At 40.5% G+C, this 72,089-nt stretch overlaps 6 protein-coding genes across 6 annotated transcripts; 1 reads left to right on the forward strand and 5 right to left on the reverse strand.

The window, feature by feature from the left end:
- Positions 1–17,259: 17,259 nt before the first annotated feature.
- LOC143121379 (odorant receptor 131-2-like) lies at positions 17,260–18,219 on the reverse strand. The gene has a single exon (XM_076281737.1). It carries the CDS (start codon positions 18,217–18,219, stop codon positions 17,260–17,262), a length of 960 nt encoding a protein of 319 aa, XP_076137852.1.
- A 4,965-nt stretch (positions 18,220–23,184) lies between these two features.
- Positions 23,185–24,138, reverse strand: LOC143121380 (odorant receptor 131-2-like). The gene has a single exon (XM_076281738.1). It carries the CDS (start codon positions 24,136–24,138, stop codon positions 23,185–23,187), a length of 954 nt encoding a protein of 317 aa, XP_076137853.1.
- A 3,709-nt stretch (positions 24,139–27,847) lies between these two features.
- On the reverse strand, positions 27,848–28,813 carry LOC143121381 (odorant receptor 131-2-like). Its single transcript, XM_076281739.1, has one exon. It carries the CDS (start codon positions 28,811–28,813, stop codon positions 27,848–27,850), a length of 966 nt encoding a protein of 321 aa, XP_076137854.1.
- Positions 28,814–31,073: 2,260 nt separating this feature from the next.
- Positions 31,074–32,009, reverse strand: LOC143121382 (odorant receptor 131-2-like). The gene has a single exon (XM_076281741.1). It carries the CDS (start codon positions 32,007–32,009, stop codon positions 31,074–31,076), a length of 936 nt encoding a protein of 311 aa, XP_076137856.1.
- A 3,068-nt stretch (positions 32,010–35,077) lies between these two features.
- Positions 35,078–36,016, reverse strand: LOC143121383 (odorant receptor 131-2-like). The gene has a single exon (XM_076281742.1). It carries the CDS (start codon positions 36,014–36,016, stop codon positions 35,078–35,080), a length of 939 nt encoding a protein of 312 aa, XP_076137857.1.
- Positions 36,017–42,825: 6,809 nt separating this feature from the next.
- LOC143121384 (odorant receptor 131-2-like) lies at positions 42,826–43,812 on the forward strand. The gene has a single exon (XM_076281743.1). The coding sequence runs from the start codon at positions 42,826–42,828 to the stop codon at positions 43,810–43,812; it is 987 nt and encodes a 328-aa protein (XP_076137858.1).
- The last annotated feature ends 28,277 nt before the right edge of the window (positions 43,813–72,089 follow it).

Below are 72,089 nucleotides of genomic sequence, written 5' to 3' on the forward strand. Positions count from 1 at the left end.
CATCGCTGCTGTTCACCGTAAAGAAAGGCTGCTACTGCGTGCAACGTGCATCATGGAGAGGGACGGGGGCAGACCTGACGCCGCTGCGTGCACGCCTTTAGCCTGGATAAGAAGATGGGAGTTGGTGAAAAGTAAACTTGCCGCAGGTGAATTCACCATCGCTACTACAGGAGTGGGAAAATCAGAGGTCTGGAAAGTGTTTGGAGTGGTGCTGGATTCTGATGGAAATTCTACAGGTTATGTGCAATGCTCAAAATGTAAGGTGCTGATGAAATATGTGACCCTGCAAGGCGAAACCAGTGCTTTGGTAAAATTTACAAAATTAAGTTATTGTGCTCACATTAACGGCCATAAACTAAGCTTCCCAACGACATGTAGCCTATTTAAGTAAATTGTCACGCTATTGAATCTTCACCTAAGTCAGGGTTTAACATTCAAAACGTATAGGCCAGGGGTCGGCAAATAGTGGCCCGCGGGCCAATTTTGGCCCGCCATTGATTCTATCTGGCCCGCGAGATGACGTTAATTTGCTGTTGAATGAATTTTTTTTTTAACCCCATGTTTTTAAAAAGAAAAAAAGGCCTACAGCAATCCCATCAATTTCAAAACATTTATTGAGGTATAGATGATAGTCCTACTAAAGTGACAAAACAGGTGGAACATCCTTGCAGTTATCCATGACGCACAGGTCGGAACGGTATTGGCACGCGAGTGCGCGTAATCTTGTGCAAAAAAAAAACAACAGTGTCCTGTCTCCCTCTTCCAGTGGGCAAGGTCAAAAATAGCCTATGTTTCGTTAAATTAATAGGCTTGGCATTAAGAAATGCAGGCAGGCTCAACACATACCTCTGCTTCCATTCTTCTTTGTAGGTCCTGCATTCTGAATCAATTTTTCTTTTCAAGGCTTTTGACAACGACATTTTGCATCGATAACTAGCATATAGCAATGTTCAGCTAATCATTTACACGTCATCCAAAAGAATAATATTTGTAGCCTACACATTAGTTACGGCAAGTTGCTAGGCAAGTCGCCTGTTTCATGAGAGACGACAGGAGATGCAGCAAGCGGCATAAAAACAGCGCACATAAGCAAATAAACGTTTTTAATGGAATTAAATTAAATGCATTTTAAAAGTTAGATGATGTTTATTTTAATATAATATAATAATTAATAATTTAAATAGTAGGCCTATAACCCCCCCCCCCCCCCCCCATTACAAAAGCTATGGCCCGCGATGCCATTGTCTGAAAAAAAATTGGCCCGGGTCCAAACGTAATTGCCGACCCCTGGTATAGGCTATGCAGGCCCGGGGTGGGGAATCGGGAGAATTCCCGGTGGACCGCTTCACTTTTGGACCGGTCGAGGAAAAAAAATATTTACATTTGTCACGTTAGTCTATCTTCTCTTAAAGGAGAATTCCGGTGTGATTTTGACCTAAAGTGTTTTGAAACATGATACCGAGTGTGAACGTATGTCTCATAGCCCATCTCGGCTTGTCCCCTGCACTCCGAAATCTGGTGCTAGTTAGCCGATGCTACCAACAAGGCGGTCAATGGTGGTGCCTCGGCATCGGCATAGCCATGCAAATAAATCACTGTTTTACACCATTTACGAGGCTCAATGTATCTCCACACTTCATTGGTAGACTTCCAAGGGCCCTGACATTTAAAACGAGACATTGAGAACTTTGAAAAAGCACTGGTAGTTTACTTACAAGACGATTTATACAGACAGTATCTTCTCGAAGTTTAGCGTTTGCAGCCATCTTGAATTTAGTCACGATAAGTCGAGTGACTAGTAAGAATGAACAGGTATGATAAGGGATCAGATTCCAAAAATAATTCCGTGGAAATGCATGGATTCCAGTTGCTGCTACTGGAAGAAACTGTAATCCATGCATTTCCACAGAATTATTTTTGGAATCTGATCCCTTATCATACCTGTTAATTCTTACTCGTAGCTCGACTTATCGTGACTAAATTCAAGATGGCTGCAAACGCTAAACTTCGAGAAGATACTGTCTGTATAAATCGTCTTGTAAGTAAACTACCAGTGCTTTTTCAAAGTTCTCAATGTCTCGTTTTAAATGTCAGGGCCCTTGGAAGTCTACCAATGAAGTGTGGAGATACATTGAGCATCGTAAATGGTGTACAACAGTGATTTATTTGCATGGCTATGCCGATGCCGAGGCACCACCATTGACCGCCTTGTTGGTAGCATCGGCTAACTAGCACCAGATTTCGGAGTGCAGGGGACAAGCCGAGATGGGCTATGAGACATACGTTCACACTCGGTATCATGTTTCAAAACACTTTAGGTCAAAATCACACCGGAATTCTCCTTTAAAGTAGGCTATACACGTTCCGCATTCTGTGCATGAAACCGTTGCCTCTGTATGGGTTGTAGCCTACCATGTGAGGGAGTTGTCCCCTCCCAAAAAGAGTTGGTTGGTTGGGTCCATATCGCCCGTCTTTTCCAAAAAGTTTTCTCTCATAGCCTACGGATAGCCGGGCCGGCCCTACAGTAGCCATAAGCGTCAGGAAGGATGGATGTAGAAAGAGGCCAGGAGGGATGAAACGGCCAGGTAGAATGCTGCTAAATGTGCCAAGCTTCCAGATTACAGACAAAAGTGGCATCTGTAAAGAGAGATAGCCTATAGGCAATGATTAGCCTATTGACAATGTAATTATTGGGCTAATATTGGACGTTTGTCAAGCTATTCGCAAGCAACATATTAAATTACTTTAAAATTAGCCTTTTGTATCCGATTCATAGACTTTGCAGTATGCAAATATTGATAACAAAACTGAAGCATGATCTGTGTAGGCCTATGCAATAAAAATTGTAGCCTCTGAGCAGCAGATCAACCAGTCGACCACTGAAAATGATGAGCCCGAAATTAGTGATGAGGAGGCCATGACTACAGGGACAAGTATAGAGGATAATTTATAGTTATTTAATGTAAGAAAGAGCAATTATGCTACATGATAAACATATATGCCTTGTTTGCTCAGAAGAGGGTGTAGTAAAGGAGTAGGCTAAATCACCTAACAACATTATAGCCTACCCATGCAAAAACATAGCCTAAACATTAATTCAATATGCCTCTTTGTGGGAAGCGTGGGATAGGCTACATTTCAAAGGCTTTCTTTCTTTCTTTCTTTTTTCTTTCTTTCTGTATTTGTTAACTTGTGGAATAGTGGAATATTTTTTGTTAACTTCTCAGTTGAAGTGAATTATAACCTTTACACATTTGCTGAACCATGGTACTAATAAAAACTACAGGATAGTAAAAGCTGAAATGTTGCTTAATTTATCCAATTTCCACCACTATGGAAAACATGGGCCGGTCTTGGGCCTGAAACTCCCGGGCTGAAAAGTGGCCCCACTCCGGCCCTGAGGCTATGTTATACGTCGGGCCGCGGGCCGGGTTCGGGCAGATTATTCATGTTGATGTGTCGGGTTACATCGGTTCCGGGCTTTAAAAGCCACGGGCCGGGTCGGGTCAGGTTGTAATTTTCAGGCCCGTTGAGAACTCTACTTCAGACTAAGACAAGGCTTGGTAAATTGGCTTTTTTTTTTTCTTCCTTTTTTGCTAACAGCAACTTGCAGTAGGCCTACCCACAGTTAGAAAGCCAGTGGAAACAATACAAGATGGAATCAAAGCAATCATGAAGTTATACAATACAAGATGCCAACAAACAGAGAGATAATGCAGGACAGTATCCACTAAAAAATATTTTTTTGCAGGCTATGAGAGATTTATTGGTCCACCAGGTGGATGAATTGCTCTCAATAATGGTTCTGTTGTCTCTGAGAGTTTCTAATGTTAACGCAGTTAACCGCAATCTGGATAACACCTGTCGCACTTTCCTCCCATGTGTTTGTGCAAAATTCCCACTTCCCCCCAACCTTCCAAAAAAAAATGCATATCCATGAGTAAGATTAGTAATCCATCCATGAGTAAGATGTTTCTCAAGGTCACTGAGTATTTTGAGTTCCCCCATTTTCTTCATACTGATAGTAGCCTACTGAAGTACTTTACAAGTGACCTTGAAAAACAGAAATCTATGTGACAAATTGCCAGGGTTTTCCTTTTAAAAAGCCCTATGCAGGTCTGGTTATTCCTTCGCTGTTTCTGGGTTTTTTGCCGGATTTGGGCTTGCATTTTTCACGACATAGCTCCCCCTGCAGCTTCGGTAGCAAGTGACTGCTACGCTAAACCCCCACTAGCTAGCAAGCTAGCCATCAAAAAACCAAGCTAAACACATACAGGGCTCACAATAAAGTGGTCGAGCAAACACATTGTTCAAGAGACTATCAAACCACATTACAAAAACGAAGTTCACCCAAGGGTAGGCTACTTACAATTTCAACAGCAACAAAGCCAAGTCGGCTTCAACAGCAACAAAACCAATTCTGCAATAACATTACATGTACTTATTACACGGCTCTTCACAAGGCAAGTAGAATGCTCCATTGACTTGAATGGGATTTCCCAAAGTTCTAGCGGTCATTATTTTCGAGGAAAGGACCTCTGAAAATAATAATGACCGTTGTCAATGGCAACGAAGTTTGTGCTTCTAATTCAGGTCTTTCAAATCACTACGCAAGGACTGGAACTTCATTCAAGAGTGAAAGCAGACGGTTGACCAGCTGTGTTCTAAAGAATGTTTGATTCAAGTTTAGCGTGTGTTGCGAACTATTTGTTTCTCATCAAATGCCACGATGAACGGTAGGTATCAAATGGGCTATGCAGGCTAAAGTCATATCGTGAAAGGTTAATTATTTTGTTTTGGCAAGTAGCCGTGTAATAAGCGGGATTATGTATAGAACGCCGGTCAGTATTGGGAAAATAAGTCCCTTCAGGGCGGAACAAGACCGGTTCGCCCTGTCGGTACTTATTTTCCCAATAATGACCGACGTTCTATACAATATCCCTTACATAGACACTTATATTAATGTTGCAGCTGGTTGTCTACATGAACACATGATGAACGCAAGTATATCTCTAAACTAACTTTCTGAGGTTGGACGCTGAAACAGAGCACCATAAAGGAGTCCTATGTGTTAAATGTGTGTCATTGCTGTGAATGGGTGCATAGGTAAATTAAGGTGGCTGTTACCTTTCCTGCTTGTGTCTCTAGGTTGTGGTTGGTGCAGTGCAGGGGAGATTTTCTTCTGCTAACTCCAGGACCAGAGCAGACACTGAGGTGCTCGGTGGACGTTGTCAAAATAAACCAGGCAAGCCTACCAGGGATGGATTACTGCACGGGCCCAAGGGGTCAGGGGGCCCTGAAGCCCAAGCCTTTTTCATGGAATCATTGCCTCAATATCAACAAATCACGAAGTAGGCTATGAATCTGATTGAATTTAGTATTGACCATCCCCAAAATGCACCAGAATACAGGAAATCACATCAAAGAAATTAAACATTTTCTGGGGGAGGACCCCCAAACCCCCCCCTCCCACATATACGACAATAAGTGGGGGGCCCTTAATACATCTGGGCCCAGGGGCCTGAAAGTTCATAACCCGCCCATGAAGCCTACCACTGCAAGCCGACCAGGACATGATCCATTTGTCTTTTAAAAGTTGCCAGAGCATTACAGAGACCAAATGGCTTGATGTTCCACTCATATCTCTGGCTAGAGAGATACAAAGAAAGAGTCTTTTTGACTATTTATTTGTGACTGACATTCATCACTAGTGTGCGGCTACTCTTTCTTTAATTATGATGTTCCACTCAAAAAGACCTTTCCGACTGCAGGTAACGACTGCTTTCCTAGCTTCAAGGGTGCTTCACTTTCTAGTAGCCTGACGACAAAATCCAGTGTGCAGAACCATCTGGCTTTTGACAGTGTTGCTAGGGTGGATCTTGGATCCAGGGAAGTGGATAGGCAACCTTAACTGTACATTTATTCAGGGTCTTGTAGTGAACAAACAAAATTTCTGGTCCTTCTTTTGCACCATACATATAGGCGAAACCAAGCTACTTTGTCTTGGAGAGGCTAATCCACCTTCAAGACACTACTCCTTGTCAGCATCTTTTTGTTTTTTGAATGCCATCCTTTGGTAGGACTCATTCATGGGAGTATTTGCAACGGTAGCCAACTGATACATAGCTGGGCAGAGTTTACATTGTGTAATCCTCCATTCAGACACTTTAAGAGATGAGCTAGCAAGAGATGCTATGTGGGTTTTAGCTTACTTGCTAGCATGCTCGACTCCCGAGGTGCTGCAAGTTGTGAGTTACAGGTCGGGCAAGTGCAGGGTTGAGCCTCAAGGTCAACACAACACACATTACCATACACATTATGTTCACATTCCGACTCCAGGACAGTTGTTTGGGCTATTCTGACTATTGCTGGAGTTGAAATAGGCCTACTACACCTCGTCCCATGAACAACACATTTTTTTTCTGGCTATCAGAGTCCATACACGATTGTGACTGTTCCAAGAATGGATGGCCCAGAATGGCTTCTGTGTTTTCAGCCACATCAACAACGATGACATTCACGCTTATTGTGCAAGTACCAATCTGGGGTGCATTTCTACAAAAGTTAGCTTTGTCGTTGCTAAACCATCCTTGGTACGATGCAACTTTCGCTCAGACAACGACCTTGTAACACCTGTGTCTAAAAGCATTGTTGTTTGGTCATAAATACCAAGTTCCGTCGTTCAAAACACTGTCCAGTGTTAATGACGTCAGGCTATAAGTTGATAAAAAATAGTACTGCACATGTACTAGAGCTACATCATAGCATAGAAATGATTGACAATGCACAACCAACTTATAAAGAATGGAGGAAAATGTTTCTGACATGTCCCAATATTTGTTTAATTACAGCTTCTGCTCATGCGCAGGCGGGAATGAGTGGATGCTTTGGATGCAGTTGTGTTTAACCACCACTGCAATCTCCGTTGTTCCACCCCTGCATTCAAGATGAAAGTAAGTGATAAGATAAGTGAAATATTCAGTTGAGTGGTGTTCAGGTATGAATATAGAGAGTCAAACTAAGGCATCTTGTCAAACTAATGCAATTTAACAACCGCAAGTTGACAACTGCAAAATATCCACGGCGCTTCAATGACACTTCTTCCAACCACCAAACTTTTCGCCCATGTTTGTGATTGATTGTTGGAAGGGAACTACCCTTTCACCAAATCCAAGACTGATGGTTCTAACTACAAAGATTGCAGAGTTGCTGAATGATTTCACTGGTCTAGACCTTTCTTTGATGCACCAACACTGGTTCCTGGTAGGCCTTACTGCTGCCAAGAAGCACAGAGATGGAAAGCACCTCATCTGTCCTATCAACACTGGGTAAATACAGTAATAGATCTGGCTAAGCTAGAGAAATCTGTGGCCATCATGCATGATGCTCAGGCTAAAAACATTCATTAAGGGTCATCTTTTATTGACAGTAAGTCGAGATAGTAGCCATGGCCTTATGTCCCCTTACTGCTTATTCTTTTTCTGTATACTCTTTCTTTTCTTTTCATCTTCCATCCTCACTTGGTATATAGTTTTATCAACTTTGTTGAGCTGTTTCAGTTAACCGATTTTCTTTCTTTTTCGGCTGGGGCAGGGGGGAGCAAGACCTGGGGTGGGGGGTGGGGGGGGTGAATGTGGTTGTATGTTGTCTTATTTGTTGTCTTAGATGTATTTCTGTTTGTTGCTTGTATGAATTATAAAATACAATAAAAACTTTGATAACAAAAAAAGAGATTGCAACGGAGGTTAGCCAACGACCCTTAGAAATACACCCCTGAATGGGCAGACCGTGTGGGCAGACTATCCAAGTAAAGTGTGAGTGTGGGCATATCTGGCAGGTAGGGCTTTCACGCTCAGATCGGAAATTGCCTAAATTGGCTAGTCATGCATGGAAAAGTTGTGACATGAGGGCGTGCTGAAAATCGCCCTGGCAAGGTTCTCAAAGGCCAGGAGACAAGGCTTACTTCATTATAGGCAACAAGTTCTCTGAGAAGACTGTATTATATAGAGAGCAAAGTTCTTCAATACTGCCACTGTAGACAAGCCTCAACCTAACAGGGCAGTCAGGATGTCTGGATCTTGAGCAAGTATTTTTTAACGGAGTGTCTATTCGTACCCCTGGTACTAATAGCCTTGGCCACACAACTGGGCTATTCACACCCTGTTACATATCAACAAAAACATGTTGCTCGCGTGCCCAAAAAACATGGCCGACATTTGTTTTTTCGTGAAGAATTCTGAACGGTTTCAGTACTAATATCTGTTCAAATTAAAATCGAGATGGAAAAGTTGTGTTTTATTTTCATAATCTTTGTTCAGTGAACACATACAACCGTCAGTTTGTTAGCTAACAGAAATTTCGTGAATATGACGTTCCGGCCTATAAACTATAAGTTTACCTGCAAACATCATCATTGTGTGGAAGCAGATAGTGCAGTGGTAACAGGCAAGGGCTGGCACGTGGGAGATCGGGGTTCGATTCCTGTGTGATGCTTTTTGGCAGAGTGAGTGTGCATGTGTACCAACGTCTATGGAGAGAAGGCGCGCAATTTGAACAAGAAATCAGTTCTCACACGGAAGTTTTGTTTGCAACAATTAGCTAGTTCATGCACCAGGGTAAGAATAGCATCCACTTCTAACTGTACATTGATGCAAACAGCATACCTTATTCAGAGTGTCTATTACACAGCTGAGATATTCACACTCTGTTATGTAACAACAAAAAAAATATATATATTACATTGTGTGATCAATATGCCAGATTAAATGCACAGGGGTGCAAATAGCATACACTGATATTTGTACCAGACGAGGCACTAATAGAACACATTGCTGTGTGCACCGGGGTACAAATAGCATACATTGATATTTGTACCAGACGGGGTACTAATAGAACACATTGCTGTGTGCACCGGGGTACGAATAGCATATATTGATATTTGTACCAGACGGGGTACTAATAGGACACATTACTGTGTGCACCGGGGTACGAATAGAATTCACTTCTTATTGCACCAGGGTACGAATAGCATACACTGCTAATTGTACCAGGGGTGCAATTAGCCTTACCCATTTTTTAATACTGTATTTTCGCAACTTTCATTATGTCCTTAGATGACACAGGTTCAATGATCATGTATCAATGATCAATGTCAATCATACTGTATCACCACATATCAATGCCATACTGATCATGGGACCATGTCCAAAATTGCATCCCCCCCCCCCCCCCCCCCCCGCCCCCGAGCACCAGTGTCTTTTTTTCATATATTCCCAATGTGGGAAAGGGGGGGGGGATGATTATAGTAACAGTGAAAACACATCGGAAGTGTAAAGAAATTGTCTCACAAATGGTATAGGAAGGCATCCTGGCTAAGAAATATGGATTTCTGTAGCTTATTTTGATTGTTTAAGGGTAACTTCTATAGTTAAAATTCCTTAGTTCCTTTCCTATTATACTGGTGAATGATGAATGACAGCTGTAGTAAATATAACGATCATTCTAAACAAACATATCAGTGGGCCTAGGATAGGTGCAGTGCTGTTGTAGGCTACAGTTCAATCTAAATGTATAACTAGATGTACCGCAGAGCGGTACAAAATATGACCGCCGCCCAGTCCAGCACATTTTTTCCACAAAAATAAATCACGCTGAAAGGCCTATATGATTCTAACTGTCTCACTAAATTGCATTATCCACACTCAATTCTCACTGGTATCTGCTAGACAACAAGTACCAAAACATGATTAGTTCATAGATTTCACATGTAAAATTCATTTTATACAACCCCACCTCCATCTTGCCTGTTCATAATTCTGAGAAATTCTTGAATTGTGTGCATGTACATGTTTATGTTATGCGTGTGTGTGTGTGTGTGTGTGCGTGCTTGTGTGTATGCCTGCGTATGTGCCTGTGCATGCAAGCGTACATATGTCTACTGTGTGAGTATGTGTCATACGTATAATTACTGTGAATGTATGTGTGTGTGTGTGTGTGTGTATCTGTTTGTGCACATGTGTGCACATGAAATGGGTTAACATGACCCCTGGAGGCAAACATACGGAAAAAAATGGTCATCCTAGGCCCTACAGTTCTCAAGATATTCACAGAGAACTGTGTCTGCCCTACCCTCCTTTCGGGGGGTCCAGTCCGGCGGGGGGGCTACAGATCAAAACGAAAAATGACGGTTCCATGCTATCCATGTGGGGGTACATGCCCACCAAGTTTTGTGTACCCCGGTCTTTCAGTGTCCCGGGAATCCTTGTTGGTGTACGTCACTAAATGTACACATAAATTATTTTATTGTAAGGCCCCCCATGAACGAAAGTACACAAAACTTGGCATGCATTCGGAGGGTGTCATAATGATCTTACACTTTTAATTTCGTGCAGTTTTGACCTTGTCAGCCAGATATATTGTGATGAAAACACCTAATTTTTTGCTTTTGAATTTTTAACTAGGTGGCGCTATACATGAAATAAGTGGTAATGGGATGGGTTGACATGCCCCCTTAAGACCAACATACATAAAAAAGGTGGACCTCCTAGGCCCTACGGTTATCGAGATATTCACAGAAAACTGTCTCCGGCCACCTACAGGCCAGTTGGTGTATAGTAACATAAATGAATTTATTGCGTGGCCCCCCATGAACGGAATTCCACGAAACTTGGCGTGCATACAGAGGGTGTCATAATGATCCTACACTTCCAATTTTGTACAGTTTTGACTTTGTTAGGTCACAGATACCTTCAATTACAACACCTCATTTTGACTTTTTTGTGTTTAACTAGGTGGCGCTATACATGAAATGAGTCGTTATGGAATGGGTTGACATGGCCCCTTGAGATCAACATAAAAAAAAAAAAATGGTCCTCCTAAACCCTACGGTTTTCGAGATATTCACAGAAAACTGTGTCTGCCCTACCCTCCTTTCGGGGGTCCAGTCCAGCGGGGGGGCTACAGATCAAAACGAAAAACGATGGTTCCATGCTATCCATGTGGGGTTACATGCCCACCAAGTTTCGTGTACCCCGGTCTTTCAGTGTCCCGGGAATCATTGACAGAAATTTGGGCATGCGAAAAAGAAGAAAAAAAAAAAAAAATCTGACTAAACCTATATGACCGCCGCTTCGCTGCGCGGCGGTCATAATTAAGCAATGTATGGCAAGAGTGAAAGTGGCGTTGGTAGAAGATATTGCCACAGCTGTGGTTCGGATAATTCTATGCAAAATGTGGAGTAATTACTAGAGTCTGAGTGGGGATGTATGTGGGGAGAAATCGCCACTCATGGAGTGCCTCTCGTTCAATCAGAAGTTAATAAATAGTTGATTATCATATACTGTATGCATATATTTTGGTTCAATTGCACTTCACGTACAACTATCAACAGACCATTTTTTAATGCTTACTCCATGGATTTAGATGGGGGTACCACTGCTGTTTCACTTCTGGGATGCAGAATTATTAATGTCCTGCATCAATAGTAAATGACATGCTGTAACTGGTGAATATATACCTGGAGGATAAAATGTATTATCTATACTTCCAGTATGTTTATAATGTTTTTCCCAAGTAGCGTGATCTGACAGGGATAATGAGTAAGTAGAATTCAATGTGTCACATTATTATTTTTTCATAAATTATTATTTTTTTTTATTTTATTTGTTTCTGTATTGTGTTACATCAGTTCAGCCCAGTACAGATACTATTTAATGGGAAGCATAGACAAGTCAAGTCAAGTCAGTTTTATTTAGTATAGCGCATTTAACATGCACAAAGTGCAACCCAAAGCGCTCCACATACAAGACATTGACAAAAAACAAAAGACAATAAGACAAAAAATGCCAGACGGAGTGGCGTAGTCGCCAGCGTTGACACCACATGAAACCACATTTAAAAAATAACAAACACAAAAGATGCCGGACGGAGCGGCGTAGTCGCCAGCGTTCCCGTGACACTAAGACAATACAAGACAGACAACACAGCAAATTGAAAATAAATAAATAAAATAATAATAATCATGTTAAAATTAGTCCAATTTCCAACCGGCTGAAAAAGTCCAAGGGCAATGATGACCCGCGTGAAACTGCTAATGCAAGACCAACAAAGTTCTTTCACTGACCAACTCAGAGAATTTACTGGCAGTCTGGAGAGCAGAGCACCGGAAGAACAACAGTCTGAAGTCATGATGGGCGATCTTCCTGCTGATCAGCAGCTCAGTGGCTTTAGCAAGGACCGTTTGTTGCTCCCGACGTCGCCATGAAGCAACAAAGCACAAAATAGTCTTCATATCATGTCTGCTATATAATTTACTGATAAAGCCTAGCTGATTAGTTGTGGCTTGTGACAGCATGATAACATATGTCTCTACTCCTATCTAGTCCCAATTGTTATGACCGCCGCTAGCGAAGCGGTCATGTAGGGATTGTCAAAGTTTTTTTAAATCTTTTTTTCCCCCCGTCATCTACTTCCTGAAAATTTGGTCAACTATACCTGGGACACTGAAACACCGAGGCAAATTAAATTTGGTGGGTATGTAGCCCCACTAGACTTTTCGTTTGGTCTCCGGGGGCCACTCCCCCCTCGCGCTGGGCCCCCCGAAACCCAAAAAATGCAGTTTCGTAGAATTTCGTCCATGGTGGGGTCTAAAAAAAACTAGAAAAGCATTTCATGCTAGAAATATAGTTCATGAAAATGCTAAAATAGGATGTAAAATATCATACAGAGTAAAAACAAACTATATTGGTTGCTAGCTAGATGAGGTTTAATATAGTTGGAATGACTGAACAGTTAAATAGGTGGATAGTTTATATGGTTAAATTATTTGCTAGGTAGATAAGGGTTTTATATAGTTGGAATGACTGAACAGTTAAATAGGTGGATAGTTTAAATGGTTAACTTAGTTAATTTAGCTAATGTTTTCTAGCAGTTTTTTAAAAAATGTTTAATAATGTTAATGCTGTTAACTATGCTAACAATGTTAACTATGTGACTTAGCTAACTTAGCTAATAATTTATAGCAGTTATGCTAAAATATTAAGAATGCTAACATGCTAACCATGTGAATTAGCTGACTTAGCTATTTATTTTTTAGTAGTTATGCTAACTATGCTAACCATGTTACTTAGCTAACTTAGCTAATGTTTTCTAACAGTTTAGTTATGCTAGCTATGCTAACTATGCTAACTAGCATGTTAACAATGTTAACTATGCTAACCATGTTACTTAGCTAACTTTGCTAATCATTTTTATTAGTTTGCATGCTAACTAGCTACAGTGGGTAGGAGTTATAGTTGATGACAAGTAACAGTTACAATGGCTGAACAGTTAAAAAGTTCAGTAGTTTAAAGGGTTAAATTGTTTAACAGTGAAATATTGTAGTGAGGACTTTTAATTTGAAACAGTTTTTGAACAGGGTGTGTAGTCTTAATAGAGCCAGTTTGTATGCTTAAAGCCTGAGACTGGCAGTTGATCCAGGTGGCCTGACCACCTGGCATAGGATTCTAATTGCTTAAAGGAATTATCCGGAGTAAAATGCACTTTAGATCGATTTACGGATGATTGGGAGTACATACGTTGAGTTGACATCCAAATCATGTCATTCGGATGTGTTTTGAGAAAGTTCGATGTTACCGTTTTTAGTCAAAACTCGTTAGCGTGGAAGTGAGAAGTGGGAAATGTTGGCATCTTTGCTGCCATCTTTAGGGGAAAGTCCGTAGGAGTCTATTGCCAAGTGTGCTCTGGAAATTCACAATTTCGTCGCCGTTTAAAAAAAACAAAAAACATAGTCCAGTATTTCTTTTGAAATTGAAATGAAGTTGTATGGACTGGACTATGTTTTTTTTTTTTTAAACAGCGACGAAATTGTGAATTTATACACAATATTTGTGTATAAAAATAGCGTTTTGTAGCGGCGAAATAATATGCCCTTCTCACTTCCACGCTAACGAGCTTTGACTAAAAACGGTAACATCGAACTTTCTCAAAACACATCCGAATGACATGATTTGGATGTCAACTCAACGTATGTACTCCCAATCATCCATAAATCGATCTAAAGTGCATTTTACTCCGGATAATTCCTTTAACGGCTCTATTGTGATGTCATCAGCCCATGTTAAGTCTATGGGGAAATTTTGAACAGTTTTTAATTAATAGTTTAAAAAGTATAAAAGTTACAAAGCTGAAAAATACATAGCACTCTTGTCCTAAGTAAGATACGTAACATAGTTTGAATGAAGTTTCTACGTTAAACGGTTGAAGCTGCATTAAACGCCTTGGAAGAACAGTACAGTGCATTTTCATGCACTGTAATTAAGTTATGTGTAAATTTAGTGACTGTACACTCATTGGCCTGTAGATGGTGGTGCACACATATACACACGCACACACAGGCACGCACATACTATCGGTATCTGCAATTAGAACGGCCGATACATAATTACAAATTTAGTAGGATTAAAGGAAAACCAAATATTCATCATCATTTTGCTGCATTTCCAGTATTGGCGTTACGTAGTCGTTTGTTCACCAGATGGCGCATCGTTGCAGTGAGACGTAATTTTGTTGGAAGTTAATCTAAAGTGGATTGGAAAGACAATAGACGCTTCCTACAAGGACTGTAGTTTACCGCAGAGAACGTCTAATAAGGGTAGGATGATTTCCACATGAAATGTATATCCCATTTCTTCTTGAAGCCGAAATAAATCTGAGAATGTTTATCGGATATGCTTGGTTTTTACTGCAGGTAGGCTACGTTAATCTTATACAAGTTATATCAAGGACGTAGGTAAAATAATGTTACCGTTAGCATTGGTTGAGTGATGGAGGCCAATTTGATTATTGATGTATTTGTAGAAAACCATAAATGCGGTTATAGGCTACCAAGCAAATTGATAACAGCACTAATTGTATCTTTCGACTGTCATCTCATTCTCTTATGACCATAACCTAGGCTACTAACAGGAGCTAAGTGAGTTAGCCACAACACGTTCGCTAACGTGATGGTTTTCTAATGGAAAATATATAGCTACCTGAAAGATAACCTGTCTATGATGCATCCTAAACACCGGGCTGGGACATTTCTGCTCAAAGTCTCAAAAAGCATCTGAGTTAACGTTCATTCCCAAACACCCACTACTTCAATCCTATATTTTCAAAAGTGATTCAAGTAAGGAAGAGCATGACTCAAAGTAAAGTAACTAGGATTGAAACTACATAAATTCGCCAAAGTGAATAATTTGTGTCAACTTGCCGCAATGTAGATTTATTTACGCACCCGTGATACATCTCCATTTAAACCAAATGTTTTAGAGCGCTCGTTGAGAGATGTATCCAGGGCAGGGCTGTACCTACACATATTTGTTGCACATGCTACAAAAATCATTGTTTGCGATGGATGATTTAGTACCAACGTTACACCGTCCGATACAGTTTTGCTAATGGCTATACCGTGAGACTGAGACGCTTTTTGTTTGTTCGAAGTGCGTGTTTAGGGTGTAGTGGTAGTTGTAGTCTATGCGATTAAAAAGCATGTGTGTGAAGTATCCAAACAATGATAACACTTTCATTATGGCTGCTTTAGCCACAGACCTTCAGCTACTGTACAGTGGGTCCCATTTAGAAGTGTCCACTTCATTCGCGATTTCCGTGAATCACACAGCTGCGTGAAATGTATTGGGTGAACCCAGCCTGATCTGCCGGCGATTTCTTTTTCGATTTCTTAAAAGATTGAGCTTGGTCTGGCGAAAGCCAGACTAACCATGGACCTCACAGTTGCAAAATGCAAGGGAACATGAATCAGCCTATATTTGCACGAACAATAACGGACAGCAGCTCAGCAACTTGGTCCGTTAAAATGTGTATGAACAGTCTAGCGACACATTTCATGAAGGCCCTTTTGGACATGTCAGTTATTTGCACCACTGGGTAAAACTGCATTTTGTTTTAGACTACTGGTATTTAATTTGTGCATTGACAATAAAGTTGAATATCATATGAACTAGATGACTAAACTCTTGCATATGTAGAAGAAAAAACATTTACAAAAATCCATGACATGACCTCTCTTCTTGTTAGCTGTTGAAAACTCCATGGAACTGACAGGGATTGCTTTGTTTAATAATAAATAAATAAATAAATACATTATGCTGCTACCTTTTGCTTTTCCCAAATACAATGTAGCCTACAGGTGTACCTTTCATCAGTCCAGTTGCAATGGATGGACTGTGATGAACTGCCCTACTTGTGATTGTTTAGATATTTTAAAGGTTTTTATAACAATGCTACAATTTTTTTGCCAAGTGCTACAAATCTATTCACCTTTGCAGCGCCAGTAGGCTACTTTCTGTGCGGCCCGCAAACACACATGCCAAACAAGCATTCACAAAAGTTTCAAGAGTGGGGGATGGAGTAGAAGATCGAGACAAATTGATTAATGTGATTTATTTTCGCGAAATGGATGTACACGACTGAGCGGCGGTCATATTTTGTACCGCTATGCGGTACACCTAGTTCCCCTAGTCATTTAAACATACACTGCAATCCATCTGTAAACAAATACTGTGTGAGGAAGTGTTTTCTTAGAATTAATGGCATGCTCCGTATACCATATGTTTAAACCCACAATCGTTTGAAGTCGGGCATATATTATATATAATTTGTATAGATAGATAGATAGATACTTTATTGATCCCCAGGGGAAATTCAAGGACCAATGTCTGTAAACCTGAAACAAAAGATTAAAACAAAAACAAGAAATTACACTTTTCTGACAATGTAAAGATGCTTTCTGGAGATTATTGGGCAGTCAGGGCTGCTGACTATGGTTATATCTAAATATTTGTGTGGCTTTGTGCAGAAATTAGGTAACACAGCAGTATTAAAGAGATTTATTGTATATATGCATTTTATATACTTATAGTGCCAAAACATTCAACAGTGTGAAAGTTACTGTACATTTGAATATTATTATCAGTATCTTGAAATTCATTAACGTTAACATTCATTCTGAGAGCCATGCATAGTATTAAGGGGAAATGTGCTGGGAAAAAAAATGGGCCCAGCACTTTTCTGCTAGCACTGATTGGTAGGCTAGTAATGAGGTATAACGGTAATATAAACTTAATATACATTTGTTTTGATAGTCCATTGGCCCTCAGGTTGGATGACCGATTTGCCATATTTGTCCCTGTGTGCCAGATGGCCTGTAAACCTTTGCTTAGAAGACACTAGTGCACCAAGCAAAACGGCAAGTGAACATTATTTGTTAGGGACATGATGCACTTTGCTCTTTAATGTTACATAAAACTTCATTGCCGCCAGGAACTTTTCATCCCTGAGGCCATAGATTAGTGTGCTCGTTATCTTGGCAAGGATAGAAAATGCCAGAAAGTTGAAAAAACGCACAATGAGGTAGACTTCGAGACTAATTTCCAGGACCTGGGACTCCACATAAGGGCACATGACCTCCAGTGTGCTCAGAAGGAGCTGGAACAGGTGCAGCAGTATGGTGCGCTGGCCCTTAGAGGCCGACTGCTTGTCATCACCAGAGGCCCTGTGGGCCACGACAATGATGGAGACGTAGCAGAACAGCAGGATGCTCAAAATCATTAAGCAATCACCGATGTAAAATATTCCCCTCATCTCCATGTGCCAATCCTCGTAAAACATGATTTCATAGTAACAGAAGGTAAGCTCTTCAAAGTAGTCTTTTGTGGCAAAGGCGAGCATGATAATCAGGTCAACAAATGGTATGAAAAAACACAGAAGCCAGATCAGGGCTATGTAAAGAACAGTCCTATTGGGGGCAAAAATGTCAACATGCCTTAGGGGCATGCAGATAGCAACATACCGCTCTAAACACATGGCTACTATAATGGTGGGTGAGACATTGGATAAAACGTCCATCAATATGACAAGTGGTATGCAAATGCTGATGGGCAATTCAAGCTGAACGTGCATAGTGATCACCACAAAGTCAGTCAGCACCAGGATGCACGAGTCCGCAAACAGGGTCTGGGCAAACATCACGTAGCGTGCCTCTGTCCTGAAGGCCTCTTTCTTTAAAAACACAAAGATCATAAAGACTTCTATACAGAGGAAAGGCCACACCATGACCTGGACCAGAGATGTGAAGAGGTTCAGGCGCACAGAGTCGTTCATTCTCAGCAGGGTGTGCCCCTCACTGCTGTTCCCACTCTGGCTATTGCTCTCGTTCATGATCCTCTCTCCTGGATCGCAGCAGAGACACAGAATGTTACACATTAACGTTAACACTGACAAGAGCACAGTGCACAAACACACAGACTACTACGTGCAGAAATGATGCTGTAACACTTTAGGAAATCACTGTGTAGCATTATATTACATTATATTCTGTTATGTTATATGATATGATATGACATGATATGATATTATATTATATGAAATCTTAAGTAAACATTTCTGTCTTTTATCTTCTACATGAAATGAGTGTACAAAATAATTTGTCGCCCTGCAATGATCATTCCTCACCTGTGTTCCCTGACTAGTGGAGAGATATGGCCCTGCATATATAAGTATATTCTTTATATAGCCTCTCATGTGGGCAGTCTATTACGTTTTTGACATGCTGATGAAAACACTGCGTTTGTAATTTATTAAAGGGACAGTGTTGTACAATCAATTATTACACGGCTCTTCAGAGTGCTGCAGAAAGTTCTATTCACATGAATGGGCCTTTCCAATGTTCGGAGGTCTGTTAAATCTGTATAATCACCGGCAAAGTATATAATCACCGCTGTCAATGGCAACGGGTTGATTAACGTCTTTCATATCCCATCGCAAGAATTCCGTTCGCTTATTGCAGTGGTCCCCAAACTTTTTCTTCCAAGGGCCAGCTCACTATGCCTGGCTCTAAGAGAGGGCCAGAGACTCGGAGTATATTAGTAACCATAAATAGCTTAGTGCTGTGAACAACAGCAGTCTACCTTAGTTGAATATTCCATTACATTTAATCATAGGCTACTGCAATTTAATATTGTTAGCTGTGTTTATATTGCAATCATGCCATATCAGTGTAAAATGTAGCTCAAATGAAATAATACTAATAAAAAAAATAGCATTCCCAAAAGTATTAGCAGGGAATCCCAAAAATATATTTTATTCAAAATGTGTGAACTCTGAACTCTGTGTCTTTGCATACACAGCTCAAGTTGTGAACAAGCAATATCCTACATATAATTTGAAGTTCTCAAACTATGAGAGTTTTATGAAGTGCTGGCAAAAACATCTGAAATGACCAATTTCACTCACCTGATGAGAACTTTGTGAATTTGTATGAACATTTGAACGAGTGAATAAAAAATAGAAATAATTATCCCAGAAAGTCCCAGAAATATTACTTGAATAAAAGTTAGTTAGTCATTAACAATTAATTGATACACTTTTAGAATACTTTGAGCACTGATGCAGTCATCATAGGCCTCTTACATTGTTTGCAGGTACAGTAGGCCTACATTTCATTCCGTTTTCTATGGCAAACGCGAAACAGCGCCAAAACAACCACCAGTGGACAAAAAGAGTATTACATCTGTACTGAATACAGATTACATCTGTACTGAGAATGAATTGGGGAAATTACGGAGGTTATACTTTGACGATGTCGTACTCCCATGCGGGCCAGATGCTATATACCACGGACATGTTTTGGGCGGCCACCCAAAATGAGTTGGCGGGCCGTAGTTTGGGGACCACTGGCTTATTGCAATGGAATTTCATTGATAGGGAAAGTAAGCTAGTAAGACGTTGCCACGCAACACCTGCAACTGTCAAGTTCTATCCGCAACACCTTCAACCTTCAAGTTCCTCCGCTGCGCGTCGGGGTTCTGTTCTCCCTGTCGGGACTTATTTTCTGATAATTACCGGCGGACAATATAATCCCCTACTTATTACACGGCTCTTCAGAGTGCTGCAGAAAGTTCCATTCACATGAATGGGCCTTCCCAACGTTCGGAGGTCTGTTAAATCTGTATAATCACCGGCAAAGTATATAATCACCAGCAAATCATTGCTGTCAATGGCAACGGGTTTTGTGCTTCTGATTAACGTCTTTCATATCACTCCGCAAGAAGTCTGTTCGCTTATTGCAATGGAATTTCATTGAAAGTGAAAGTCAGCTGGTAATACGTTGCCACGCAACACCTGAAACTGTCAAGTTCTACCTGTGTGGCGAATTTATTTTGTCAGCGGAAGCCACGAAATGATAGCAAAATCATTTTAAAATACCCATTGTTTCTTTTCTCGTTTTGGCAAGTAGCCGTATAATAAGCGGGATAATGTATTGTCCGCCGGTAATAAGTCCCGTCTGCTCGAAGCAAAACCCCTCCACTATGTTGGGGTTCTGTTCTCCCTGTCGGGACTTATTTTCTGATGATTACCGGCGGGCAATACATTATCCCTTACATAAAGAATTGTTGAATCCTTGGAGGCTTTAATAGAAACTTTACTGACATGGTAAGGCTGTCCAAAGATGCCACTTTTAAATGTATCCACCATTCAGGGGCCCCTTATAGTGTGAGAAAAGTTATCAAGTGGGTCCTCATAGAACATAATGATTAACAATATTTTCATTGGGTGTGTGTCTCATTTAGAGGGATCATCATAACTTTTGGACTTTTGGCATTTTTCTCATGAAACAATATAATACTTTGATATTAATAATAGTTTAATATTCCAATGGGCCCACTAGTCCCCTCACAAGTCAGGGCTTGATTCACTGATATCTGAATGAAGTGAGCACAGTTTGGGATAGAGATAGTCTGAAACATAGGCCTATCATTAGATGTTATTATAAATATGACTCTTTGAGCCTAACATGTTGAGAATAATGCGTCCTGATATATTCTCAACCCTAATTTACATATCAGACTTTGAGGATTGTGTTATGCACCTCTGCATCCCCACTGGTCTTACAATAGCAATGCAACAGCCTTTGGGTGGTGCATATGCCAATTGACTTGACAGTTAATTGGATGTCAAGGCCATGTGCTTGCCTCCAGACCTGCATTTCTCACCACATCTTGGTGCACCATGCCCTTTTGTGTGTCACGTTTTGTACTTGACCCCAGGATTTTAATCAGAATATTTATTTAATTAAATAAAATACTCCTATACTCCTAAGATTGTTACAATTGAAGTATGCTGGAACAGGTGTGTAAGCTTTATTAACTAACCTTGAAACTTACGTGTGTCCTTAGCTAATGACATAAATGCCTCTACTATAAATGCAACTGTACTAAACCCCAAGGATTTCTGTCAGCATGTGCTATATATCCCAAAGAGCCTAATCAGATTTGCTGATATCGGACCACTGGTAGTTTGCTCTTCTGGTCCACTTTTGGACCACCATCGCCTAGGGCTGGGCGATATATCGGTATTACGACTACGACCGATATATTTTTGAAAACTATATGTAGTTGAGACAATATCGTAATACCGGTATTATGTCAAATAATGGGCCATTTTATCAAAGCCACTTGCTCTTCTGTGTTCAGACCATTCAGATAGCCGCAGCTCTGCTCAACTGCGCCCCTTGCGTGTGCACGTTCTCCCTCGCAGCACTACAAACTTTCAAACATGACGGACACTGAGTCAGATTTTGTTTACCTTGATCAGAGGTTGGTGCTGATGCCTATTCCGTCGGCACATCAACGGTTAGACCGAGAATTCTCGTTGTGAAATCAAAATTCCACTGGAGCTCCAAGCGGTTTTGTACGCAGATTTAAGTTACAACACTGTTTAGCAGCTACAGCTCTTCGACTCACGGTAAAATGTCATTTTTGGTACATAGCCTAGCTAATTTAAATACACTGATGAATGCTTGTGTTTAGCGACAGTAGCAGATCTAAAGTCCTCAGGGATTTTATTAAGAGGATATGCACGCGACTCGCGAGCAGTTAGGGCATCATTTTTTATGATTCCTAAAACCCCATTCAATCGTGCATAGGGATTTTTCTTACGAACCGGAACATGCAAAAATGAACGCATACAAAACGACGGTAGCGTCTATCATACTCTTGATGAGTGACTCAGTTACGTTGTTTAAGTAGCCTAATTTTGTAAAACTTTTTTTGTTGTTGATAACATGTCTAGGCCATCATAGTCTACATTTGCTTGTCATCTAGGCCCTATCAAACCCTTACAGGTAAAAAAACTGCATTGTGTGACAAAACTGCAGGTTTTTTCAATATTGTTGTGCCCAAAATAGCCTATTGCATTGTGCAGTACAATGTAGGCCTGTGTTGTCAGTCAGGGTCAACTTTTGGTCTTTTGTTATTTGCACAGCTTTATCAGAGCAACTGTAGCCTATGCCTATTGTAGGCCTATGTTATTGTTTACACTTTTTTGCACAGCTCTGTTAGAGCAGTCTGAAATTATTATAATTAAAACTGGCTGTGTTGTCATAATTGTTGTGTTGAGTGAATATATGAAGCACTTTGCTCTTTCTGTTTGAAATATCAATATCGTATCGATATCGTATATCGCCAATTAGCCCCAAAATATCGGGATATCAGTTTTGGTCCATATCGCCCAGCCCTACCATCGCCTTTAATTCAACTTGTCGAATTTTGTTGTTGTAAAATAAAAGACATGAATGTTCTAAAAATGAAGGAAGGAGTATTACTGAAAAAGATAAGTGTTTGGAACACAGTGGGCCGTTAGTTGGCAACCTGCCAGCGGACCATAGGATTTGCCCTGCAGTGGGCCAAGAGTGGTCTGCCGGCCTATCACTAGCAGCAGCCTCTTGCTCTGAGATTGTGTTTCTATATAGTAGAATTTGTTGAGTGTGTTCTTCAAATAAACTGTTAACCAGATGAGAAAATTCTAGGGTTAGAAAAGATTTGTCATTTGCTAACCAGATGAGAAAAGGGATAGATGTATCATAATTTTCCCAGACGTGAACAATGTTGTTTAAGAATTTAACTACAGACATGCACTATGCTTGTCTATGATTACGCTTGTCTTTTCTATAAGATTGTTCTTGGTTAGAAAAGTCTATGGTTATAAAAAAATACCATATTTTCCCTTGGATATGCTGTTATAATTCTGGCCAATATTTAATGTTTTAATGTAAAGATATTCACTATAGTCTTTACATTAGGTCATACAATAAATACATAAACACGCATGACATACCAGTGCTGTTCATTTATGTGATATATCATTTATTCTAGGCTTAATGTAAAATTTCATGGCAGTGAAAAACTTTTCATCCCTGAAGCCATAGATGAGTGTGCTCAATATCTTAGAAAAAATAGAGAATGCCAGAAAGTTAAAAAAGCGCACAACGAGGTATGCGTCTATACTGACTGCCATAACCTGGGACTCCACATAAGGGCACATGACCTCCAGTGTGCACAGCAAGAGCTGGAACAGGTGGAGCAGTATGGTGCGCTGGCCCTTAGAGGCCGACTGCTTGTCATCACCAGAGGCCCTGCGGGCCACGACAATGATGGAGACGTAGCAGAACAGCAGGATGCATAGAATGGCAAAGAACTCTACGATGTAAAAGAGTCCCCTCATCACCATATGCCACTGGGCCACAAACATGATTTCGTAGTAGCAGAAGCTCAGGCTGGCAAAATAGCTCTTGGAGACAAAAGCAAATACAATAAAAAGATCGACAAAGGGTATGAAGAAACATAGGCTCCAGAGGAAGGCTATGCAGATGAATGTCTGTCTGGGGGAGAAGATGTCCACATGTCTCAGCGGTCTGCATATGGCTACGAAGCGCTCCAGACACATGGCCACGATGACGGTCGGTGAGAGGTTCGTCAGAGCCTCCATAAACATTACCAGCGGGATGCACATCCCGATGGGCAGCAAAAGAGGAACGTGCATAGTGATCACCACAAAGTCAGTCAGTATCAGGATGCACGAGTCTGCAAACAGAGTCTGGGCGAAGAGTACATAGCGTGCCTCTGCTCGAAGGGCCTCTCTCCTTAAAAAGACGAAGAGCATGAAGAGATCTACGTAGAGGAAAGGCCACACCAGGACCTGGACCAGGGCTGTGAAGAGGGTCAGGCGCACAGGGTCGTTGCCCAGCAAGAGATTCTCTCCATCACTGCTGTTCCCACTCTGGCTACTGGTCTCATTCATGATCGTTGTCAAACCTGGTTAAAGTTACAGGACAGATACACAATAAAAGTAGCACACATATAGAAACAGCAATGAAACATAAACACAAAACCATTAGGGCAATATATATATTCGCATTTATAAGAAATAATAATGCTGCATGCCCTTTATCTCTGTTGACTTAATAATTATTACTTGTCAGTTGCTTGATATTGCCTAGATCATGCATTACCTGTAATAAGTGTACCGATGCATGGGCAGGAGATTGTTTTATAGTGCTTAAGGTGGGCAGGCTACTCATAATTATGTCTGTCATGCTTACGATTGTAATTTTGTCTCGTGGGAAGTGTTTGTGTAGGGAGTTATAGTGATAAGATATTTACACATATTTTAGATTAGATACTTTATTATTATTTACATGGTTTATTCATCATGTTTTCATCAATTAATGTATCTTCATGACCAATGTGTGAAACCTCCTCCACACATGTTTTTGAGATTGAAAGGTCATAGGTCTTCATCTAGCCTTCACTCTTGGCCATTTAGTTTTATCCTTCCCACATTTCCTTCCCAAATACCAAGCCTGGGAGGTGTCATGGCGAGATTTTTTTTTTATATTTAGTTAACTTTTTACTAAATGGTAGCCTGACGAGCCAGACCCACATTAAAATGTAGGGTCTGGGCACTCACCGTTCGCAGTGCTCAGTCTGAGGGGCGGGATAATCGGTTGTCTTTCAAATTCCCTCTGCACGCAATAGGACAGCGCTGAGTCCCATGCGCTTTCCCACCAGCGGAGCTAGTTCGCTAGTTCAAACTTTTGCCATCTTAAAACAAGCTTAACTCATGTCACACTGTTGGCCAACAGCAACATCCATCTTCTTTGTTTTCAAGTAGCAGGGAATTCAAGCCAAACCGTTGCAACTCTTCCATCAATCATTATGTTAAGCCCGCCTAACGACTCTATACACGATTTGATTGGCCTGATAGAAGTTTAATTTTTTGAGCTCACAAGCCAACGGAGAGTTGCTAGACTAGCCCTGGAAGCAAATGTAATTTGCTGCCGCTAAGGTGCGTCTAGTTTTTTAGGCTAACTAAATGGTGCGCTCATTTTACTTATTTGGGTGCTTGTTTTTCTGAATCACACATTCACTTTACTGGACGTGCACTAATTTTACTAAATCATGCATTCATTCATTTGTGTTCTTGTTTTACTAAACTGTGCTCTTGTTTTAATCAAATCATGTGCTTGTTTTTGTTATTTCATTCCCAAATTTTATTCATATGATCTGGGAAAGGCAGCACAACAGAATGTTTGGTAAAGCTGGAAAGTTAGGCAATCCACACGTTAGACATTCCCCTTGTCAAACATTGCTAAAAACATAATGACAAAATTATTTTTACAGACTGCTCTCCGGTGGTCCACTTTGTAGACGGTCCCTATGCCCTCATCCTGACAGCCAGCAGCACTTAATGTTAAGTTATGTATCCATTTCTTAGTGTTCGATATTGTGAATATTAGGTTGTAGTTTGTTGTTTGCCTTAGCCTACTACATTTGGAAAGAGGTATTGTTTACGTTCTAACAAGGACTCCCTTCTGCCTTGTAACTCCAACCAGTTATAAAGTTTTGAGTCACTGCTGTTGATATGTGTGTGCTACTGTTGCTGTGTATCTGTCCAGGTCTGACAACAATGAATGAGAACAGTAGCTAGAGTGGGAAAAGTGCTGGTGAAGCTACTGCTGGGTAATGATTGCCTCGAACTAAGCCCCGCCCACAAAATTTGAGGTTGGGAAGTTCAGTCTGGTAATCACCCGGAAGCTTGTAGTTTTTAGCGTTAGAATTTTAACGCTTCCTGGTTCATAAGAAAAAATCTTGAATGGAATGGAAAATGAATGGAGTTTTTGGTAATACAGTTCAAATAAGTTCTGAGCGAAGTAATGGCCGTCGAAAACCTCGGTGTTCATTTTGATGAGTTAAAATGTATTTACTATTCAGTATTTTCTCACAAACTTTAGTCTTGTTTCGTAAAAATGAAGATGTTGCCACCCATATGCTATAGCAAAAATGAAGTAGACTACAGTGTGCTGCTTGCCTGGTGTAACCAATAGGACGGTTGAGAGGCATCCATGGTTACAGATGACTCTTCACTCACTCCCTTGACTTCTCACGTAACTTTACATTACAGTAATAGTACACCTGATTTATACTATCCAACCGATTGTGGCTGCCAAACCCTCCTGTAGTTGAGAAGTTAACTTTGTTTAAGAGCGTAATTGTTGTGAAAAACGTTGTTATCCTTGCTCCCTAAAGCTAACTGTGGTTAGCTGCCTGCCTTGTGATGCACAGCCGTAGATATATATACATCTAGTCAGTATATATATCTATGACGCACAGCTAGGAGACAGCGCGGGAGACAGTTTGTAGTTTAATGTTTTTCACTGGCAGCAGAGGCGTAGCAAGTCATATTTTAACGATATAACAGATCTAAAGTCCTTACGGAGACAACATACACACTGATTTAATTAAAAGGATATGAACGCGGGGACTTGTGAGCATTTCATTAACTATTGGGTGGGGGGGGGGGCATCATTTTTTATGATTCCCGAAACCACATTAATTCACGCATACTGTAGAGATTTTTTCTTACAATCCGGAATATGCAAAAATGCTAATTGAATGCATACAATGTGACGGTAGTGTCTACCACACTCTATTGACAAGCCTCTATGAATACTTGAAAACTGTGCAGACCAATCCAATTGTCCAGGTGGTTTTATACAATGATGGACAGATGAGCAATGGTGCCTATTCATTCACCTGACCTGACCTTGGTTTTGTTTAGAGCAAAAAGCTTGTGTACTTGGCCACTAGGATTCATCGTAGGCTATTTCATTGGTCTGATTGGTTAGGTCTATCCAATAGACCTTACCAATGTGAAGAGGCGTTTTCCACTCTGTATCCGTTGAAACCCGCCCCATAATCACATCCCAATGCTCACACTCCAGACTCAAATTCTGAATAGAATTTTGAGTATGGCTATGTCAGGCTATAGGGTAATGATGCAGGGAAACTTTGGAGTGTAGTGTGTGTAGCATAGTAGCACAAGTTGGTCTGTTGTGCTGGCCTAACTTCTGTGAATAAAACATGGGAACAAAATCATTAAATGAGCACATGATTTACGAAAATGAGGACAGGATTTGAGCACAGGTTTTTAGTATAAAATTAACATACGCTTTAATAAAATGAGAGCACATTTTAGTAAATCTGTCTCTTGATATATCACAAACATTTTGCAATGACACCTCCCGGGCTCCGTAGTTAAAGGTGTACAAAAATACAAGTGTGCAAATACAATATACAACTTAACCCATTCGCGCTGGATGCTGCATGACGCAACATTGACCCTCCCGCTGGATGCTGCGTAGCGCAACATTGACCCTCCCGCTGGATGCTGCGTAGCGCAGCATGCTTTTTATTTCATGTTTCTAGGTGCTACAGAGGCTTAGATATTAAATTTTGGTAGACGTTCACAATTTTTTGTATGTTTTCAGAAAACCGTCAGGAAATAAGGTTATTTAGTCTAGAATGCCATAGGATTCTATAGGCGTTTTTAGCAGGCATTTTAGGAGTAAATGGGTTAATAGAAACTAAATCTTCATCTGAAAATTTGACGCTAACATTAACTACAGTAAAATATCACAAATACTATTGCCTGATTAGATAACATTGATTTACTGCCTTTCAAACTTAACTGATTGCAGTTTTTTACTTAATCCAAAAACTGCATAGTACCTAAGGACCAATAGAAATTTCTCATCTCTCAATCCATATATCAGTGGGCTTAGGCAACGCGGGGCCAAGATAAAACTAATGAAATTGAAATATCGCACATTGATGAACAGTTTCAAATCAATCCTGAGAATAGCAGTCTCAACAAAAGGACAACAGAACTGAATTAAACACAACAGCAACTGCACTGCATGAAGAATCACAGTTTTGCGACCCTTAGTGGTAGATTTACTGTTCCCGGAAGCAGCTTTTTTTGCGACTTTGACTATTCTGAAGTATGTGATGACTATGACCGCTGACATCCAGAGAAAGTACAACGTCGCCACGACCGACCTCGAGTTCGCCTGCCACTTCTTTGGCAGCAGCAGCTCCACTTCACAGATCATGCTGGAAGAGAGGACGCTCGGTGGAGCCCACTCCAGGAACAGGAAGAGGACGAGGAATGGCGGGACTGCGCTCAGCCACCAGATGACGACGAGACCTACCAGCTGCGTCCGCTCGCTGGAGATGTTGGCGTGCCGTAGGGGCATGCAGATGGCCACGTAGCGCTCCAGACACATGGCAACCAGCGTCACAGGGGTGCCAAACTGGAGCCAGATCATGACCATACAGAGGATGACGCAGGGAACGCACGGTATGGTGTACTGGTAGTAGCTCTGGATCACTGCCAGGTCGGTCAGCACCATGAGGAAGGAGTCCATGAAGAGCGTCTGGGCGAAGAGCACGTAACGCGTGTCTGTTCTGAAGGCCTCCTTCTTCAGGAAGGTGAAGATCATGAGAAAGTTGACATAGAGGAAAATCCCAACCAGTACCTGCACAAGCAGAATCTTCTCATTCAAAGGCCTGGAGAATAGATTGGTTGGTTTGCTGGTGATGTTACAGCAGATCAGAGAAAGGTTTTCAACCATATCTAAAAGAAAAAGTATATATATTTGTATGTAAGCAATAGTGATGTTAGACATTTATGACGATGTTATAATAGAAATAAAAGCCATTTAATGTTTAAATATTTTCACAGAAATGGACATATCTGTTCCTTATCTGATCTACTTTCATGGCTAGCCCATTAAAAATACTGTTGTTAATCAAATGTACTAATCAATATAAGAAGCCATAGGATAAGCATAGGATAAGCAGAATATTAACAACAGTTGCATGTCCAGTCAACTATAATTATTGTAGATAGTTTGTGTAATGAAAGTGGCAGTGAAAATAATATTTAAATCCTCAGTGTAATAATGCATGATCCTATCACCTGTGCTGTATCTGGGTCTTGCCTTCTAGTTGAGCAATAGGCTCCAATGAGGTATTTGCTGAAATGCCCGCCCTTATATATTGTATGTGACAGACGATTTCTAAATATGTCACTGCCTATCTGTAAACCTAAATAGACTAAGAGAGACTATTTAATTTGATCATTTAAACTTGAAGAAGCTACCTTATATATTTCATTCCTATTAAGGACCTTGGTTATATTTAGAGTTTGAAAGGCAAGGACTGATGTGCCATGTTTGTAATGCACGGCCTTGGTATCAATTTTAAATACATACATGCACCACAAAAAAAAATAGATGAAGAAAACAAATCAGTAGATAATGAAGGGATGTCTTGTCTGACATACTACTCAGAGCCCTGTTCACTGTTTTACCTCCTGTTGGCAGTGGGCCTATGCTGTGTATATTCATGTTCCTGTGGGCAGTGGGCCTATGCTGTGTATATTCCTGTTCCTGTGGGCAGTGGGCCTATGCTGTGTATATTCATGTTCCTGTGGGCAGTGGGCCTATGCTGTGTGTATTCATGTTCCTGTGGGCAGTGGGCCTATGCTGTGTGTATTCATGTTCCTGTGGGCAGTGGGCCTATGCTGTATGTATCCATGTTCCTGTGTTGAGTCGCACTGCAGTTCACATCATGCTCAGTCCATGTATGAGCTCTGACACTACTTTCGTAGCCACTATCTACTGCAACTGATTCAACATATCTTAGTCATTAGGGTTTCATGTACAATAAATGCAGTTTCTACCACTCCAGGGTTGTTTGTGTACAATATGGGAGCAGTACTGCAATGAGGGAAAAGGTCTCCCTGCTGTTGGGAGAGACAGGGCCAGGGGTAAAATGACCTGGCAGTAGAGTGAGAGGCTTATGCTTTATTAATGAGCAAGTAACTAGTCAACTTTATTTTAAAAAATATACCTTTTTTATATATAAACAATATCATATTATAAAACCATATGAAGGAAACCCGATGAGAGGTTATCTCTAGCAAGTCGTCTTTCACATGGATGGCCTTGTCAGAATTGATTCAGTTTTTTTCAGTGATTCTGGTCATATTGACAAATTATGTAATTTTATTTGAATATTAAGTATGCTTTTGCTTTCATCAAAAATAGTTTTTGATTCAAAGTCAAAGCAAGCACAACATCAGAAATGTGAGAATAGTGTGGGTATTATATTACTCTGACCATGCATGTTGTGCTACTATATTTTCAATGTAAAAAATATACTGCAAGGAGGGAATTAATATAGAATAGTGTTTCTCAAACTACCAAGGACCACTTAATCAATAAAAAAAAAACTCACGGACCACCTAGCTAAAAAAAGAGTAGACCTACTTAAATAGTTACTTACACAATAGGCTTATTCACTGAGCCACATTGCTTATTTTCTTTGCACCTTGCTTATTGTGTCAGAGGATTTATATGATTTAAACTGGCATAACTTACATAGGCAGCGTTGCAGAACTGTTTGGATTTACATACAAGTTGGTTCAATATGGCAAACAACTCATCTATATTATATTTTACCACGTCTGCTCGCGGATCACTTGGGATAGCTTGCGGACCACCAGTGGTCCCCGGACCACACTTTGAGAAACACTGATATAGAACACAATTTACAAAATCACAATTCAACGATGAACAACATAAGGATATTTTTTTTTATTTACAGCAAAGATATTCTTGACTGCTTGTGTACTTCACTGACACATGTGGTGGCCAGACATTATCATTTATGGATGAGTATGATATGTTTTGAGAAGGCAAATGATATATATCTTTTCTAACTGTATTCTTTGCCATTGCAACAGTTTGAAAAGTTCTTGTTATTGATATCTGCAAACATTTAGTAAATCAAGACTTAGATCTTAAACAGTGGTGTGGTGAAAGGCTACTACACAGTTTCCGCCTTCTGTCTGTTTGTTGATCTGGTCTTCGGCTTATGCCCATTAACACGAGCGACTCTCTTGTGACAGCCGTACAGGGCATAATATTGCAGCACCAAGGTGAAACTCTCATCCCTGAGACCGTACACCAGCGGGATGAGGCAACGGGGCGCCAGAATGAACATGATGTAGTCAAAGTATCGAACTGTTTCAAACACCTTCAGGTCAATCCTCAGCACGGCCGCCTCCACCAGTGGGCACCAGAGCTGAATGAGGGAGAGGACAAGCTGTAGGGCGTGCAGAAGCACCGTCTTAAGCCCCTTGTTCATGGACTTGCGGTCCTCTCCTGAGGCGGCGCGCGCCACCCCCATGATCTTGACGTAGCTGAAGCAGATGAGCAGCGACATGAGCAGGAAGTAGAGCTGCAGCACGGCATCGCTCAGGTGCTTTTGCCAGGCGTACGCGTTCAGCATCACGAGGCTGCAGACCAGCGACGAGGAGTAGAAGCTCAGAGGCATGGCGGCGAACAAGCTCAGTAGCATGACCACCACGTGGACCGAGGCCATCGCCTGGACGACCAGGATGGCGTGGACGGCGCGCTGCGGCGTGGACAGCTCGGCGTGGCGCAGCGGCATGCAGATGGACACGTATCGCTCCAGGCTCATGGCCGTGAGCGTCAGCGGCGTGGCCATGTTCAGGTTGACCAGCAGGGCGCAGACTACGATGCACAGGCCCGTCGGCATGACGATGCGAGCCACGGTGAGCAGCAGGAGCATGTCAGTGAAGATGAGAAAGGCGCAGTCGCAGATTAGTGTGTGCGCAAAGAGAATGTAGCGAGTGTTTGTGCGGAAGGCCTCCTTTTGGAAGAAAGTGAAGATCATTAGGAAATTCACATAGAGGAACAGAGCAATCAGCACCTGGATTAGAAGGGCTTTCTCATTCATTGGCTGTCTACCCCCAGCAGCAGGGAGAGAGATGTTACCTTGACTTGTATTTTGCATGTTAGTTTCTTCTGTGTAGACTGAAATAGAAAGGCAAATAAAGTATTGGCACAATTCTTGAACTGATTTCAAACTTATTTCAAATAAACATACATAAAGTTTCTCTCAAGACAGCAAAAGTACAGTATAAAGGTATGCAGTTATTTAACTTAAACATATCAAATATGAGGAAAGCTAATGTTTCAACATCCCATGTGTCTTGATATAATATTACGTACATTAACTCCTCTGACTGAATCTTACAATTCCCCTTCTTCAGTCTTCAATAGCAAGTGTCACAAATACAGGAAACAAAATATGTAAATGCACACTGATATTTGAAGGCTACACTACACTAAAATTCACAAACATTCTTACAAACTGTTGAAGTACATCATATCACAATAAATATCCAATATGCCTATAAGAGAGTCACATTTTTAAACCTACAAAGACAAAGTCACAGCACGCAAAATCTAAAATAAAGCCTTGCAATCTGTCTCCCTGTGCAACCTCAAATAAGCACACACCATATGAATTTCCTGTATGTGCAATGAGTCAGTTCATAGCAGCTCTCAGCCCTCCATAGTGTAGAAGGAAGGAAGGTAAAGGCTTATATCAGCCTCAGTTGTGGGAGTTGATCTCCAAAGATTGTGAGGATGATGCCAAACAGTGACCACTCAAATGTACACATCCAATGTCACTTCTGTATCTTCATTATATTGAATCATGCTTTTTTTGTTGAGATTGTTCCCTTGTGGCTGATGATGGGGTTTGAAACATATGGCCTACAGCATCGCATCATTGTGTCTTTTAGGAAAGCCATCTCTTTGGCAAATTGTGGGCAAAGCGGATTCCCTTATTGTGGCAACTACTGGCTAGGGTCACACAGCACACAGTGAAAACAGTGAGCTGCCTGCTACAGCGGCACGCGGGGAGCTGTGAGGGGTTAGGTGCCTTGCTCAAGGGCACTTCAGCCATGGATGTGGGCATGGGAGAGCGGTGCTCAACCACTTCCCCCGCCCACATTTGTCCTACTGGTCGGGGATCGAACCGGCAACCCTTCTGTTACAAGCCCGAGGCCCTAACCAGTAGGCCACGGCTGCCCCCAAAATGAAAATGAACGGAAAGGCTAATTCTCACACTGTATTGCTTTAATGGACAGGACTGTGGAGACTGGAAGTTAAGTTGGATGAAGATGGGAGTGTGGGGGATTGGATCGGGAAATCACCTTAGGGGTTTAAGTGAACCCTGGTCCTTGAATGTTGTTGGGATGGTGCCACAGCTCTCATTTGATTTAGAAAATATTTTTAAGATAAGAAAAGACTCGATGTACCACAAAGCAGTACAAATATGACCGCCGCTCAGTCCTGCACATGCTCTCCGCAAAATTAAATCACGCTTGTCAATTTGTCTCCATCTCCTACTCTTGCAACTTTTTATGAGTGTGTATAAAGTGTGTGTGTCTGTTTTTGTGTATGTGTGTTTCTCTGTGTGTGTGTGTGTGTGTGTGCGCGTGTGAGAGTGTGTGGGTGTGTTTATGTTTGCATGAGTGAGTGTGTGTGTTTATGTGTGTGCGTGTGTGTGTGCATGCCTGTGTGTGTGTGTGTGTGTGTGTGCGTGTGAGTGGACATGGGATGTGTTGACATGGCCCCTGGAGACCAACATACAAAAATAATTTGGTCATCCTTGGCCCTACGGTTCTCGAGATATTCACATAAAACTGTGTCCGGCCTACGAAAACGAAAAACAATGGTTCAGTGTCATGCCCACCAAGTTTTGTGCAGCCCTGTCTTTTAGTGTCCCGGGAATTGTTGACACAAATGACTAAACCTATATGACCGCTATGCTAGCAACGGTCATAATAAATAGCAAAAAATAAAACAATATTTAAAAATAAATGAATAATAAAAAAAACTGTCACTGAATGGCCTGTCTCAGCATCTGTAATGTAAGAATGCAAGCACATCTATATATTACAACCATAGACTGTAAAAAATATTTGTGTGCTTGCATTCTTACAATAAGAAAGTGTAACAGACCAGCTTCGGTCCAGCTTCGGTCACCCACCGTATGTAACGTATGTGAGCTGCTTGAAAGTGTAAGTGTAAGAAAGTGTAACATTTGAAGACCAGCTTCGGTCACACAGCTAAGGTGCATCAGTATATTCCTGGCATGGTTAGATGCTGAAATAAGGTAAAAGAAAAAATAACTGCGCACACTGCCTACTTTGCTCCTAAAATGTGACCAGTGGTCGAAACGCTGTGCCATTAAATCACCTTGGAAGCAAAGAAGACAGTGTGCAGATATTTTTTCCTTTTCCCTGTCTTTTGCACTGGTCAGTATATGGCTCCTGTTGTATGCCAGTCAACTTTCTTCCCCAACAGTCTAAAAGTACTGATGTGACCTAACCTGTAACGAGGGGGTGGGGTAACTTGAGACATTTCTGTCATAAATCAAATGGCCAAAATGACACTTACTTGGATATTTCATGCAATGCACAACTAAATAAAAATAACTATTTGTGTTTTGTTTCATTTTGTTTCAGTATTAGAACATGAGTATACTTTTTTTTAATACAGTTCCATTTTTACAATACATTTACAAGACATTCATGTTTAGGAAGCTGCTTTCAGTCTATAACTGGCTGATCTGGTGTCATACAACAAGCTGTCATGTCTGGTACTGACAATACTATTTCCTGTTCTCTGGAGAATATAACAGTTAAAAACTAAAAAGTGTACAAACAAAGGTGGAAGAACAGGATGGACATGGACATTTAATCACATGACTGTACAAATTAACATTATGGTATGCTTAAATGCAACTCATGTTTCATGCATCTATCATAAATCTTTCGTTTACTATAGCTGTGATTTATGATTGAACCAGTCAGGCAGTAACCTGACCCTAGCCAGATGAATTTCGCTCCGCCTAGCTCCACTCATCCATCTGGAACCGATCCATTGAAGTGTTGAAGTGTCAGGTTAGTCAGGCAGTGAGCATCTGAACAATTGCTTTGTAAAACACATCTAAGTCTGCAATCTCTGTGACTCTTTCCTGTGATTTTTCTTGTCTTTTGTCACAGGAGTGATTTTGCTATAGCAGCCAAAGAACGCGTAGTGTTTCAGGGCCGCCAGAAAGCTCTCGTCTCTCAGTCCATACACCAGGGGCACCAGGCACCTCGGCGCCAGTATAAACATCACATAGTCAAAATATCGGAGGTTTACAAACATGTGCAGGTCGATCTGGAGCACGGCCAACTCCACAAAGGGGCACCACAGCTGGATGAGTGAGAGCAACAGCTGGAGAGCGTGCAGCACGACCGTCCGGAGGCCCTTGTTCATGGAGCTGCGGTCGGTCCCGGAGGCGGCGCGCGCCACCCCCATGATCTTGACGTAGCAGAAGCAGATGGCCAGCGACATGAGCAGGAAGTAGAACTGCGAGACGGCGTTGGTGAGGTTCTTCTGCCAGGCGTGCGTCTGCAGCATCTCCAGGCTGCACACGCGACGCGAGAGGTAAAAGTCCAGCGGCATGACGACCGCCAGGCTGATCATCGTGACCAGCATGAGCACCGAGGCCATCGCCTGGACGACCAGGATGGCGTGGACGGCGCGCTGCGGCGTGGACAGCTCGGCGTGGCGCAGCGGCATGCAGATGGACACGTATCGCTCCAGGCTCATGGCCGTGAGCGTCAGCGGCGTGGCCACGTTCAGGTTGACCACCACAGCACAGATCAGCATGCACAGGCTGGTCGGAATGATGATGCGGAGGTAGCTGAGCAGGAGCAGCACATCAGAGATGATGAGGAAGGTGCAGTCGCAGATCAGGGTGTGGGCGAAGAAGATGTAGCGCGTGACGGAGTGGAAGGCTTCCTTTTTGAAGAAGGTGACGATCATGAGGAGGTCGATGTAGAGGAACAGGCTTATCAGCACCTGAACGATGATTGCCTGGTCATTCAGCGGTCGCATCACCTGCACAGGAGGGAGTGAGAAGCCACCCTCACTTGTATTTTGCATTCTCTTCCCTGGTTTGTCTGAGAATCAGATATTAGAAATGTAATTCAACAAGTACTGTCAAAGACAGTCAGCAATTAGGTAAAGGACACTTAGAGTACTCAGACATTTGGAGTACTCAAAGAACAAAATAAAATAAAAAAATCAGTCGGATATATTCAACCCTTGTTCATTATCACAGAGCTTGACAAAATATGATTTCATAATTATACATGTATTCATTATGCACATTATCACTACAACCGTATTTCATTGGCCATAATATCACAATACATCATAATACAAAATAAAGTAAATTATCCTGTCAGTTACAATTGGCAAAACAAAACGTATTCAGTCTTGCACCTGAGCAAGGGTCCTTGGCTTTCCATCCAGTGATACCTGCCTAGAGAGGTGGCGAGAGTGACGCTTATATAAAGTATTATAGACCATAATCAGCATGAGGGGAGTTCTCCAAGGGACGAACAGAAGAGTTTCGGTCCTGACAAATTTGGATATTTCGCCATGGTGACAGAAAAACACATTGTATTCCTTTCATATTGTGGCATTCTTTTTTATTCGTTTATTTAGGGTCTATTTGGCTATTAATGCAATAATGGAATAATAAATCTCTTTCCGGGTCCAACGGCTTTCAGAGCAGCTTTGTTTTTCTCGATAGACAGTAAAATAAAAGAAAAAATAGTTTGAACTCATTTGTTTCCCACAAATCACCCACAAGTTTGCTGCAAATCTGCTGCAAACATTTAATTTTTGTAAAGGATGGCCTCCAGCTTTTAGGTCTTCATATTGTAGCTTCAAGCCAGACTGAAGTAAATGAATGAATAATTTGATTATCAGGCGTCTACTGGAGTCAAATGATACAAGATTTATTGAGATTAAGATGAATTGTTATTTCAAGGGAGTATGATGCCATAGCCTACTGTATATATACATAGGCTCACACTGTCTGCTTTTTGAATCGTGTTGTACTGACTAGAAAAAGTTGATCCTATTGATGATCATGTTGGAGGACCAAGAAACGGTGATCCTCTGTCTATCTAGTCTGAAAATTTGAAATAAAACAGTCCAATACTTTTTTAAGCTACAAAAAATGTATTTTTGTGAAGTCTTTACATGAAAATACATGAGACACAGTAATTACAGAAATACAGTATGTGCATTGTGCTATGTGCAGCAGTCTGACTCGAACAGGGTAAACAATGACAAGGGCCTCACTTTGTATTTTCATGTTTAAAACAGGATGAAATGCCTGAGAAATGCTGGAAAGATGAAAAGGCCTCATTATCTGGCTTCTGCCTTATATAGAGTATTAATGGCCAAAAGTAAGTGCTTGGGCAAGTGCAAAGTCTTAACTTTAGATAAAGCTAATTTAATAAGGTAAAATCAATTTGCTAATTTATCACCATGGTCAGGGTCAGGTCAATGCTCCCACATGCCATACAAATGCTAGTTCATGAAAACTTAGCTTTTTGACAGACTTAAATTAGGGCCTAAAAAATCTACAGTAAAACTACAGTACAAGTGGACTACGGCATCTCGAAGTATGTTAGGTCAGAGTACTAAACATCTGCGGGTAAATCTGTGAAGCATCACCTCTGATACAAGGGCCCTATGTATTGTGTGGAATCCTTTCTTATCTAATAATGGATGACACATGTATAGGTAGCAGAAAGCCATAAACTTTTGAGGTGGTAATGTGGCAACAAACACATACACAGAGCGACATCATCTTTACATCTTTTGTATTATTTTCTGCTATGTGAAACCTGTGAAGTTCATTATCCCGTCATTATCACAGTCGTATATCATTTCAAGCTTTTGATCATCTTTTGATCAAAGCTGACTTGTTGGTAGGATTATTTTCTGTCACAGTCTTTTATTAACTTATACAAACAAGGCAAACTGTTGTTAATAGTTTTACATGGATGGTTGCATGGCCAAAGCCAGTTAGTTCCTGGCCTCTCTTTACCATGCTGGTATATCCAGATCACACCATGCTTTTGAACCTTAGCTTTGTAAAATCACAATAACATAAATACAGTATAATGGTTGCTACTTTCTATACTTCTGTTAATCCACTAATTTTTACTCTGTCACAACCCAACAGTTTGTAACCAAGTGAAATACGGGGTAGATGTATGTCCAAATATCAATGTTAATCAATGTTCTGAAGAACATCCATGACCTTTTTATTTTCTTTAGTAGCATCTGTCAGTGATTCTCTGTGATTTTTTAACTTGAAGTTATTTTACTTCAGAGGACTGATGTCCACAATTAGCCTAAGCAAAAGCACTTGAAATAAATGACCCTTGAACCTTACAGTGTTATTGTCATGCTTTGGCAAACACTTGCCCATGCAGGTTAAGGAGGTGCTTGTGAGGTGACATTGCTCCTTAGATGTTAATTAGGCCTTTGGAGAGTAATTATCCAGCTTGCCGTTCCATAATTATCTCTCATCACCTCAAAGACTAATTAGTGGTACCAATTCTGTTTGTTTGCAAACCTATAGATGGATGGGAAAACATCACAGAAGATGTTTTCATACACGTAGAACTCACGCAATATGTTTGTTGATTGACCTACTGTATCTCTAAAGAATAAACGTTGCAAATGATGTCCATTTTAATAATCCCAATGGGTTGTTGTGGAAAACAACAGACTGTTATCCTATTCTATTACTTTTCAAGATGTCTGCTTGTAAAACATGTATCATGCACAAACTAAGGCCCAATGCATGAGGCCCTAATTTATATCTTATGTGAGAATTGAAGAAAATGTACTATTGCAATTCATGTCTGTACAGTCATACATAAAATAATGCTATAGCGAATAATACAAAGTTGTAGTATTTTTGTGTTCACAGACTGTTCATGTCACTGTCTATTTATGTTAAAAAAATCTTTGATTGGATTTCTCAATGATTTGATGGCCAATTGAAGTGGGCAAAGAAACTCAATTCCAATTGCCACTGTTGTGGCCTTAGGCAAGACTCTTAAGTCTGAGCACCTCCAAAGGGACTGTCCCTACAATGTAAGGCGGTTTGGACAAAAGTGTCAGCTAAATACATGAATAAATGATTAATGTTTCTAACATACTACTTCAATGACTGTGCAAAAATGATCAGAGAACAATCAATACCAAGCCTCTAATTTCATTTTACACATTGTTTTCACTCATCCACTCACCACTGACAACTCTAAAACTCTTTACGCATAGTGTATGAGTTCATGAGAGTGCATTGCACACACAGACACAGACAAACACCATACATGCATGCGAACACACACACACACACTCATGCAAACATAAACACACCCACACACGCACAAAACACGTACACAACACGTACACATACATACATACACATTCACCAGTTTGTTTGTTAATCTTGGATGCATATGTATTTACCATGTACTGTATTCCAAGCATTCTCTATGTAAATGTATGTTTAAATGTTCTGCTTTGGCAATGCAACAATATTTGTCATGCTAATAAAGCTCACTCCAATTGAATTGAATTGAATTGAGTGAAGTTCATATCTAAAGTGATGTTACTGTGTGATTTACAAGAGCCTAAGGTCTGATGCCAGTGTCTGTGTTAGTTTGAGTGTCTCTCTAAGGTCCAATGCGTAGAGGCATCCCGGGTTCAGAAAGTAAAAGTCCTGCCAAGTATTTGATCCAACCATTTAGTAAACCAGCTCATCCTAATTAGCAGCCAGGTAGATCAGATAATTAGTGATATCACCTGTGTTAAGTGCACAGGTAGAAAGAATATATGGCAGGACTTTTACTTTCTGGAACCAGGATGTCCGACTCTGTGCCAGGACACTTTATCTTATGTCTACTTCCACTTACCAAATCATATTACTGTAATATGAGGCCTGCATCAATGCTCCCACTTTGTCAGGTGTGGAATTGCATCATCTTTAGGTAGGCCTACATGCCACACAGTTTGTCATTAAAACAAAGAATATCATTAACTAAAAAAGCCAACATGGTGCTTTTGCAAACAGTCATTAGCTCATAGTGTGAATAATTTATTAACTTGTTAATGAGGAAAACATGGATGAATTTGACAACAAACATTCTGTACACTAATTAAACATGTAATTAGCAGAACATATTGCACTTGTGTCCCTTGTGTCCTAGCAACAGCCCCTGAACAACAGAACACAAACACAGATTTCGTCAGAGACACAAAGGAATTCTTATTGAGTCTGAAAAGTACAGTCAGAGGTCAGGGTCACAGAAGATACCAGCCTGAATAATTAGTGGACAAGTACATAGGCCCAGAATATTGTCTTGTCTTGTATCCATGAAGAAAAGATCATTGATGGTCAACTGGAAGCAAAGGAATGAACATACAGTACATAGACTGCTGTCTACTCAACAAGTTGACAAAATCATTTTGCTAATTTAATGCCAATACAGGAGGATCCCACTGTGTGCAAACACAGATGGGTCAGTGCAAGGCTCCCCCACTCCATACAACTTAAATTCATATACGATGCAGTTTGCTTCTTGCCCATCAATGAAACTAGGTGAGCCCTCATGACATACAGTATTAACTCAGCACTCCCCTATCAGGTGTTGCTGTAGCAACTATTACGAAACAACTTTTTGAGATGCACCCAACTATAAATATATGACAGACATTGCACAGAATATTTTTTTATGGTTATATGATTTAGCAGATGCTTTTGTCCAAGGCGATGTTTTAACGTTGTAGAGTGGGACACATCTATTCTAATAAGACTTGGTTTAAATTATCTAACAATTGTGATTGTTTTTTGTGTCTTGAATTATTTAGCTTGTCTTCTTGTTTTTACGCATGCTACTGTAATTTATATAATAATTAAGAATGATGTTAATTGATATTCATATCATATGTTTAAGGCTTTGAGATGATATAGGCCTACTATGTGTAGCAGGTAACAGGTATACCACAGATAAGGGACCGTTCGTTATTTATAAACGGGGTCACCGGAGGGATTTTGAGTGCTTCAATCAAAAGTTGCATGACCCTCCACAGCCTGCAAGATAATTTTCAACGACACTCCAGCAGTCTTTTTAAAAAAGACATGACCCTCCCCAGCCAATTGTCGATATCTTCCGCCCACGCTGTAAAGCGCTATGCTATGAAAAGACATCGACTTAAGCAATACTTCTCACTCACTCTCTGCTTTCTGATCTTACACATCACACTTCACCAAGATGGTGGCCATTTCAGTAGATTTACTCACTAACATTGTTGTGGAAACACAATAAGCATGGAAACTAAATGCACACTTCCTGCAACTGCATTAGCCTACTTGGAATAAGTTACTCCTCTAGTAAGTAGGCTATTCACATGAAATAAAACAATAAAACATTGAGACCATTCAACAAAGCACACTGGGTAATAACAAATTCCACACATGAACTTGTTGCTATGGACTCGTCTGCTTCCTCAGTCATTGTATTTGGGAGCTTGCTACACTCCTTCCTTCTCAAATGACTTGAAAAGGCCGTTTGCACAATTTCACAAATAATCACAGGGACCGAAACATACCTAACATGCCAATTTTTTCCAAATTTAGGCCTATCATTTTAACCTTTCCCCGCTGTCTTGCCGTTTTAATATTTTCCCGTATAATATCCCATATTACTGTAATACTGTACCATTAGTCCTGCATTCTGGCCTGTCTCTGTGTTGTCCTGTTTTTACCCTTTGCCCTTCCAGAGAAACGGATGTATTCAAATCATCGTTTTGCTTGCTTGAATGCGAACTCAGAGTGATGTTAACCTACAGTAGGCCTATTTAGTTTTAACGACGTGGTTGTCGTGAGAGCACGATTCATTGGCGCTTGTAGTGTTCGGCCGTAGGCTATGTCTACGTGCGCACCTGCCAGACTAAGAGCCAAAGAAATCCCCCTGTATATTCACTCCAAGTTGGCCTACCATAACTTACCAACTCTACACTGTAGACCATAAACTGGCTATTTATATGACCAATGTATTTGTTCAACTTTATGAAGCAGAATTACGCACTGCTACTTGGAACATAACACATTTTTGTTGGCAGGAGAGAGAATGACAGCGATTAACAAATTGCATTTGTTGCTGGTTACCAATAAATAGGGCCTACTATATATTTTTTGCAAACAACAAAAACAGAAAGAATGGAGACAGCAAAGCTAGAGATGGGCAGGAACAAGGTCAATTGGTAGAAATGCTTGTCAAAACGTTAGGAGCTGGATGTGTGGATGAATGAAGCACAAGTATGCTTTATAAGCATGCACACTGTTTAAAGTTAGGCTAGGCTACACGGTAAACTACAAGTAAACCAAAGTTAAATTTAGCTTGTTTTAGGGCTGGATAAAGTTGACCAAATGGATAGTCTGTTAGGCGTGAATAAAGTAGGCTACTTTGTTGCTCCAACCCTTCCAACGTTAATGGGGACGGATGTTGACATTTTCCGTATTTTGCGTGAGAAACCCGGGAAATCTCCCTTATTTTCATTGTTCAATGTTGACAGAGCTATGGAACGAAAGAGAACTTAATATGGCGATAGAAATCAACAATCAAACAAGCCACTTTGATTTTTTGCTGTTTTCATTAATACAAAAGATGGGTGACCCCCCCTCCTAGACAAAAAAAAGTTAGGTGATCCTCCCCTCAACAAAGAATAAAAAGACATGACCCTCCCCTATTTTCCTCCGGTGGCCCCGTATATAAATAACGAACGGTCCCTAACTCAAAAGTCTTTTAAACCTTTTTGCTACGATGCAAAATTACACGAGCAGCAACACAACTGCCATTGGTTATCTGTCCAGGCCTTTGAATGAGAAGATTCTGCTTGTGCAGGTACTGGTTGGGATTTTCCTCTATGTCAACTCTCTCATGATCTTCACCTTCCTGAAGAAGGAGGCCTTCAGAACAGACACGCGTTACGTGCTCTTCGCCCAGACGCTGTTCATGGACTCCTTCCTCATGCTGCTGACCGACTTGGCGCTCACCGGAAACTACTTCCAGTTTCCAATCCCCTGGATCCCCTGCTGTGCTTTGTGCTCTCTGATGAGCTGGCTTAGCATCGGTACCCCTCTGACGCTTGTTGCCATGTGTCTGGAGCGCTATGTGGCCATCTGCATGCCCCTACGGCACGCCGACATGTCGAGCCCTAGGAATCGACGCAGAGGCCTCGTGGTCATATGGGCGGTCAGCACGCTGATACCGATGTTCACGCTTGTGTCGTTCCTCTCGCTGGTGCCGCCCGCCTTTCTGCTCACATACGTGGTGTGCAGCGTGGAATTGATGCAGGTGCAGACCTGGGTGAGCGATGTGTGCAACGCCCTCTTACTGATGTACTTTGTACTCATGTTTTCTGTCATTGTATTTACCTACATTGCTATCCTGAAGGCAGCACGGACTGCATCTTCTGACAACAAGAAATCCACACACAAGGGTCTGAGGACAGTGCTTTTGCACACTTTCCAGCTACTGCTGTGTCTGACTCAGTTTGTGTGTCCCTTTGTGGAGATGGCCATGCTGAAGATTGATTTTATGTTGTTTATTAATGTCAGATACTCCAATTTTATTGTGTTTTTCATTGCCCCCCGCTGTCTCAGCCCACTCATATATGGCCTGAGAGATGAGAAGTTTTATGTTGTGCTTAGACGATATGCTTCTTTTGGTCTCAAAGCAGTTTTTTTCACCCTTCCAACCGCAGAAAAAAAGAAATTAAGGTGTCAAGCCAGAACAAGGCCCCTTTAGACTAGGTCCATACATATGCCAGATCACAGTGTATTATGCATCATGATAACTGAACTACAGATGTAATAATCACAATTGAATTGAATAATGAGCATTGGGAATTTTAAATTGTTATCTAATGTTGGGAGACAACATCAAATCCATCATATTGTATAAGACTTCACTTAGAACTAAATGTCATTGACTGACTGAAGACTGAAGAATGTCATAAACATATATAAACATGTTATTGCAGAATCAATACACATCATGACAGCTGATCCAATGATTTGACAATGTTTTTCACGTCTGTCATCTTTATCCAGTTATTTTTCCGGGTCCAACTGGGCCCAGAGCGCTTGTTATTTTCCCATAGACAGTAAAAGAAAATTGTATGTTTACGAAAAGCTATTCAGAACAGCCTAGACAATTGTCATTCTACAACTCACTCGCTCACTCACTCACTCACTCAACCAAATCCTATTTTTCACGGAGGCCTGGACATTACCCTATACTATATCAACTAACTGCACAGCTACACTAATTACTCTGTTAAGAGTCAAACCCTTTTTTTTTTAACCCTTACTAAAATGGAGGTGATGGTGACAAGGTTTACAGGTTGTAAAAACAGGCTAGTTGCGCTAGTAAACGTTTTTGGACGAAGGAGCTGTTGGGCCCGGAAACAGTGTAACGTCAGACTGTAACCGCTCATCATGCCATCACGTCATGAGGGCTGTCCAAATTTAATGTTATAATAGGTTAATGTGACATGTTATTAAGATATCAAAGCATCTTACAGTTAATTACTTATTGACAATGACCTATTGAGATTGGCCGTTTCATTTTGCGTGGACAGTGACAACTATTCATGACACTATATGACATGACTTCTGAGATGGTTTTACACTGCAAATCAGTATTATGCTAGTTGTACCATGAGTCACGTTGCCACGGAGAAATGAGAACACTGCTGGATACATTGTGATATATCTGAAGGACACAAGCAAGTGAGCAAAAGACTTTTCAAAGGCTGTGTGTTTATTTTTATCATTCATTTTAATGATCAATAATTGAACTAGATGTACAGCATAGCGGTACAAAATATGACCGCCGCTCAGTCCTGTACATCTGTTCCGTGAAAATAAATCACACTTTGTCTCCATCTTTTACTCCATCCCCCACTCTTGAAACTTTTGTGTATGCTTGTTTGGCATGCCTGAGTGTGTGTGTGTGGCTGCACAGAAAGTAGCCTACTGGTGCTGAAAAGGTGAATAGATTGTAGAATAGCCAAAGAAGATGTAGCATTGTTATAAAACCTTTAAAATCTCTAAACAATCACAAGTAGGGCAGTTCATCACAGTTCATCCATTGCAACTGGATTGATGAAAGGTCACTTACACCTGTAGGCTACATTGTATTTGGGAAAAGCAAAAGGTATCAGCATAATGTTATTTATTTATTTATTTATTTATTTATTTATTTATTAGTAAACAAAAACATCTTTGTCAGTTCCATGCCGTTTTCAACAGCTATCAAAAACAAAGGTCATTTTCGGATGGATGGATTTTTTGTGAATGTTTCTTCTTCTACATAAGATTTTAGTCATCTTTAGTTCATGTGATACTTTATTGTCAATGCACAAATTAAGTAACAGTAGTCTGAAACGTTATTGTTAATGCACAAATTAAGTAACAGTAGTCTGAAACGAAATGCTGTTTTACATCTAACCAGTGGTGCAAATAACTGACATGTCCAAATGGGCCTTGATGAAATGCGTCGCTAGACTGTTCATACACATTTTAACGGGCCAAAGTTGAAGAGCTGTTGTCCGTTATTGTTCGTGCAAATATAGGCTGATTCATGTTCCCTTGCATTGTGTAACTGAGGTCCATGGCTAGTCTGGCTTTCACCAGACCAAGCTCAATCTTTTAAGAAATCAAAAAATAATAAATAGCGGGCAGATCAGGCTGGGTTCACCCAGCCTAGTCCATAGGCACCCGAAATTGTTTAATTTTCCGATTGAGATATCCACGCTCTGGCTATTCTAAATGCAAAAATGCATCAGGGAGTTATGACAAAACTGTAACTAACAAACTAGATTCTAATAGAAAGCTGTTAGCTTCCCTAAGCTACAGGTAGGCTTATAAGGTAGGCCTATTTACAACATAAATTGTCAATAGGCTATGCTGGCGACACAAATAAAATCTCCTTTGGAAACCAATGGCTTACACCTTACAGCAGGGGTGCCCAACCTTTTTTGAACCAAGATCTACTGTTAAAGTTGACAGTGTCCCGAGGTCTATCAAGCCAAATAGAAAACCATAGGCAGAACCGGTACTTACATAATATTTATTATGCACACAACAAACATACAAAATAATCCAGATAATATAATTTAGTAATGTAAACTCATGTACTGGGTTTGTTTACTTGTGGATCCATCCCCACAATGAACCCCTCCCTTAACATCCTTGTTCCATTTCATAGTACAGACTACAGAACATGAACAAAATATCTCAATTGAAAGTGTAAACATAAATACATGTCTGGGCAGCCCACAGTGGGCATATGCATTGTAACACAGGATTGTGTGTCCATTTCATAGTACAGACTACAGAACATGAACAACATATAAATCTCAATTGAAAGTGTAAACATAAATATGTCTGGGCAGCCCACAGTGGGCATATGCATTGGGTTTTTTTTTTATCAGAGTCCAGTGTGTAGCTGTGATACTTTAGTAGTCCAAAAAGTAGCTGGGTGGCTATACTGTAGTAAATGCTTAAGCTTACAGTAAGAATAGTAAAATAACATTGTAAAACAGAAGATTTTTTTTTAATCAGTCAGGTGTGATACTTCAGTAGTCCAACAAGTAGGGTGGCTATAGTAAATGCTTAAGCTTACAGTAACAATAGTAAAATAACATTGTAAAACAGGAGAATGTTTTTTTTTTTTTTTTAATCAGAGTCCTGTATCAGACTCTCTGTGTCTAGTGACAATAAAGGTATTTACGACCTTAGTGGGACTTCTGGCACTGGGAGGAGGAAGCTAGTTTCTCGAAGTCCGGGCAGTAGGAGCTGGTTGCAATCCTTAAGCAGGCCAACAGGTGGTCATCTGTCATTGTGCATCTGTACTTTGTCTTGATGATTTTCATGTGAGAGAAAGCAGACTCACACATATAGGTTGATCCGAAAAGTGCTGTCAAACTCAGTGCACATCTTTTTAGGTTGTGATACTTCCCTTCCAGCAGTAGATTCCAGAACTCTCCATTCTTGCCATGTGTTGCCCTGGATTTGATTTCAATGTCATTTTGCAAAGTGAGAATTTCATTCTCAACAGCAGAGCTCTCCAGGTGGAACAGTGATACTAATTGGGAGGCAATACCATCCACATCGATATCTGAACTGAATGGAAAAGACATATAGCTGGCAACAAGATTCTGACAAGATCGTCTGGACTTGCTCCTCATAACGTGCACTGTCGCTCTGCACAAAATCTTTGCCCTGACGCTGAAGTTCTGCCTGCATGTGAGGAAAGTTCCGCAGGTCACAGTTGCAGCCTACTTGACATCAGTTGTAGCCTGCTTTTAAATGTGTTCACTGATCATATTGATTATAAGTTTGTCCTTACCCTGCAGCTCTAAATTAAGATCATTGAGCAGGTCAGTGAGATCTGTCAGGAACGCTAAATCCAAAAGCCACTGGTCGTCTTCTAGTTGCGCATATTCTGCATGTTTTGACAGCTTCAAAAAGTCTTTGATTTCAGGCAGCAATTCAGAGAACCTCGCAAGAAATTTACCTCTGCTTAGCCACCTAACATCTGTGTGCAGCAATAGGTCTGTATGTTCTGCACCGGTCTCCTCCAAATGTGCACGGAATAACCTTCTCTGCAGACTCCTAGCCCGAACGGAGCACACAATCTTCATGGCAACATCCATCACTTCTTTCATGTTTAAAATCTTCGCACACAATGCTTGCTGGTGAATAATACAGTGGTAATTAAGGAAGTCGGGGAAAGATTCACTTTGCTTGCACAACGCGATAAACCCGCTAGTGCGGCCTACCATCGCTGGAGCGCCGTCAGTTGTGATAGAGACGAGTTTGAAGAGAGGCAGTTTGCTCTTGTTGACGAATTCCATGAAAGCTTGGAAAATATCTTCGCCTCTAGTGTGTCCTTTTAGTGGCAAAATGGCTAGTAGCTCTTCCTTTGCTCCCATGTCTCCAAAAACCATTCTGATGAAGACACATAGCTGAGCCACATCCATAATGTCAGTCGACTCGTCAAATTGGAGTGAAAAACACTCACATTCGTTAATGTCCTTTCTCAACTGCTCTTCAACATCCTCTGCCATTCCTTCAGATTGTCGTGTAACAGTGTTCCGGGATAATTGTATGTCCTTAATTGAAGCCACAATATCACTTTTGTTCTTGAAGTCATAAAAGAGAGCATCTGCAGCCTCGATGAACGCCTCTTTCACAATCTCGCCGTCCTTGTTGTTTTCACCTATTTAACAACTGAAACCCTCAGATTTTATTTTATTTTTCGCAAAATGGATATGGATTTTCAATCAAAAGTGAAATAATCCGGGAGTCATGTCTTTTCGTTTTCTTACAGGTTGGGTCGTTGTTGCCCATAACACGCTAGCATTGATGCCAGGGGCGTATCAAGCTTTTTAAAAGTGTGGGGGTTGTGGGATAGGAAAATGAAACAATCTTGCCAAATTATAAATAACTCCCTACAGGGACGTTGTAAGTATTTTCTGAGAGGGGTGCGGACTATATTGGTGTCCGGCAGTTTCTACCCAGAAAAAAAATGAAATTCTGATTGCTAAACACACAATTTTAATGCAGTTTGGGAGGGACAGAAGAAGCAGCGCCCCTCATATGTGTGGCTCATGTGACATGTAGGCCTACATGATCTACCTATCACTTCACTATTTGACACTACCCTACATGGAGACATATCTCATGTTATAAATCAAGAAATCATTTCAGAAATTATGTTTTGTGCATATGGGTTAGCAGGCTACAATAAATTGCCCTAACAGACAGCAGCCTAATTTCGAGGTATCACTAATACCTAAATAAATATAATAATAAAGAATACAGAACTGTAAGCTTAAATTCAAAAACGTTTGAAGTCTACCCAAACATATGCAAAGGGAATATAAATAAATTGTGTTGCATATAGCCAGCTTAATTAATGTCAATTTAAAGATTATGATTAGAAGTTTCTTTTTCCATTAATAGTTACAGGAACGTTGTTGTTTAAGTTATTGTTGCTTCTAGCCCACGTTACCTAGTTTCACTTGCTGCAGGGACACACACATTGCATGAGCGCTCATAAGCGTTCTATTTGAGTTCTACATGCTCGAAATCTTGTAGAACTAGAACTCAAATGTGTCTTGACGCCTCCGTTTGTAAGATCAAAAAAGGATGTTCTAAATGGAACGCGATCGTATTTAAGATCTCCAGCACCGGCCATAACTTAATTTCGCGGCTACGTGGACCAGTAGGTTAATTGTTGAGGAGGCACATAGTTTGAGAAAAGCTGCAGATCATAGACAGAGAAAGCAAAATGCTCTGAGAACACTATAGTAGCCAAGGTCTTTCTGCACAAACAAGTGCCTTGGTACGCGCACCCCCGCTTTCACTTTGACTCTCTGCATTTATACATTGTGACAAAACCTGTCAGTCAGACAGTGAATTCTGGTTTACTAATAATGCGGTAACAATTATCATTTCAATTCTACCTGAAATCTGCTCACTGCAGACTTTATAATGCAGACCCAAGCAGCAGCACCTTGAAAGATGCACACTTTGAATTTGATCAGAGCGGCTCTGGTTCTTCACTGGCTAACTTGATGTGATTGGCTAGCCTAGAAATCTAGACGCACCCTAGCGGCGGCAAATTAATTTGCTCAGCCTGTACATTTCAATGATAGGCCTATAGGATGGCCCGCCAGGCTAGTGATTGGCTGGATGACCATTCAATCAAATCAACAGACCTATTTGTGTCTCTTTGTGTGTGCGTTATGGTAGATACGGTTCCAACTCTTTACGGGAGCGTTTATTTCCATATTTTACTTTCATTTTAATCTGACAAAAAGTGTGGGGGATAGAATCATGTTCCAGCAAAAGTGTGTACGTTATAACACCCACATCCCCCACGCTTGCTACGCGCCTGATTGATGCTATGCTATGATCATGCTAATGAATGACGTCATTGGCACGTTTGAAAGGCTTTTTAGAACAATTAAGTGACTTTAAAAAATATAATACTCAACCAAGTGTATTGTCTTTGCCTCCCCTTTCGAATACAATATTCAAATTACTTGAAAAAAAATTATATCCCGAGAAAAGTGGATTTTGAGGGGTACAGCTCCATAGACCTCCATTCATTCTGGACTCGCCCGTGAGCGCCCCTAGATGCAGTACCACACCGGAAGAGTTCCGAGAGTGAAGGTTCTCTCCTTATTAGACATTCTCTGATGTGACTGAAGATTTCTTTAATAGCGTGACAGTTATAGCAGTGAGACGTATCATCTCTCCCCGGCCTGTTATTTTGAAAGCGTATGTTTTACAATTTGCAGTATGACGTTATTCATTGCTAAATTAGGGCTCATCATAGACTAGCTAACCACAAAGCTAGCTAATGCTATGAAAATCAGTGGAAGACCGCTAAAGTTAACATTAATGAGCTTGGAAACCACAACGAACTTATTCTGCAGAAATAAAGTAATGATTTATTACTAGTATATCTGTAGTTACAGCCCCTGCATTGTAAAATGTAAATTAGACGTGAGAGGAGTGAACATTTAGACATAGAGAAAAAGTATCAAACGTAGCTTGTGCAAAACGTAGCTTGTGCATAAAAGTTAGCTTTTCTTTTACACGTGTGTGAAATCCAATGACGCCAAGTGTGCGCTTCAGACTGTCGTTCAGCAGCAGAGTTACATAATGGATTTAGATCACTAAATAGTAGGTTTTAGAAGGCAGGCAGCAACTGATGATTGAAAAAGGTTTGATGTAGCTTGATGAAAATAATTTTAAAAGTGCAGGTAAAGGGATAAGCAAGCTGACATTGTAATTATAAGGTAGCTTATAAGGCAATAGGGACTAATTATTACACACGCACACTCAAACATTTAAGAGTGACCTTTATCTTGTTTAATGATAATACAAATGATTATGATAGTAATAATGTCATCTTTATTTTTTGTAATTGTTAAGTCTTAGTTCAAAGTTATATTTATGAAACTTGTTGTTGTTATTGTGTTTTTGTTCAAAAAACTAAGTTTCATATCTTAAGTTTCTATTTTTATACATTTTATTTATCAGAACTTTAATATATTTCGATGTTCCTCTGTTCCACTGTGACAATATTATTTAAAAATAAACAAGTTTGTTTTTGAAATGCATTATCATATTATTTTAGTCAATACTCATAAATAACTACAAATAACTAATGTTAGGGAAATCTGTTAATGTTTTGTTGCGCGTTTCTGAAAAAATATATATATATCGGCCGATATATCGGAATATCGGATTTTTAAATCAACAAATATTTGTATCGGTATCGGCCTTCAAAATCCTTTATCGGTCGGGCTCTATTATTAATATTTAGCCTAATAAAAAAAATCAATGAGAAACAATGTTAAACAAGCTGGTGAATTATATATTTTACTGTAAATGTCAGAAATACTGGGTAGACCAATAGAGCAATAGGTAGCCTAAATGACTAGACTCCCGAGCTGTTCCGAGAGAAGCTGCCGTTGGCAAGAACGCTGCTGTCTCAAACTGCAAATCGCGTCCTGTGTCCTCGCGTTCTCCAGAGTCTGGACTCATGATCTTAACTTTTCAAGTTCGAACTTTCAAGAACGGGAGACCGGGAGTCTTTTGTATTGAGAAAATCCCTGTGTGATGGCTACTTATCTTTTGGCATTACACCGGTACGCTGGAGCTCACAGCCACCGGACTGTAGGCCCGCTACCACTACGGGGTTCCACCTCCACTAAAGGAGAGTCTAGATGTAATCACAAACACACACATTAACACATAAACCCACTCCGAGACACACAAGGAGGCAAGGGAAGGAAAGGAAGCTTAGCAACCCCACGCTACTACCCCAACAAGCACAGCAAAGGGATAAAAAAAGACACTACAAACCACACATTCACAAGAGTTAAGGCATTAACATGGAGTAAGCACAGCCACCGAGACCTTTTCACCACAGCACATCAAACAAACAGACAAGACAAAATAATTAGACAAACAAGCAGACATACAGTAAATAGCAGGCAAGGTGGAATAGCATAACAACCGCAGCCGTAGCAGACATGCACCAAGCCAAGCAAAGCGGAGCTGACAAACAAAAATTCAAAATAACCATAAACAAGATCAACCCAAAGAGTAAGGGACCGTTCGTTATTTATAAACGGGGTCACCGGAGGAAAATAGGGGAGGGTCATGTCTTTTTATTCTTTGTTGAGGGGAGGGTCACCTAACTTTTTTTTGTCTAGGAGGGAGGGTCACCCATCTTTTGTATTAATGAAAACAGCAAAAAATCAAAGTGACTTGTTTGATTGTTGATTTCTGTCGCCATATAACGTTCTCTTTCGTTCCATAGCTCTGTCAACACTGAACAATGAAAATAAGGGAGATTTCCCGGGTTTCTCACGCAAAATACGGAAAATGTCAACATTCGTCCCCATTAACGTTGGAAGGGTTGGAGCAACAAAGTAGCCTACTCTATTCACGCCTAACAGCCTATATCCATTTGGTCAACTTTATCCAGCCCTAAAAAAGCTAAATTTAACCTGGGTTTACTTGTAGTTTACCGTGTAGCCTAACTTTAAACAGTGTGCATGCTTAACATAAAGCATAGTAGGCTACTTGTGCTTCATTCATCCACACATCCAGCTCCTAACGTTTTGACAAGCATTTCTACCAATTTACCTTGTTCCTGCCCATCTCTAGCTTTGCTGTCTCCATCCTTTCTGTTTTTGTTGTTTGCAAAAAAATATATAGTATTTATTGGTAACCAGCAACAAGTGCAATTTGTTAATCGCTGTCATTCTCTCTCCTGCCAACAAAAATGTGTTACGTTCCAAGTAGCAGTGCGTAATTCTGCTTCATAAAGTTGAACAAATACATTTGGTCATATAAATAGCCAGTTTATGGTCTACAGTGTAGTTGGTAAGTTATGGTAGGCCAACTTGGAGTGAATATACAGGGGGAATTCTTTGTCTAGCTGAGTAGCCTGGCAGGTGCGCACGTAGGCATAGCCTACAGCCGAACACTGCAAGCGCTAATGAATCGTGCTCTCACGACAACCACGTTGTTAACTTAAATAGGCCTAGGTTAACATCACTCTGAGTTCGCATTCAAGCAAAACGATGATTTGAATACATCTGTTTCACTGGAAGGGCAAGGGGTAACAACAGGACAACACAGAGACAGGCCAGAATGCAGGACTAATGTTATGAGAGTATTACAGTAATATGGGATATTCTACGGGAAAATATTAAAACGGCAAGACAGCGGGGAAACGTTAAAATGATAAACCCGGAAAAAGTTGGCATGTTAGGTATTTTTCGGTCCCTGTGATTATTTGTGAAATTGTGCAAACGGCCTTTTCAAGTCATTTGAGAAGGAAGGAGTGTAGCAAGCTCCCAAATTGACGCTCGTCTGAGAAATTGAGTTTTGGATAATGTTCAGCTTCGGCAGCTTTACAATGACTGAGGAAGCCTAGAGACGAGTCCATAGCAACAAGTTCATGTGTTGAATTTGTTATTACCCAGTGTGCTTTGTTGAATGGTCTCAAAGCTTTATTGTTTTATTTCATGTGAATACTTACTAGAGGAGTAACTTTTCAAGTAGGCTAATGCAGTTGCAGGAAGTGTGCATCCATGCTTATTGTGTTTCCACAACAATGTTAGTGAGTAAATCTACTGAAATGGCCACCATCTTGGTGAAGTGTGATGTGTAAGATCAGAAAGCAGAGGTTGATTTTAGGGCGGTAGCATATGTTGATGTGATTTCATAGCGTGTAAGAGCGTGGGCAGAAGACATCGACTATTGGCCGGGGAGGGTCATGCCATTTTTGAAAATACTGCTGGAGGGTCGTTGAAAATTATGTAGCAGGCTGGGGAGGGTCATGCATCTTTTGATCGAAGCACTCAAAATCCCTCCGGTGATCCCGTTTATAAATAACGAACGGTCCCTTACTACATATTTTGTGTTTGTGTTGTTACACCCACAGTATGCGCATGTGTAATATCCTTGAAGATTGGAAAATCACTCAAAATGTGTCTTTTGATGTTATTTATGCATACATGTCCTGATGTATATAATTACTATTAATATATATATGTATACATTAACATTAAGAGATACATTAAATGTGTAATGCATAATGTATCTGTGATCACTATCACTGTATCATAGTTCTGAGCTTCGTATGTATACTTTATATGCAGCAGATAAGCTATGGATGGCAACAGCAGCAGTGATAACAGCAGAATATTTATATATTCATACAGCTTTAAGGCAATTCTGAATTTATGTAGATTTCCAAAATGAATCATTGAGGTAATTGATTATTGACAAGATCTAAGTATAATTTCACAAATTATATATAATAAACAAATAAATAAAAACTGGGTTTCATCATCTCTGTTTAAAATAAATACAGGGCTGCTGTTGATATATATATATATATAAATGTTCTTGTCAATGACATGAAGTCTTGAGATCAGCTGATCAATACCATGGGATCCCCTCAAAGAACTTAAAAAGGGATGACTTTCCACGCCTATACGCGAGTGGGTCCTGGATCAACAACAGAACAGCTACCTGACAAAGTGTAAGGGACTGATAACATTTAATGCCTGTACCTTCAGTATTCTTCTCATATTGTAATGAATGAATATGATGGGATGTTTGTCAATGCTTATTGTAATTTTTCAATTGTTATGCATTCAGCTTTGCATATGCATACCTGACCTGCTATGTAAGGGAGAGGGACGTCAGAGGCATTTACAGTGCCACAATTTCATCAGCTGGTTAAATCACTTTGGTGATTGTGGAACAAGTGAGTGATCTGTTATGTCTGTGAAGATAAAGAAATTTGCTTGTGAACTCATCTGTTGATTTCTGGTGAATATCATCCATGTTGCATATTGTATGTTTGGAAAATGTTGGAAAATGCACTTAAAAGACCTGTCGAGGCCTGACAAAGCCTAAAACCTATTTACATCATTTAAAATGACAGCTCTTGCTTATTCTATAAAGCTATCTGGATGCCTACAAAAAGTGTTATGTAAATGTACCTTGTTTGTTTGTTTGTTGGTTGGTTTATCTCATTTAATTTCTCATGCTGTCTTCACAGTAGGTGGCAAGAGATGAACAGCAGCAGCAATGCCCAGCTGCTGAAGAGCAATGACCAGACGTATCTGAACATCACCCTGTCCTTGGTGCAAGTGCTGGTGTGGCCCTTCATCTCCATCAACCTCTTCATGTACTTCACCTTCCGGGCCAAGCAGACCCTCCGGGTAGAGCCGCGCTACCTGCTCTTCGCCCAGACGCTTCTAGCTGACTCGGCGCTCTTCCTCATGACCAACTTCTCTGTGATCACCATCAACCAGTACCGGCTGCTGCCCATCGGCTTCTGCATCCCCTTCCTCATAGTCATGTACACTTTCAACCAAGTGTCACCCACTGTCATCGTGGCCATGTGCCTGGAGCGGTATGTGGCCATTTGCATGCCACTACGGCACGTCAACATCTTCTCCCCAAACCGGACTCTGATTGTCATAGCCATTGTGTGGTTAGTGAGCTTCATAAAGCCTTTCATTGATTTCCTCATCCTCCTCTCTGTGGTTTCCCAAGGGTACTTCAAAAGACTCAACTTCTGCTATTATGAAATTATGCTGTTGGCAAAGTGGCACATGATGCTGAGAGGCAACCTCAACATAATGAATTATCTGGTCATTTTAGTGGTCTTGCTGTTCTGCTATGGGTCAATTTTCCGTGTTGCCCGACGGGCGTCAGGTAAAGATAAGAATGCGGCAGCAAAGGGGCACCGGACACTGCTGCTCCACCTGTTGCAGCTGTTCCTGTGCACTTTAGAGATAATCTGCCCCTATGTGGAGGCAAGGGTCATGGAAGTTGATGTAGAGATATATCTTATCCTGCGCTACTTTAACTTTTTGGCATTTACCATTCTCTCCCGGGCAATTATTCCCTTGATCTATGGGTTCCGAGATGAGAAGTTTTATGCTGCAATGAAAACCTATGCCTGTAAGCGGAATCATGTTTCATCTCGTAAATTAAATTTGACACAATGTGCCAAATGAAAAAAAAAAGAGGCTAAGAAGTGACAGAGAAGTCTGGGAAAATTCCCTTTGTGTAATGTGCTTTTGAACAAAACAAAAAAATTATGGAATACTGAATATTGATGGAAAGAACAAGCTGAAACTGTATTCTGTAATCACCACATATTTCAATAAATTTGTTTTCATTTCAAAATTGAAAAGGGTCCCATATATAACCATTTTCTAAAATCGTTTTATTAAATGAACCACAAAATGTAATACATGTCTTATATGTCGGTATGCACATAGGTCTTGCCACTAACACTTGTTTATCTGAATACTGTTTTAATGTAGCTTAAGAATGACCCAGGCCAACCATATATATGACTTCCTAAAGTGGCTATTCCACCAAACTTTTTAGCCACGTGAGGTAGATGAGTTCTCCCGACACACATTCCAGAGAAGCACACACTGTGAGTAGAACAGAACAAGACAGGACCCTTACAATGCCACGCAGTATCTGGTGTACATGAGGTGTTAGGTTTATCTGTCAGATGTCCTCCTGCTCCCTATGCTTCTCTCTTAGTGCTTGAGCCAGTACAGACCCCCTAATTTTGGTCAGTCGGTACCATTCAAAGGGAATAAGTCTCATAGTGATTTTTGACAAGGTATACCACCCTACAATTAACAAATATGTGATAGCATTGCATTTGGGTAGCTGTTTGTGTTTAATCAGCCTTTTTATGTCCATTGTATGTGGATGGATATCTTTCTGGTTAATAGGCTAAACATTTAAATAAATATATAGTCCATAACATTTTTATAAATAGCCCCACAAAACATCCACAGCTGCTTATTTACATAAAGTCAATATTTGTATTGCAACTTAACTAAAATGTTATGTATAAGTATGTAAATGAGCCATTATCTACTGAAATATGTAATAATTTGCATACATTTTAAGCACAGAAACCTTGACACTGGAAGTCAGGTTCAGGTTTTCATTTTGGACACATTAGAGAGAAATGTTATTACAGTGGGTGTTTTGAATTTGGGTATTTTGAATAGATCAAAATACTGCCAACAGCCATTAAATAAAAAATGTATGATCACCATTTTCACAACTCTGAACCAGACATCTCCACTTCAGTTGTACTTAGAAATACTAACGTTTCCAGTAATACTCCTACGCTGGAGGATTTTATAGAGGTTGGTTTATATATCAGTTGTAACCTGAAGTATTAAAAGTAAATAAAAGTTCTGGACACATATAACATTGGTTTTCAGCAAATATATGAAGACATTTTCAAAAAACAGCGTTTTAGGAATAACGTTTCACTCTAATATGTCAAAATGAAAAACAAAAAGAAGAATTTTGAACCTGACTTTATTAAGACTAATATGCAAATTAGTGCATATTTCATTAGATAATGATACATTTACATAATTATACATACAATTTTAGTGCATACACGTATAATAGACATAAACAGGGTGATAACACACAAAAAGCTACTACTGTACCAATGCAATGCTATCACTTATTTTCTAACTCTAGGGTGGTATAGGCCTACCTTGCCAAAAATCACTATTAGAGTTGTTCCCCTCAGATAGTACCGACCAACCCCTCTAGCTCAAGGGCTAGTCTTTATTCATAAAGTGCTATACAGTGTATATGTATATACAACAACATATAGTATTAGGCTATACAGTGTATATGGTGTACAACAACAATACATTTGTTTGTAGGAAATCTAAACTCTGCATCTGCATGATAGTAAAATCTGCATGATAGGTGGGTTCTAAGTTGTAAGTAAGTTAAACATGTGACATTGTCTATCAAAAATGTGTTTAACAGAAGGGCATACTTTAAAACAGCAAAATAAACTTGATATACAAAGTATGAGATTCAACTACCCATTGTCTAACTGCCACATGTTGCTGTTCTCCACATACCCCGCCCCTACCCCAAACACAAACACACACAAACACAAACACACACACACACACACACACACACACACAAAGAAGGAAAAAATCTATCCAAGATGGACATGCATACGTGTGTTATTATGGCCTGAAGTCCACCTCTACATACATATAATAAGGGAGGCCTTTCCTCCGGGTGTCTGAGTCAGGATATTACAGACGGTAAAGAACAGGTGGCTCAGATCCAGAGACACACAAAGCAGCTCTTTCTGCTTTCTGTGTTTAAATGAAAGCTTTTAGATTTTCATTTAGATCTTTACTTTATATTCATTAACAAAAGCTGTTGATTACTGTTTTAATGTTCTGGAATCTCTTCTGATGCATTCATTGTCATTAAGCTGCTTTGTTTTTGTAGATCATAGGTTACTCATATATTGAACATTCATGCTGAGTTAATGGCTCAAGTATGTTTTAAAATGGTCATCCATTTTAGGATAATGTGTCTTTATTTTATAATGCTTTATGGTTTAAGATTTCAGAGACATGTCTGAAAACGGCAGTGAACAGAAGATCCTGAAAGGAAATGACCCGATTCGGCTCAACGTGACCACAGCCCTGGTGCAGATCCTGGTGTGGCCCTTCATCTACATCAACCTCTTTATGTTCTACACCTTCCGCAGAAAGCCGGCTCTCCGGGCAGAACCGCGCTTCATGTTCTTCGCCCAGACGCTGCTCGCCGACTCGGCCCTTTTCCTAATGACTGATTTTGTGGTTGTCACCATACATGTTCACCTCCTGCTGCCGCTGGGATTTTGCTTCCCATTCGTCGTCATTCTTCACACACTCACCCACGTTTCACCCACCTTCATCACAGCCATGTGTCTGGAGCGCTACGTGGCCATCTGCTTCCCTCTGCGGCACGTCGATGTCTTCACCTCGACAAGGACCCTGTTTATTTCAGTCGTTTTGTGGTTCCTGTGTTTTATGCGTCCATTTGTCGACCTGTGCATTTTTTCATCAGCTGTGTCCAAAAGCTACTTAAACGGATGGAATTTTTGCTATTATGAAATTATCCTGGTGAACAAGGGGCACATGGAACTAAGAGGCAATTTGGTTATTTTGAACTACCTAGTGCTTCTGGTCATTCTGTTCTTTTGTTACGTGGCCATTATTCGTGTTGCTCGGCGTGCCTCCGGTAAGGACAAGCAGGCGGCCGCCAAGGCCCAGAGGACCCTGCTGCTGCACCTCCTGCAGTTCTTCTTGTGCACGCTGGAGGTTGCGGGTCCTTACATTGAGGCCAAGGTCATACAGATCGATGTGGACATATTTCTCATTGTACGCTATTTCAATTTCTTGGCATTCACTATTCTGGGCAGGGCAGTGGTTCCACTTATCTATGGCTTCAGAGATGAGAAATTTTACTCTGCTATGAAAAGTGTTGGAAAATGTAATAAGAGCAAAATTAATTTTGTTAAATAAAAATATGCTACATGACGTGACTTATGAGAAATAAGGTGGTGAGTTAGCCTAAATAAAGATTTTATCTTTTAAATTATTATAAGCATTATTAGCAAAGCTGCTAAAAAAGTAGGAAACAAACGCATAGGTTCATAAAATTCACTCATAACACAGTAGGTTGTTGTTTCAGTAATGCACTATGTAGTATGTCTGAGCTCTCAACTTCTGTAAAATCAAAGCTTTAATGTTTTCACTACATTGTTAATTGTTCTCTTATGTACATATTTCATGGATGCGGTTATAAGTTAAGTCTGTGGTGTAAGTCAACAAAGGCCATGCACATCCAAACAAAAGTTTAAGTAAGTAAGTATATATACTCTTTTGATCCCGTGAGGGAAATTTGGTTTCTGCATTTATCCCAATCCGTGAATTAGTGAAACACACTCAGCAGACAGTGAGGTGAAGCACACACTAATCCCGACGCAGTGAGCTGCCTGCATCAACAGTGGCGCTCGGGGAGCAGTGCCTTGCTCAAGGGCACTTCAGCCGTGGCCCACTGGTCGGGGTTCGAACCGGCAACCCTCCGGTTACAAATCCAGAGTGCTAACCAGTAAGCCATGGCTTCCCTCAAGTAAACTCTCTAAGTGCTGGACAGAACAGAAGTATAGAGCATAGATTCTATTTGAGAGCAGTTTGTGGTGGGCAGTCTCAATGCTTAACATATATTTTATAAGTCGGTGGTAAATTAAATCTCTTTAGTGGTTGCTCCAAGAACCTATGTGTATGTTCTTCATCTTTCCCAGCCCTTACTGTATGTCATTAGTAGCATCACTGATTGGTTCTGTACGACTGTAGAGTGTGTGGGGCAGCAGCAGCAGCAGCAAGTCAGCCGCCATCGTCTTCTAATCTACTCATCCTCCATTACGTCTCTACATCAGTCACTTCTGTCATCAGCCCTTATGGACTATTACACTTTATGAACACTGTATTTGACATAAAAAGCCCTTCTCCACAAACAGGACCACCATCATCATGGCAAACTGTAACTACACTGACAGTATATACTGATGCATTATAAGCTCTTTTGTTTGTCATTCCTCATATTTGCATATGATGATTTTTGTTATTTTCCAAATAAAGCATTCCAGTTGAAATATTTAATTTATCATTTGTATCTTTTAAAAGTTCCCACATACAAATTAGTTATGGCTGATCTGTCTCTGATCTGGGGTTTTTGCCTACAATGTCCAAAATATGTTAGCTCTCTGTATTAACGTTACATTGCCTCAGGGGCGCAGGAGATATTTTGAAAGTGAGGGGGACCAAATTGTGAACACAAACCCATAGTGACAACAGATTTCCGGATCAGATCCCCACCAGTGGCTCACCTTTCGGCCATCATATTTTAAACTTGTAGCCAGTAGGGCCTATATTAAGATAATACCATTGATTGTTTCCAAAATTTTTTTTTATAAAAATGGTCAAAACTGTGAGATGAGCACAACGCCAGATCTGCCCTCAGACCAGCTTCTTGCTATGTGCAATTCTACTTTTATTATTTTTTTAGATTTATTTCACACTACTTGGGCCAATGGTAGAATACTCTAAAAGTAACATGGGATGTTGATATTTTATGAAGCCATGAATGAACAAAAGTTCATCATGCCTATGATCCAAACATGATCAAATAGTTAGGCCTACTTAAATTGTCTGGTATAAACCAAATCAACTCTCCACTATGTATAAGTAAGTATAAGTAAATATACTCTTTTGATACCGTGAGGGAAATTTGGTCTCTGCATTTATCCCAATCCGTGAATTAGTGAAACACACAGTGAGGTGAAGAACACACTAATCCCGGCGCAGTGAGCTGCCTGCATCAACAGTGGCGTTCGGGGAGCAGTGCCTTGCTCAAGGGCACTTCAGCCGTTTCTACTGGTCGGGGTTCGAACCGGCAACCCTCCGGTTACAAGTCCGAAGTGCTAACCAGTAGGCCAAGGCTGCCCCACTATGTGTTTGCAGTTAACATTTGTTGATGCAACGTAAGAACATGTTGGCTTAACAAGTCACCAGTCCACAACACTGGACATTGGCTGGGGATGAATAAAATGTAGCCTGTGTCAACTTACTACGTTTGCCTTCTGAAAAAAAGATGTGATACATTTTTTGTTTTTTGCTGGATTCATTGCGATTCTCTTTACCCCAAGCTTCAAAGAACTCCTCACGTCTGTGATAAGCAGATGTAACACCTCTAAATTCTCAGCTTGTTTAGGACCCCACGCTGAACGTGTAAGAACGCTAGTAGGCCTGGGGTGTGGTAGCCTACTTTCTGGGATTTATGCACCAAGGCAATAGGCAGGCAGTAGGAAGTAGGCAATATATTTGTGTCATGAAATTGTTTGAAATAAATGTCTTAGAACAAAAACGTTGAGTAAGACTTGTATTTTATAAGTTAGTGAAAGCCGGATTTATAGCAAGTAAAGGTCGGGTGCCTACCAATAGGGCTATCAGTCCACCAGCACTAGACATTGTTTCGATTTAACTCAATGAAATAAGACCTCTTCTTAAGATTTTTATTATATTGTTGGTTGGATTAACCACATGATTCCCAATACAAGTTTTAGCCTGAAATTACACTGTGCCTTCTTACAAGGGCACTGTTCCCACCTCTTTTGGGGCCTACCATCAAATGTTGCATTTTGGATAAAATTTAATTGAGACATAGTAAGATTAATCTGAGAATGTAAAGCACTATACAGATTGTAGATGTCATTTTTGTATTCCCAAGAGTCAAAGCTTTCAAATGGTGTATAACATTACTATAGCAATATGGTGCATACAATCTATTTAGAATGTGGGGGGGGGGGGGGTGTAACCGTCCCACCGGCAGGACACTGAGGACTAACTGGTACTGTTGGCAAAGAAAATTGTTGCTGCGACTCAAGGCATTCCAGCCTACAAATTTAATAAAAAGTAAATCATGCATAATTAAACAATAACTCAATTTAGGCTACTTGGCTACGCAAAAAGGTTTCCATTACAGCACAGGCACAGCCCCTGTTGAATGAACTGCTGCCTTGTCTCGCAATAAACAGCAGTGAAAAAGCTACTCCAAACCGAACGCATGTCTAAACACAGGTTAGCTCTCTCTCCCATTCGCTTCCTGTCACTCTCCACTGTCACTATCATTAAAGGTATAAAAAGGCCAAAAATGTTTTAAAAAATCTCTGGTAGACCTATGGAAGTTTTGTCGTTCATTTACGTCAGTTAACACTAACTTACTCAATTTAGCATGTGAAAACAAGTTTTAGTTACAGTCCAAAATTAGGCTTAGCCTACTTTAATGCAAAACATGCACATTAATAAGTGCAATATTGAACACCTTGTGTCTTTTTGGAGTGTGCTAAAACAATCAAATTATCATTCTGTGTTGTTTCATTTCAAGTTCATGTCTATTTTTAATGTTGGTTCTGTTCGCGATAGGCTCGGTTTCAAAATAAACGTCCCCCAAAACAAGAAAATAGCTTAAGAAACCTAAAAAATGCATTAATAGTATATAATTGAAAAAAATAAATAAAATCTAATCGAATTGTGACTTAAAAATCGAAAAAGAAATAAGGCAACTCCGCTGCGCGTCGGGGAGTTCTTTGCCCCTCGCCCTTGTCCATTAATTCCATATAACAGGACACCTCGGCGGCCGTTATCCCTTACATATCTCCCTTGTCCTCTTTCCTGAGTTCAGTCTTAATTCATAGTGTTTAATTTTTCAGGCATCCCATTATACAACAATAACAAATAAAACGAATTTAAAAAGTGGGGTTTTATTGTATAGGCTTGTGAGTTTTAAATAATTGCACATTTCACATTAACTTGTTTCAGAGAATTGTACAAAACAGCTCTCCATTCAAAATTCCACATGCTATGTTGTATTCAGTGACCCAGCAACACAAAGAAACCACTAGGGAAACCCATTAGCACTACTGTCTGATCAATACTGCTCTTGGTCGTGTCAACTATAATAAGGGAAAGCTGAGGATGTCTGAGGGCATTTCAGTCTTGATCAGGAAATTACAGCAGGTAAACAATGGTGGGCTAATATCCAGAGAGAAACCAAATAGTTTTTTTTTTAAGCAGTGTCCGCTGAAATTAAGCTTTTAATCTGCATCTGAACTTTTCTATGTGGAATCATCAACAAATGCTGTTAATTGTAGTTGTAATGTTTGAAATGATTATAAATGTTTACATCAATTAGTTTCACGCCTATTCTGTGAACCCTGCTGATGCATTCATTGCCATTCAACTGCATATATTTTGTATATTTTGAGTGTTTTTTTAATGCAAACATCTCTTCATTTCATCATGAATCATATGTATATGTACAATCATTCTGTTGTAATATTTTATTTTTGAAATTAAATATCTGAAATGAAATGAAATAAGTATACTGCATATTGTCACTGATTCCTTCTTCCCTTGAGCAGATTTCAGAGACATGTCTGAAAACGGCAGTGAACAGAAGATCCTGAAAGGAAATGACCCGATTCGGCTCAACGTGACCACAGCCCTGGTGCAGATCCTGGTGTGGCCCTTCATCTACATCAACCTCTTTATGTACTACACCTTCCGCAGAAAGCCGGCTCTCCGGGCAGAACCGCGCTTCATGTTCTTCGCCCAGACACTGCTCGCCGACTCGGCCCTTTTCCTAATGACTGATTTTGTGGTTGTCACCATGCATGTTCACCTCCTGCTGCCGCTGGGATTTTGCATCCCATTCGTCGTCATTCTTCACGCAATCACCCACGTTTCGCCCACCTTCATCACAGCCATGTGTCTTGAGCGCTATGTGGCCATCTGCTTCCCTCTGCAACACATCAACGTCTTCACCCCGACCAGGACCCTGGTCATTTTAGTTGTGGTGTGGTTCCTGAGCTTCCTGCGTCCATTCGTCGACTTATGCATCTTCTTTTCCACTGCGCCCAAGAGCTATTTGAAAGGAATTAACTTTTGCTATTATGAAATTATTCTTGTGGCTAAATGGCACATGGAGCTGAGGGGCAATTTATTTATTTTGAACTACTTAGTCCTTTTGGCCATTCTGTTCTTTTGTTACGGGGCAATTATCCGCGTCGCTCGACGGGCATCAGGGGACGACAAGCAGGCGGCCGCCAGGGGCCAGAGGACCCTGCTGCTGCACCTCCTGCAGCTCTTCTTGTGCACACTGGAGGTCTTTTGCCCTTATGTGGAGGCCCAGTTAATGAGAATCAGTCTGAACACATTTATAGTGGTGCGCTATTTCAATTTCCTGGCATTCACTATTCTGTCCAGGGCAATTACTCCACTTATTTATGGATTTAGAGACGAGAAGTTTTATGCTGCTATGAAAAGTGTTAGTCTATGGAAAAAGAGCAAAGTTCATTTTGGCAAGTAAAATAATTATGTTCATTATGTCACAAGGTAAATTATATGACATCATATGAGGAAGGCAAATAAAGATTTTATAAAGGAAATTCCTGTAAGCGCAGCTGCTAAAAATATACAAATTAGTTATGGATGATCTGCCTCTGATCTGGGGGTTTTGCCTACAATGTCCAAAATATGTTAGGCCTCTGTATTAACGTTACATTGCCTCAGGGGCGCAGGAGATATTTTGAAAGTGAGGGGGACCAAATTGTGAACACAAACCCATAGTGACATCAGATTTCCGGATCAGATCCCCACCAGTGGCTCACTTTCGGCCATTATATTTTAAACTTGCCACTAGGGTTTCCAAAATATTTTTTTATAAAAATGGTCAAAACTGTGAGATGAGCACAACGCCAGATCTGCTCAGACCAGCTTCTTGCTATGTGCAATTCTCTTTTTATTTTTTAATTTATTTCACACTTCTTGGGCCAATAGTAGAATACTCCATCTGACTCCAAACCATCTGATATTGCAAATTATTTGAATGATTTTTTCATAGATAAGATCTATGCTCTAAGGCAGAATATGGACAATACTGAGTCTAATTATCTAAAGCTCATAAAAATAATGTGATGTTAGACAAGAGTTGCACTTTCCAGTTTAATAGTGTGGAGGAGCGGGAAGTAAGGAAGTTGTTGAAGTCCCTGTCCGAACACAGCTCAGTGGGTATTGACATGCTGGACAGTAAGTACTTGGCCTGGCAGCTGACTGTTTACGGTCCGGTATGTCATATAATAAATGCATGCTTAATGAAAGGTGTTTTTCTCATTATCTGGAAAGAAGGTAAAATTATTCCCTTACCTAAAGATGGCAGACTAGCACTCTCTGGGAAGAACAGTAGACCTATCACTATTCTCCCAGTTCTTAGTAAACTGATGGATAGAATAGTCCACTCACAAATACAGGAATACTTTGACTAACAGCTTGAACACAGATTTCCAACATGCTTATAGGCATAACCATTCAACTTGTTCCGCCCTTACAGTTATGACAGATGACTGGCTCAAGGCAATGGATAATTCAAAGATGACTGGTGCAGTATTACTTGATTTTAGTGCGCCATTCGATGTCATAGATCACAATCTACTCATCGGTAAACTAGAATGCTATGGATTTAGTCCTACCGCCATCCAATTTATGAGGAGTTCTCACAGGCAGGATGCAACAGGTTTATTATGCTGGTAGCTGGTCCCACTCTAAGGTCTTGGACTGTGGAGTCCCACAAGGGAGCTGCCTCGGGCCACTCTTATACACCATCTTCACAAACGATTTACCATCAGTTTTGTGTAAAGCAACTGTACAAATGTATGCTGATAATTCCACATTGTATTATGCTGCAGAAACTATCAGTGAATTGGACAATGTTTTATCAGATGAGTTAAATATGGTTTTTGATTGGATAAAGCGAAATAAGTTGGTACTGAACATCTCAAAAACCAAATAAATTATCTTGGGATCGAGTCATAAACTGTCAACCACACCAAAGATGAGTATGAACTTGTCTGGGGAACCTATAGAACAGGTAGATAAAGTAAAATTACTGGGTACAATAATAGATAGCCAGCTCTCATGGGCAGAACACATCGATACCATAGTGAAGAAGATGGGTTATGGCAGTGTTTTTCAACCTTTTTTGTGCCACGGCACACCTTTGACACTTAAAATGTCCCACGGCACACTAACATCCTGTGTGAAGAAAAAATAAACATACCATAGCCTAAAATTTCAAATAATACACAGATGGCCTTATTGGCTTCTATGCAAGACCTGCTCAATAAAACAAGCGCCTCTGTCATTTGTAGGTGACTATATCTAATTTAATTGTTGTTTTGAACTGGATATGTGATGATTCTGTGAATTCTGGATATGGGGCCCCGTTGTACAATGCCTGCATACCACAAATAGTGCAATCATACAATCAATGAGAGCATGTGGTTATAAATTCTTTGATGCAACAGTTGCTTTTCTGGACCAGTGAGTGCAAGGGCGTAGGTTTGGTCTGAGCTTTGGTGGGGACACTACCCACTAATTCCCCCGGAAAAAAAAAAGGAAAAGCTACTCAACTCTTTCACCAGCCACTATAGATATATAAAATGATTCAAATGTGCTACTGTCCAACTACCCATGATTAACATGTGCTACTGTCCAACTTGATCTATACTGTGTAGCACATAATCTGATTTTAATATGTATACATAGGCTTTATTTAACATTTATTTTCTATTTGGTCTGTTATGAAATCATGCATTGACCCATTTAAGCACAGCTCAGTTTTAAGAAACTTAAATACATGCATGCTTAGCATTTTGTGAAAAGAATCATTAAGGCTACACTGACAACTCTTAACCATAAGCTGCCTGTATATTCTCTAATAGGCCTATTTACAGATATCTAGGCAATGTAAGCACAGCTCAGTTTTAAGAAATGCTTAAGCAGAAAGACCATGTTGAATTTTTCTACAATTTATTTCAAAACCGGATTACTCTGGAACAGCTAACTATACACGGGAATGCTTTATACCTTTGTGTTCGGTAAGGTCTGCTGTTTATTCTGATATATGGGTTGTCATGTGTTGCGTGAAGAGTGTGTAGGCCTACGATATTCCACCGAGACGAATGGATGTGGAGATGGGCACAGAGAATAATTATTAAATCTCTTGAAGTTAATTTTTCTCGCGAACTGTTTATCACAGCAAATAGTGGCTATAGCACCGTTTAAAAGCTGAGAAAAGGCTCTTTCATGTGACACATGTGTGATGAGTAGCCTACTCGAGGAGTTCAACAGAGAAGAATGGATGAATTTGGACGCACTTCATATGCCTTGTAGTGAAGTGAAGCTGAAGCGCAGCGTCTCCTGCGGCTCACTGGTAGTTATTATAGGTAACTTCAAATCAGCGCGATTTACCCTTATGCTACTGCACATTACACGATCTGTACGAGATGATCCGCAGCAAAGTGAGAAAGTATTTAACTCTTTGTAGCGCATGTGAGCGCTTTCCCCCCCACTTCAACCTGAATATTGGTGGGGACATTTCAGTCGTAATCTGACATTGGTGTGGACACGTCCTTCGGTCCCCACGCAAATCTACGCCCCTGAGTGAGTGACATTTGGGTAATTTTCTGCGGCACACCTGATGATCTCTCACGGCACACTAGTGTGCCGCGGCACAGTGGTTGAAAAACACTGGGTTATGGTATCTCCATGGTGAGGAAATGTCTTTCTTATGTCCCTACACACATTGTGGGACAGGTGGCTAAATCTTTAATTTTAAGTCACCTGGATTATTGTGCACCTGTATGGTCATCTGCATCTAAAGGCCAACTAAAGAAATTACAAACTGCACAGAACAGAGCGGCCAGGTTAGTATTGCATTGTCCCATAAGAACGAACTTAAGTAGTATGCACCGTCGACTCTCTTGGTTAATGGTAGAGAATAGGCTGGATTTCAACACAACTAAATTTTTTAGAAACATTGTCTTTTCTTCTCAACCTGTTTTCTTATACGACCAAATTGTTAGGTGTGATCAAGCTCATTCTCATTTGACTAGGTCCGCTGATGATGGCCAGTTGATGTTACCACGACCAAAATCAAATGCTTTAAAGAAAACAGCTATTTATCGTGCTATCAATCATTGGAACAATTGTCCACTGAACATACGTAAAATTAATGGCAAAGTATCTTTTAAATACCGTATGAGAATACATTATCTAAATTTGTGAGTAGGGATTAGACATTTATTGGATTTACTGTATGAATGTAATAATGAATGAAATACTGTAATTTATTTTGAATATTTCTTTATGGTGTCTATAATGATGTCTACAATGTTTTACTGCTTTTGAATTGTCAGTGTTACAGTAGTTGATCCTTTCGTGTTGCGGACCCCAGGAAGACTAGCTTGTCCCTTTTTTGGTGACAGCTAATGGGAATCCTTTTAACAATAAACAATAAACTCTAAAAGTAACATGAGATGTTGATATTTTATGAAGCGATGAATGAACAAAAGTTAATCATGCCTATGATCCAAACATACATGATCAAATAGTTAGGCCTACTTAAATTGTCTGGTATAAACCAAATCAACTCTTCACTATGTGTTTGCAGTTAACATTTGTTGATGCAACGTTAGAACATGTTGGCTTAACAAGTCACCAGTCCACACACAGAAAATTGCAACAGAAAGTTGCCTTGGGGAAATTACTTTTCCATTACACATTGGCTGGGGATGAATAAAATGTAGCCTGTGTCAACTTACTACGTTTGCCTTCTGAAAAAAAGATGTGATGCATTTTTTGTTTTTTGCTGGATTCATTGCGATTCTCCTTACCCCAAGCTTCAAAGAACTCCTCACATCTGTGACAGGCAAATGTAACACCGCAAAATTCTCAGCTTGTTTAGGACCCCACGCTGAATGTGTAAGAACGCTAGTAGGCCTGGGGTGTGGTAGCCTACTCTCTGTGTTTTATGCACTAAGGTAACTGAAGTAGTCAATATGTGTGTCATGAAATTATGTTTGAAATAAATGTCTTAGAACAAAAAAGTTGGGTAAGATTTGTATTTTATAAGTTAGTGAAAGCCGGATTTATAGCCGGACAAAATAAAGGCCGGTCCCCAAGTACAAGACGGGGTATTGCCTACCAGTAGGGCTATCAGTCCACCAGCACTAGAAGACATTGTTTCGATTTACCTCAATGAAATAAAACCTCTTCTTAATATTTTATTATATTGTTGGTTGGATTAACCACATGATTCCCAATACAAATGTCAAGTTTTTGCCTGAAATTACACTGTGCCTTCTTACAAGGGCATTGTTCCCACCTCTTTTGGGGCCTACCATCAAATGAGGAGGGCATTTTGGATCAAATTTAATTGAGACATAGTAAGATTAATTTTTGGATTCCCAAGAGTCAAAGCTTTCAAATGGTGTATAACATAACTATAGCAATATGGTGCATTCAGTCTATTTAGAATGTGTGTGTGGGGGGGGTAACCGTCCCACCGGCAGGACACTGAGGACTAACTGGTACTGTTGGCAAAGAAAAGTCGTTCTCCTACACCATGGGTCTCCAACACTCGCTCTCAAGCTCATTTGCTTGCCGCCCCCTTCCAGCCTATGAAGCATACTACATTTAAACACAATTGTTGCCGCGACTCAAGGCATTCCAGCCTACAAATTTAATAAAAAGTAAATCATGCATAATTAAACAATAACTCAATTTAGGCTACTTGGTTACGCAAAAAGGTTTCCATTACAGCACAGGCACAGCCCCTGTTGAATGAACGGCTGCCTTGTCTCGCAATAAACAGCAGGTTTCAGTGCCCATCAGTCCCAACATTAAGCCATATAATCAAACAGTCCAAAAGTTAATTAAATCCCAAACCAAAATGAAAATGTTATGCTTTTGATAGCCTACCGGTATGCCACTCCAAACAAAACGCATGTCTAAACACAGGTTAGAAATAAAAAAAAAAGCCTGCCTCGAATACCAGCCTGCCCCAAATAAAGGTGCTGTGCTTTGCGCAGCCTAAGTAAACTAGATGTACCGCATAGCGGTACAAAATATGACCGCCGATCAGTCCTGTACATCCGTTCCGCGAACATCAATTTGTTCAAATAATCAATTTGTATCCATCTTCTACTCCACCCCCACTCTTAAAACTTTTGTGTATGCTTGTTTGGCATGCCTGTGTGTGTGTGTGCAGGCTGCGAAGGTGAATAGATTTGTAGCATTGTTATAAAACCTTTAAAATCTCTAAACAATCACAAGTAGGGCAGTTCATCACAGTCCATCCATTGCAACTGGACTGATGAAAGGTCATGTTCACCTGTAGGCTACATTGTATTTGGGGAAAGCAGAAGGTATCAGTTTTACATTTATTTATTATGACCGCCGCTAGCGAAGCGGGGACAACAATTTCGTTTGGTCCCCGGGGGCCACAGGAGGGCGTTGCAGTAGCCGAGTCGTGAGATGACTATTGCCTGAACCAGAAGTTGGGTAGCATCTTGAGTTAAGTAAGTCCTGATTTTCCGTATGTTCTAGAGTGCGAAACAGCATGACCGGGCGACTGAGGCAACATGATCTGAGAAGTTTAGTTGGTTGTCGAGAACAACAGCTAGATTTCTTGCAGTCCTGGTAGGTGAAACAGACAGGGAGTCAAATTTGATGTTGATGTTGTGGTGTATGGTAGGTTTAGCTGGGAGGACCAGCAGTTCAGTCTTTGAGAGGTTCAGCTGGAGGTGGTGTGCCTTCATCCATGTAGCTATGTCGGAGAGGCAATCCGAGATCCGTGCTGAAACCAAGGGGTCATCAGGTAGAAAGGACAGATAGAGCTGTGTGTCGTCTGCATAGCAGTGGTTTGAGAAGCCATGCGAACGGATAATCTGTCCCAAGGAGGTAGGTGTAGATAGCAAAGAGAAGGGGGCCCAGCACTGAGCCCTGGGGGACCCCTGAGGTGAGATGGTGAGGTGCAGATAGCTGACCAAGCCATTTTTTTTTCTTTTTTTCTTTTCTTTTAAGGCTTCTGTTACAGACAGCAGAGCCGTTTCGGTAGAGTAGCCGCTTTTGAACCCAGACTGATTTGGATCCAAAAGGTTGTTCTGTGAAAGGAAGTCAGAGACCTGTTTGGAGACTGCTCGTTCAATGCCTTTGGATAGGAAAGGCAGGAGTGAGACAGGGCGGTAGTTCTCGACTTGAGCAGGGTTGAGAAGCTTTCTTATGTAACGGTGTTACCCGGGCCATTTTGAACGCTGTTGGAAATGTGCCGGAGGTTAGCGAGGCATTGATCACATGTGTGATAGCTGGTGCGATGGTCGGGCTGATGGACTGAAGTAGGCTTGTAGGTATAGGGTCCAGCGAGCATGTGGTAGGACGCAGTAGCGTGCGGTGACCATACATTTTGGTAGGGCAGAAAGTCTGACTTTTTAATAGCCTATCATTTTGGGCTACATTAAGGCGAGACACGGCAGGTGAAAACATCGTTTTTTCATGCACTGGTCAATTTCGAGATTTTGGGCTAATTTGCTACCATAGCATGTATTCTTTCACACTACTACAACAACAAAGCCCGATTTACACATTTAGGTGTTTATTTCATTACATTTTGTCTACTCGCGCCTGTATATTTCTCCTA

The sequence above is a fragment of the Alosa pseudoharengus genome, unplaced genomic scaffold (assembly GCF_046254945.1).
Source record: "Alosa pseudoharengus isolate Yale_2024_CS ecotype anadromous, Long Island Sound unplaced genomic scaffold, YU_APseudo_1.1 YU_APseudo_1.1_scf_13, whole genome shotgun sequence".
Taxonomy (NCBI): Eukaryota; Metazoa; Chordata; class Actinopteri; order Clupeiformes; family Clupeidae; genus Alosa; species Alosa pseudoharengus.

What these genes read in the sequence shown, in the direction of transcription:
- LOC143121384 (XM_076281743.1), top strand. Translation starts at nt 42,826, where the DNA reads ATGCAAAATTACACGAGCAGCAACACAACTGCCATTGGTTATCTGTCC.
- LOC143121382 (XM_076281741.1), bottom strand. Translation starts at nt 32,009, where the DNA reads ATGAATGAGAAAGCCCTTCTAATCCAGGTGCTGATTGCTCTGTTCCTC.
- LOC143121383 (XM_076281742.1), bottom strand. Translation starts at nt 36,016, where the DNA reads ATGCGACCGCTGAATGACCAGGCAATCATCGTTCAGGTGCTGATAAGC.
- LOC143121380 (XM_076281738.1), bottom strand. Translation starts at nt 24,138, where the DNA reads ATGAATGAGACCAGTAGCCAGAGTGGGAACAGCAGTGATGGAGAGAAT.
- LOC143121379 (XM_076281737.1), bottom strand. Translation starts at nt 18,219, where the DNA reads ATGAACGAGAGCAATAGCCAGAGTGGGAACAGCAGTGAGGGGCACACC.
- LOC143121381 (XM_076281739.1), bottom strand. Translation starts at nt 28,813, where the DNA reads ATGGTTGAAAACCTTTCTCTGATCTGCTGTAACATCACCAGCAAACCA.